Raw genomic sequence first — 72089 nt, forward strand, 5'->3', positions numbered from 1 at the left:
GCTTCAGTGACACCGTGATCTAGCCTCGTCTGATGCTTCCTGCTTTCTCTCACCTGCCAAGTGCAAGAGGAATTATGCAAAAAAGCAACTGTGTAGGGTGGATGCTTTCTCATTTTTGTTCCGACACGAGGTTTGCAGTCTTCGTAAAGAGATTCCAGGCTGAAGGCAATCAGTGGTAATCCTGTCAGGCAGAGGTACCCCGAGCTGTCCCCCAGCCCAGGCTCACTCGTCTTCTGGGCTTCCCAGAGGGGACCAAGCACAGAGACAGCAGCTGGGATGGTACTCACCATGATATGCGGTGAATCCTTGGTGCAAGAAGCAAATAAGGTTGAAGACGAAAAGCTGCACTAGCCCCCGTGTATGGGACTGTGTTGTTTCCCATCAGCACATGATGTACAGTTATCACTTCAGTTATATATAATGACTTAGGAATCATTTAGATACATCCTCCTTAGCCTGACTTTCAGTCTGTTATTTAGACAGATGTTTAAGTGAAAAGCTGGCTTGTATTTTCATTACGACATCTCAGCATCCATAGGGCACCAGGCATGTGCCTGAGTCCCTTCCCCCACATTCCCTCACCGGGTGGAGGGGGACAGAGCTGCCCATGGGATGCCGGCCTCAGGAAACCGGCGCACGGGCTTGCTCTCTGCAGAAGGAGGGCTCTGCTGGACAGGGCAGGATGTATTCTGGTCCCTCCACATCAGGTGCATCCAGGGGATTTTTCTTCAGCCGTCACCAGGACCTGCAGTTGTGGGCTCCTGAGGCAGGTGCTTTGGGCAATGGTGGGCCGTGTCTCAGATCAAGTCCCGCCTCCCCCTGGATTCAGCACGCTGACAGCAAACGGCGTTGCCCTGCAACAGCAAGTATTTGTTTTCTCACATGAGACAAACCAGAGCCAGTGGTAATACGCATGGTGTGCCGGTCATCAGGACTGAGGTGTCGCCGACCTGAGGGTGCTTATCCCTGCCATCCATGTTCTTGCTGACGCCCGAGTTCTGCTTCTCCATGTGCTCAGGACCTGGATGATGATGGCCTTCGGGAGCTCCCCCACCATCTGTGACACTTCTGATTGTCACTGGGCCCTTGGTGACTAATGCAGGCCCCTGAGCAGTCTGTGGACCTAAGGAAGGGGAGACGACGGTCTAAGCTCCAGGCTGCTGACCCCAGATACCAATCTTGTTTCACTGCCCCTGGGTGACCATGACCTTAAGCCATCCTCAGGTAGAGCAGATTGAGTCACCTCTGGAAGGACAAGGGGCAAGAGCTGACCTCCTGCAATGCCCCCCACCCCCACCGTGGTGGGCTTGATGCCCCCTTTGACTACGAAGTTTGTGTCCTGGGCCTCGCCTTCCTCGTGCAGCTGCCATCTTCCCTGGCCTCTCTCTCATGTAGCTGACTTTGTGGGGATGCCTAGGCCCCTCGGTGTGAGGCCTGAGATTTAGTTACAGTTCCCTCCTCTCTTGGGGATGCAGCAGCCGGGCTCACATGGAAATGAACTGAAAAGCAAGGATGTGTTTCACAGAGCCGCCGGTCCCAGACCACGGCCTGCATTCTCTGTGCAGGCAGATCTCTCTCTAGGGGGAGGTCAGCTGCCTTCATTCTCCCTGACACTCAGATGTGCTGTTTGAAGAAGTAGAAAGAAAGCGTGGCCACAGGTGTTAAAATTCATGAAGGATCATCCCCCAGGCATGGAGTCAAGGAAGACAGTCTAGACAGGACTGTTTGAGGCAAGGGAGCCCATGATACACCTGGGAAAATCCCTGCCCCTCCCTCCCCCATCCTTCTATCCATCCATCCATCTGTCCATCCATCCTTCTTTTCATCCATCCATCCATTCACTTACACACACACACATACACACACACACAGAGAAGCAGAGAGGCTCACAGCCTATTAAGAGTCCTCATCTGATGCTGAAAGGAAGGCTAGAGCCATGGCCCACCTTTCTGGATGATGGATGAGGCAGTGCTGCACCCAGCCTCTCCCAGACTACCAAAAAGGAGGAGTTGTTCCTTCCAGGCTCACTGGAGCTTCTCGCTCTGCTACTTTAGGGCTGATGGATGGGGCTGTTGAAACCAGAGAGGATTATGCGCCTTAAGTTCTGGTTCTTGGGCTCCTGAGATTCAATAGGGCCATTTGTATAACAGAAGCAATTTCAAAAGCCTGATTCCTCCTTTCAAACTGAAGGTAACAGGGATCCCAGGAAGTTTCCGGCGTCTTCATCTTTGCAACGTTTCTTTTGAATTCAACTTAAGGATGATAGGTTGAGATGCTGACTTGGTTCCATTGATTTGGAAATCTGTGATATTTTATAAGTTACAACAAATAAATGGTCCCCAGCTGTTAATACCTACATAGTCTCAGAGAAAGTGTTCTTTATCTTTCACACGGGGTGCTGATGCCCCGGCTCACAGGGTGAAAGAAGAAAGATGATTTGTGAAAAGGGTTTAAGTCTAAGTGTCTGGTATGGAATACGTGCCCAAGGATACTAGCATTATTTTACCATTCTCAACAATAAGCCTCTGTCAGTCGACACTACTCGTCACCTGGGGTCCCTAAGCCAGTAAGCTGCTTTGTTATTTCATCCAAAATTTTATTTTCCCCATTTTCCATGGAGGAACACACAACCAAGAGACATGGAGGAAATGACACAGTCAGGAGGCCCAGGATTCCAGTCAAGATCCCCCTGCCCCCAGATCTGGACTCTAACCACCACCGTGAGAGCCTCTGAGGACCACAGGGGGTGTTTGGGCCTCTCAGAGCTGTTCGCAGAGAAGGACACACAGGGTCCCCTGCCTCCCGCTGCACCTCTCCCACTGGAACCAGATCAGGTAAAAAGACCCCCAGATTACCATTATGGGTGATTTTTAAATTTCCGAAATAAGAAAACTCAAAGGCAACTTCCCACCGGGGAAATTATTCACAATGCTGACCAAGGGTTGGTGTCAAGAGTGAATAAGAAACTCCCACAAATCAATAAGGAAAACACAAATGCCCAGCAGGAAAGTGGGGACATGAAATGTCTAGCAGAAGAGGCCGTGCCTGTGGGGATAAGTCTGTGAGGTTGTGCTCAGGTCATCGGGGTCAGGCAACACTGCTTTCCATCCAGCGCATTGCAGGAACCAGGCGTCTGACCACATCAGGCATTGGACAAGTCCAGCTCCACCGCTCTTGCAAAATCTTCTGGTGGATAGGTAAATCAGTGCAACCCCTCCAGAAACAGTTTGGAATTATCTCCTAAAATTGGTGATGCACACCTGCCACCCCACAGTGCTGTTGCTGGGTATATAGCATTGAGGAATCTTTGAACGTCTGGGGAGACGTGGCCAAGACTGGCCCTCAGAGCCTCACAGATGATAGCCAAGACCCAAAGACCCTCACCAGAGGAGGAGAGGACAGAGAGGGGTACAGACAGAGAATGAACGTCATACAGTGGCCAGAAGGAAAACAGCCACAGCAAGAAAAACTACTGATGGATCCTGGGGATAGGATTTTAAATGAAAAGAATGAGCTTTCAAGATTGCTTTCAACATTTTTACCTTTTTTCATAAAGATAAAAAGAAACTAAAATTCAAAAATATACCTTAGGTGTACATGTGGATGCAAGAACTCCATGTAAAAGGGAAAGCTCAAAATGATGAACAGGGACGGCAGATGAGTTCATTTGGGGTGAGGAAGGCAGGGGTGCTAGGCCTGAGTTGGTGGGACGTGGGGTCATTTGGCCATTGTTATCAAGAGCCCAGTCTCTGTCCAGGTGGTGAGTTCACGGGGTGCTGTATCGGTTATTAGCTCTCATCCCTCAGCCTCAACTGCACTCCTCTGTCCTCTGCGCTGTGGTGCGGGGCCTGTGCAGACCCCACCTCCACACAGCCAGCTGCTCCTCCATGGGCACAGGAAGGAGACCCGTCTGCTCCACGCAGCAATGCTTCTCACCCCGCAGTGCAGTATGTTCCTGAACGCTTGAATCCACCTGGCAGTTTATCCAGCCCTTTGAGAGCCAGCCTCACTGTACTGCGTCAGACACCTGCGCAGGCCAGCTGGTTCCCCCTCCCAGAGCTCCAGGTGCAGCCCCATGGGACCTCTCCTCTGGGTTCAGAGACCCAGCACAGCTTAGTGGTGCCTTGTCCCTGGGGTCTGCATCTCGGCTCTGCAGCCCTCTCCTTCTTTGAGCATCAATCACCCCAACTGCCTCCCTTTGTCTCCTCCTGCCCAGAGGGCTGTCACCGCTTCCTGCAGCCCCACTTTAGGGTTCTCTTTCTGTATTTTCACTTCTCCGATGCCTAGTTACATCTCTTTTCATTGAATTTTGTTGGCTAAAATAATGGCTGTGGTCTCTATGCTGACTGGACTCTGACTGCTATTGGTGCTTATTAAATTATTTTCAAGCACAGGAAACAAATAACGTTGATCAGTGGAGGCAGAAAGAAACCAGAGGAATGAACGCTGATGAATCAAAGCGGGGCAGCCCACACGGTCACGCTGGGGTTTGGTCTCCAACCTGTGTTTTTGAGGCTACGATTTTTCAGACCAGCTGGTAATTGGTTGGCTTGAGACGGCAGGAGCCGTGTGAGAGGGCGCATTTCCATCGCTGCGTGTGCGGCACGGGCAGGTCCCCTGCTGCCTCCCTGGTTGTCTCAGTTAGGAGGTTTGGAGTGTCCCCCCTCATGCTGGAGCTGGGCTTGAGTGCCTGGAAATTGAAGGCAAATCCCGGCCATCCACGCAGGCCCGCACGCCTGTGTGGCAACCGACAACCGGTATGCGGGGAGGAGAGCTGAGCACAAAGCACGATGGTACCCGGGCGGCGAGTCAAACGTGGTGCTCAGACAGGAGAGAGAGAAACGCACGTTCCCACCAGGGGGGAAGACCAGGGAGAACAGTAGGACAACGCTGTGCATCGTTTTCACTGAGTCCAGAAGGGACGCATCACTTAGACTTAGCTTGGAAAACCCGGCAGCTACCGAGAGAGGGCCTTTCAAAGGAAAGGAAGAGCGTTCCCAGCCCCTCCTAGAAATGAGGCCCGATGGAGACACTGTACGTGTGCTGTCTCATCTAATGCGGTCAGCAGCTCCAAGGAGGGGTAACATTTCACCCATTTCACAGATGCAAGAAACAGGCTCTATGAGTTTGGGCAGCTTTTCTGATTCTGTTGTTCCAGACAGAATCTGGACTCAAATCCTAGTCCTATGTTTAAATAGCTTGACACCCACGCATGCTCACACACACACGAGGGGGGCAGTGTGGCCTAGTGGAGGGAATAAGTGGGGTCTCAGAGTCAGAGATCAGGGCACACCCCACACTGCCGTTCACAAGCTGGGTGAACCCCGGCCCCAAGCTCCGCGTCTATGGCGCGGCATCACCGTCCTGTCCATTTTGCTGTTACCGCTCCTTCATTCACTGCTGCTTGTTAGTTCCCGGCTCAGGGCTGGCTGAAGAATCAAGTATTAACCTTTCTTTCCTTTTCTTGGAACTGGATATTGTAGTGAGTGTGAGAATTAATTAAAACCAAACCAGAAGGGTCGAGTCAAATATCTTCCAGCCACTCTGGAGTTGGCCCAGCCATGTGGATTTTTGGATTGTTGGAGTTTTTTATGTTTTGTTTTTGTTTGTTTGTTTTGAAATCCTCCCCATTCCTGGGCACACAATCATATAACAAAAAAAAAAAAAAAAATGGAGTGGGAGCTCTCCCAATGCCAACGAACCCTGTCTTGTCTAAAAATTGGCGTTAGGACTAATTCATTCATTCACTCATTCCTTCATTCATGCAGGGCATTGGAATGGGCACTTCCTATTAACGGACACAGTGCCCTAGGAACACTGAGGTCAGGGAGGCCCCAGCCCAAGGCACCCCAGGGGGACAAAGAGAAATGAGCAGGTTACTCGGGTGGGCCCAAACCGGGGCCAACCCACCTGGCCTTCCGCCCCAGGAGCACCACCAGGAGACGGGAGCCTGAGGGCTGGGGAGCAGTCTGCCTGCACTGAGCTGCTCTGATGCCAGGGGCGGGATAGGGGCAGCCTTGAGGCAGAGCTCAGGGAGAGGATGCCCCAGCCCAGAGGCTGAAGCTTGCCCTCTGCCCCGTGTGTGGTTTCCACCTGAGGAGCAGATGCCACTTAGAAGAGGCACGGAGTGACCGCCAGCCCAAACCCTGCCCCCCGGTCTCCCTTTCTCTCCCCGTCCTCCTTCTAAACTACAATTTTTTAAAACCAAAAAACCCAAACACCCTAAATACACAAGGAAGACCCCCAGTATAAGCATAATCATGCTAATTGATATTGTTTGAAAGCTCATTAGCCATACCCAGGTGGGAGCACTTGACAGATGAAAAATGGAACTCTGAGGGGTGAAATCGCTTCCCGGTGAGTCTGCCCTGATATTTGGGCCAGACCGCCATCTCCTGATGGCTGGGCCCACGCCCCCAACTCCAGTGCACAGCCCATTTTCATCGTCTCCTCAAAATCTAGCCGCACCCACTGAGACCCACCGCCGGCTGTGCCCAGGAGGCAAGGGGACCCTTGAGTCCACACCAGGAAGGGAAATCCAAAGTGAGAAATCGGGCCTTGTGTTGTAGGCCCTGGTCCCTGGGCTGTTTCTGATGAGCCAGAATCTTGGCCGGCCTATTTCTCCTCCTCTGGGCTCAGTTCCCTGGTCTAAGGTCAGTTCCATCGGGTAAGACCCAACGCCCCTTCCAGCCCTCGCCGCCTGTGTGTTTGAGAACACACGCCACGGCCAGGCCCCTGACTGCTCTTACATTCTTCTCAGGGCTTCTTTTCAATATGTGGTTTGTTCAGACAAAATTACATGGTTGTAGGACTATTTTTTTGAGCTGACAAGAGGGAAATGGCTTCCCAGGACAGTGATGGGAGAGCATTTATCACACACGGCGTGGACCTTTGGGTCATTACATCCGCCGTGACCTGAAGAAGCCCTCGAATTGAGAGCTCACGCCCCCGTGAACGAGTCTGCAGACGTGCCTGGGGCAGTCGGCCTGGATTGCTGCCCGTGCTGTTCGGCTGTAACTCTGTCAGTCTTTGAATGGCTTCGCTCACTGTGCCAAAATATTGCTGCTTACAACCTGTTTGGGGTTGTGAAATTGCTTACTGTTTGATTATAGGAAAACAGAAAAATACCAATTTGTGAGTAGAGAAGTTTGTCACAAATAATCATCTCTAAGTTGGGTAAGGGAAATTTGAGGCTGGTTTATCCCTCCCACTAAATTTAACAACAAAAATTAGATCATTTGTGCTATGCTCTGAGGAAGAAATAGAAGCTCTAAGGAATAAATATGTTCTTGCATCAATATCACAGTGGCGTTCTAGGAGGAAAAAAAGACACATTTATCTGGAGCACGTAGTAGCATCAGTGGAAAGCTGAATAGTGATTAAGTATAATTTTTAAAACAAAAAAATCCATAAAATACTAACGGGGTTGTTGTACCCTCAGTGAGATTATTGTGTATGATGCACAGAGGGCGGACTGAAACAAAGCGTTCTGGGGTGGTAAGGAGGTGCTAAGGAGCGTGAAACAAGCAGCATGTGCCAGCAGAGGGGTTGGTGGTGAGACCTGTTTTTTTCCTGGGCTGCCTGCCTGGCCTCGCGCTCTATGGCCCTGAGTCTCGGCTGCAGCTGTCGCTCAGTCCGGCCCCCTGAGCCCAGGAATTCTGAGTAGAGGGCCTCCTGCACTTATGTAGACCACCAAAGGCTCTGCGGGAAGTCCCTGTGGTCTCACAATGTGACTGTGTGCACGGCTAGGCACATTCTTCCAAGAGCCATGGATAGCGTAGAGCCATCAAGCATATGGACACTCGGTGCCTTTTGTAAAGTTTCAGACAGACAGGACCTTCCTCACGTGGTGTCTGGGAGCATGTAGACTGCCCAGAAAATACTGTTGCTGGGGTAGTTTGTAATAGCACTGTCATGGGGAAAGGATAGAACAATACATTTAAGAACTCTTCATGTCAATGGCAGTTAAAAATATGTTCTCTGTGGTATCGGAAGTAGGTGGACTTGTTTGAGCAAAGGCCCAAGTCAGAAGAAAAGTCAGAATTAGATATAATGCAAAGCCAGGAGTCTTTTCTATTCCATGGCATCATCTGCCCAGCTCTACTCAACCCAAGCCATGGTTCTCTGTCAAAGTTGAGAATTTGCTCTCCCAGATGCCACAGGGACAAGACAAAGTGGAGTGACAGGCAGTGAGGCACTAGGGCTCCTGGAATAATGCAACATTAAGGTTTCTTGGATAATTGTGGAATCAAACATCTTAGTTGGGGATGATTTGAGATGTACCAAGATTTCACTTTTTACAGGGAGAAAAAAAGAATCTTCAAATCCTTGAGAAAAAAGTTTGCCTATGGCAAAGAACATTATATAAATGTTCACTCTGCCAGAAATTTAGATTGTTTTAGATGTGAAATGCAATTTATCAGCTTCAGGGTTTTCCGTATCCAAGACAACAACTTCCAACACAGTAGAGGAAAACACAGAGACAGCATTACCAAGAAGATGTGCTCGTTAAGAAAACTATAAAAATGAATAAGTAAATAGCTATCATTAGCCACAAATCTCTCTACCGTTTTCCCCAGCACAGGAAACGCACTTAGGTGTCGTAGGAGGTTGAGGGAAGGGTGAGTTCTCTATGGAAGTGAAGAATAAAGCTATTTGACACTCCTGAATGCAAATTGTATGTTTAATGTACAGTCAGGAGGAATGCTGGATCTTGGAACTTGAGAAGCCAGGCGTACACATCAGAATTCAGTCTAGGACCACTCTGCTTTCTTCTTAACCTAAAAACATACGTTCTTTAACTCTCTCGCATATATGCTATTAGTGGTGTTGGTGATTCTATAAAACGTTTTATCTCCCTCAGAGGTTCTCAACAAAATGTGATGAACACATCGTGTCCCGGTGGGCATCCATGTCTTCCTTCCACTTCAGGCTTTATTTGGACGTTACCGCATGGGAGTCACACCGTATGACTTATTGAAATGAATAAAAGAGATTTCCAAACAGAGACTGTTTAGATAAAGACAAAACATCATCCATCAGCGAAGAGAAGCTTATCCGCAGTAAATATGTGTTTATCAAGGGAAGCCAGTGGCACATTAAATCTCAGGGCCCTATTTTCAAAGGATGGAAAACTGCCATTGACAAGCCCAGGGGTCTGCCGTGATGCCCATCCCCGGGCTCCTCCTCCAGATGCACTGAGCTGTCTGTCTCCAGGGCAGAGCAAGGATCACTCCAGGGCAGCACCCAATGAAAAAGAAAGTATGCCGGGTCTCATGTCATGCTCACAGAAGTGGAGATAATGATTTCTAAAGAGATGTGTCTGCAATGTGTTAAATTTCAGGCTGGCTTTAAATTGGTGCATATAATCTCGTCACGACTTGAGACTAAACACATGCGTGAAGAATTCTTCTCCTTCCCCTCCAACTGAAGGAGACAACAGGGATAGTTTTCTTTGATATAACATGGGAATTTCTAATGTTCCTCCCTTGCTGACTCATCTAACTTTTCTATCTCCTGCAATTTACAATATTTTCTTATATACCTGTGAAGGCTTTGTACCCATGGGACGATTTGTGTCACCAGCCTGTTTCAAGGGACATTCCTTTAAAGACACTTAAGTCTTTCCAGAAAATGATCAGCCATTGGTCCAACCAGTAAGTATACAGATATTCCTAAAGTACCAACAGCTATGACCTACTAGAAATTGTTTCACTTTATTAAATGGTGAGAGTTGAATCCTGAATAAATTGCATGTAATAACGTATTTTCCATGGCTTTTGGAAATAGCACCAAATGTCTGATTGTTCTTGTGGTTGTTGAACCCTGAAGCAACATGATTGCTAAGGGAGGAAATGATGGCGTGTGGTCTGTGTTAGATACCAGTGTGTTATGAAAACTGCAGCTGAGCTCAGAAACAAAAACCAAGTGGTCGGCCGTGTCTAACTCTGCTCTGTGGTCGTGATTGAACAAAAGACAGTTTTCACGACTTCTCTCAATGCAGCAGTGTGTCTCCTGAGCTGTTTAATAAGAGTGTCAGCTGTGGGTCTGAGTGTCCTGGATGGCCGTCATGATAGCCAAGATTTATGGCTTGGCTATAAATATGGGCTGTTGACTTGGCATCCTCCAGCAGCACCCAGTGAATTCAGTAGTCACAGCCTTTGGTAGCAGAGATAATAATGGTTGATGTTGACTAGAAGAACTGGAATTAATGTAAGCTGTCAACAGTAGTCAGCTGTCAGGGCCATGGGACATGCTCCACAGAAAACTGTGTTTCATCTCAGCACCCCACGCCCTCCCTGCCAGTGTCCTCTAGAGTCATTACAGGGACTCTGCAGAAAGCAGAGTATATCAGTCAGGGTCCAGTCACAGAACAGGAACCGCACCATTATTTAGGAGAGATAAATTAGATACTTTAAAACTAGATACTGGGAAACTCAACAAGCGAAAGGAAACTGAGGAATCACAGAGACAGTGAGTTAAAGAAACAGCTGGAGCTTCCTGGGAGAGATGCTGGGATTGCTCAAATGTAGGAACCTTGGCGAGGGGTCCACAGAGAGGGTAGTGGATAGTGGGGTGCTGTTCAGCTGGGACTGATACCCCAGCAGCTCAGGGAGGGGCCCCCAAGTTTCTGAGACTCAATTGACTAGGCAGGAGGTGCTGGTTAGCTGGACTCTCTGCACAAGGAGGTGGTTCTGGGAGTGAGGAAGAAACCAAAGCAAACCAGAACCAACCGGGCTGTTGAAACCAACTGCAGCTGCCAAGGAGGAGGGCCATTGTCGGGCCAGCCCTGACAGCAGCAGGAAGTGAAACAGCGTGCGGGGTATCCCGTCTCCCTCCCCAGCCTTGCAGCTTCCCTTACAGCCCCCTTTGCAAGGCCCATCAGGGAGCAGCTGGCAAAGCAGAAATGTGATTTGCAGAGGCCCAGCCCCAGCTTCACAAAGCACAGTACCCAAGCGCACTTGAAGCTGAGAGACCAGCACAGCCCACATCTTTGACTGTTCCGCAGGCTTATTCTTCTGCACATACTCAAGCCTCCACGGAACAATCTAAACGACCTGAAGCATCTCCTCACTAAATGCAACCAACCTTCACAGGACGAAGATGCTCTTATTCTGATCCCAAAATGAGGGGACACAGACTCTTGGGACTCCCAAGAGTCATCTGGAAGACATTCACACCATCCATCTGTATGAGCCTCCTTTGGCTGCTGTAACAAATTATCACACACTTAGTGGCTTCAAACAAGACAAATTTTCTCTTACAATTCTCGAGATCAAGAATCTAAAATTAAGGTGTGGGCAAGGCGGCATTCCTCTGGAAGATTCAGGAAAGAATCTCTTTCCTCACCTTTTCTAAATTTTAGAAGACACTTCCATTCCTTCTTGACATCACTCCAATGGCAGCTCAGAGTAGGTGTGGTGAGCTGGGCAATGGCCCCCAAGAGGTCCATGTCCCAGTCCCTGGAAGCAGTGAATGTGACCTCACATGGCAAAAGGGACTTTGCAAATGTGATTGAGAATCTTGAGATGGGGAGACTATCCTGGATTATCCAGGTGGGCCCAATGCCATCACAAGGGTGCTTACAAGAGAGAGGCAGAGGGAGATTTGATTACAGAAGAAACAGAAGTGACACGACATGATGCCTAGTTGTCACAGTCCTTTCTCCTGTAACTGGGGCCATAGTCCATCTTTACTTCTTCCTTTTTCCACTTCCTATTCCATGACTTCTTCATTCTCACCGAGTTCCTCTGTTGGTTGGTCAGGGCTTTTTGCTCCCTGGGGTGACACAAACGTTCGTTCCTAAAGAGTATGACCTTTCAATGGCCCTCTTCATTTCTTCCTCATCTTCTTCAGTTACTGTAGTTTTCTCTTAAATTTTCTTATTGGCCATGGAAGTACCAAGAGGTGCCCCAGAAAATTCTCTGGGTCCCAGGCGTATGCTCCCTGCCCTCATGGTGTACAAACCAATCCAATTTTCCCTCTGTAATGGATATCAATTAGCCCAACTTGTGAAGTGTTCTCCCATTTTTCTTGTTATGTTGATGTTATAAGATGTCCCAAATGGTCAGGTGGCATTCTCAATTTCCAGTTCACTGGAACTATTGTCATACCCGCTGGTAACAGTGTTCCCCTCAAGGGGATTCAAGACTTCCATAACAGCAGAAATCAAATTTGCAAGGACAAGAAGAAAAAAAAATTCTGCAGGTGTCTTAGTCAGTATTGCAGCAAAAGGAGCTGTTTCTACTTCCGCCCCTTGATTCCTGCACCAACATATTCTTGCTAAAGGATAAATGGCTCCACGTGCTGGTTACTTATTCAAAGTGTGCCTAAAACATCCTTGGTATAAAACTCCATCCATTCAGGATATTGTCTAGAAAATGGTGCTTTAACTGAGTCTTCTGTAGATCATTAAATCTTTCAAATAAACCCCACCCTTCCGGGTGATGGTGTTTGGTAAACCCTCTGAATGCCAAGGACATGAGTCTATTGTCGTGCCCCTTTGGTGTGAAATGACTTTTTGGTTGGAAGTGAAGTTGTGCAGAAACCATGGTGGTGAATACAGGATCTCATAAAGTCCACATCTGGTGGTGCTGGTGATGCATTATAGTCAGGGAGTGCAAACCTGAATCCAGAACGTGTTTTTCTATAAGTAAGGAGACTTTCTACAATTCCATGATAGTAGTTGTCTAATATAATTGATGTGCAACCACCCCAAGAAATGATGGCATACAGGGGCTGTTGGCAGGTTAGGCATATTTACTAGCAGCACTAACCTGGTCATCCTGATCAGGGAAGCCCGTGTTGTTGGGCCAATTCTGGGCCTCCACCGCTGTCACTGTGACCACTGTATGTTAGTATTTTGGCCCCTTGAGAAAGCCTAGTGGTGGCTAAGATCTACAGGATGAGTCACACCGCCTACTTAACTACTGACAGCCAGTTCTGCAGTGGACACACCTTTGTGAGCATGTACCTGGGACACAAATATCTTTATACTCTGTGTCTGTTCCAAGAATAACATCCCTGTGTCTCTTCCCCAGAACTCCTTGTCACCAATATTCCAATTCTATTCTTTCCAAATCTAGAGCCATCCGAGGAAATCCTTAAGCAGTGCCCGTGAATGAATTCTGATCCATACTCTGGACATCTCTGAGTCAAGACTCAGCGAGCTCAGATTTCTGCAGACTAGGAGGACTTCAGGTTCCACTGTTTTTCAGACGCTGCATTGAGTGTCTAACTCTTTAGCAGCCCACTTCTGTTTAGTGTCAGCATTTCAAGCAGAGCCATTTATAGATCAGAGATGAGTGTTCCCTCCTCAGTCAACGGGTTATAAGAAACTGTCAATTAGCAATTTGTGTGAACTGAGGTAGAGGAGGAAATACAGTCAGGAGAAGATGTCAAAAGAGCCTGAGTCATCTCTTCATACAATTTGGTAGTGCCTTCTGGACCTGCTCCAGCTCGATCTCTTGTTTGCATTCTCCCACTTGCAGTGGGTATGTTGCAGCTGCACATTCCCAATTGGAGGGGTGAATCAGGCAGCATGTGATGTGGAGCTAAAATCACATGACCCTTGATGTCCCATGGTTAGGCATGTTACGGGTTGAATTGTCTATCCCTGCAACTCCCCCCCCAAAAAAAGATGTGTTGAAGTCCTAAACCCCTGTAATATGTCAAAATGTGACTTTGTTTGGACATAGGGTTATTGTGGATGTAATTAGTCAAGATGAGGTCATACTGGAGAGAGTGGGTTCTGTCTCTAATCCAGTGTGACTGCTGTTCTTATAGGAAGACAGCCAAGTGAAGACAGAGACGCACACAGGGAGAAGGCCACGTGACTGTGAAGACAGAGACTGGAATTATGAAGATGCAAGCCAAGGAAGACACTGCTTTGCTGGCAAATCTGCAGAAACTAGGAAGAGGCAAGGAAGGATTTCCTTGTAGGTTTCAGAGGGAGGATGGACCTGCAACCACCTTGATTTCAGGCATCTGGCCTCCAGAACTCTGAGACAATAAGTATGTGTTGTTTTAAGCCATCCAATTTGTGGTATTTTATAAGGCAGCCCTCGGAATCAGAAGAATTTATCCAAAGGAAAATAGTTATCTTCAGAAGAGAGACCAGCTTTCCCCTAAAACACTGCAGCTGTGTTCTCAGCCTGGGGGCTCCGCACTAGCAGCAGCAGCACTTGGGACCTTGCTAGAAATGCAAATTCTTGGACCCACCTCAGACCACTGAATCAGAAAGTCAGGGGGCAGGGAGCGGCGGGCAGTAACCTGTGTTTGAAGGAGCCCGGTGATTTCAATGCATGCTAAAACTGCAGAGCCCTGCCTCAGAGGCCCAGGTTCTGGCACTACAATCTGAGCTTGGCAGAGGCTGTAAACGGCATCCCCATTTGCTACAGACACTCTGTGTATTACTGTTTCCAGTAGATCTGCCTGCACTGTAGCCTGGACTCCGTCTAGAGCACTTTCTTGCTCTGATCCCCACTCAAATGTGGCACTCTTACAGGCTGTTCAGTAAATGGACTAGAGCATGTGGTAAGTATGGTATTCTTCGCCTCTAGATGTGGTGTGTACTGACTCTAAAACCCAAGTAGCCTCTGTAGCATCATGCTTTCTTTGTGGTGGAAGGTCCAGCAACTCGTCTCTCACCTTGGAAGGGCTATCTCAACCTGCCCCAGACCTCCAGGAACTTTGTGATGTGACAGACCTCCACAATTTCATGGAATCTTCTCTCACCTTCTGGCTTACATTCATCTTCCTGATGTAAAACACTTCCTAAAGTGTTTATCTCTTTTTGTTCACCAGGCCCAATTAGCATAATTTGGTCAATGTGGTAAACCAATGTGATCTTCCTTGGAATGTCAGATAATCAGCTTCTTGAGGACAACTTCACGGCAGAGAACAGGAGAGAAGCCGTGGCCCTGAGACAGGACCGTGCAGGCATGTGGCTGTCCCTGGCAGGTTAAAGCGAACCGTCTGGGGCAGTGGAATTGCAATTGGGTATGAAGAAAAAATAATTTGCCAGGTCAATAGCTAAAAACCACATTCCAAGAGCTGGGATCATTTATTCCAGTAGAAGGAACATATCCAGAACAACAGCTGCAATTAGGCACCAATTGACCAAATTTGTAATAATCCAGGGTTATTCTCCAGATCCATCTGCCTTCTGCATAGGTAAAAACAGATTGTTAAATGCATGTGGAAATGCTGGTGCCCCTCTGCGTCTTCCAAGTCTTTGATGATGGATCTAACCTGTAATTTCTCCAAGGATGCTGTACTGCTTTTGTTTAGTTTTTTAAAAGGGGATTTTGTGGGGTCTTCCACATGACCCTTTTGACCATAATAGCCCTCAGTTCGTGGGTTTTGGGCTGGTATGGATTTCGTTGTTTTCAATTATATCCATTCTAATGATAAATTCTAGAACCTGGGGGGAAAACCTCAGGGTGGATGTACAAATCCACTGATGATAATTCAAAACTGGGCCAAAACGCCACTTATCACTTGACTGCCATTAGCCATATTGTGGATGGTAGACGACAGGGTTTTTTTTGTGTGGGTGGGGGGAGCTCTAGGAATGATATAAATTCTTAGACATTGTCTAGAAATTCCTGAAATAACTGGACATCCTCTTTTTCCCAGAATACAGTCACCCTAGTAAATGATTACAAGTCCATTTAGGAAAAGCTTCAAGGAAAACTCAAAGTGTAATGGTGTCTCAGGATCCTCCCTCAGGTCTACCCGGCCCCGCCTTTACTCAAGCCTGTCTTGTCTGAACTGATCCAGCTGTAGAAACTGGGTGAAAGGCTGCGCTTCTCCATGCACGAACTCAAGTTGGTTTCTGGCCTCAGCCCTGGTGTTCTTCCTGTGATGCGTTTATAGATCAGGCAACAATTTAGTGAGCTGCTTATCTATGGCATTTCTCGGGACCCCAGAATCCGTTATACACTGCCCAAACTCCCTGTGGCTTAAAGCATTCTGGTTGCCACGTTGTCCCTGATGCCATTACAGCAAATGCAGCCACCTTATCTCTGCAGCTGGACATCTGCTTGGCCTCTGCTTCTCAGGACCCCCCACAATGAGACAGGGGACCCAGTTCAATGGCAACACCTCCCACTGTCATTCGTAGCCTGTCATTCCTGGCCTAAAAGGACAGCCACCAAGGATGTCTCAAGGATCATGCTGCTTCCCTCACTAAGGTATTTCTCAATGTTTCAGTAAAGCACTCTCTTAGGGGGCTGAGCCTGGATGTATGGTTGTGCAGAATACACACCATAACTTCCTTCCAACATTTGCACTCTCTAAAACTTCAGATCCATATAGATATATATGCCATATGATATATCATATATATAATGCCAGGAGAGTTCTAACGTCCCAACTCTATTGAATGTAAGCTGCTGTTGATTCAAGTTTCTGTCAATAAACTGCAAAAACTATGAGAACTACCTCCAACCACATAAGCTAACTCATCATACCCAGGACCTCCGGTCAGTACACTCATATAAATTGATGTGGCCCACTCCAGGATTATATTCCATCTTTCTAATACCTTAGAGTCAATTTCCACACATATTTCCTAGGTTTCTGCAAAACAAACTAACAAATCTTTAACTTCCTTTCAGAGGATAAGCTACTTTGTCCCGAGTCAGACTTTGCACATCCCCCCAGCACATGCTGAGACTGGACCCTAGTGACACATCCAGGGACAACAGGGGCTTGTCTCAGTGAACTAGGGATGCCCTTGCAAGGTGACTGTCCCAGATTAGGTTATTTCAGGTTATTTAATCAGGGGATGGTAGTATTCCCAGGTACGGGGAAAGGATAGGTGGGCTTCATTTACCGGCAAAGGAGTCTCAGGGTTATTTGGGGGTTCAAAATTTTCAACTTAATTTACGTCCACTCACACGTCCTCATTTCAGGTCTCTTGGTCCCACTCCTCCACCATCAATGCCTCAGCTTTCCCATGAGCAACTTGGTGAGGCTGTGAATTCAACTTATGTTGTAATTCTGCAAGCTATACAATTCATCTTGTGCCTGATTGTCAGAGAGGTCAACCCTGCAGTTATGAGGACTTGGAGCCTCTTTGATGGTTACCACAGAAGTTCTCCTTCGATCTGACCATGACTCCATCTGACAGTTTACAAACGTGAGTTTGTCAAATTCCTTCAACAAGCCCTTCACGGCACCCAGGAGTGGTCATCTAACCCCAAGGTCTCTATGGTCATCATTAATGCCACAAGAGTCCCAAGGTCACTTGATTTTTCAGTAACCACTTCATAATCATCAACTGCAGGTGGTAATTTGATTAATAATGGAGTCAGTGCAGGCTTTGGAGCAAGGTATCTCATCTTCCATTTTCAGGGAACTCAGCCCTGCATTCAAATCTAAGGACATGACCACAGGAATCCCCATTCACCACGGTGAGTGTCCATTTCCTGAGGCCGCTCCTGGGGATAGTTTTTAATTCAGCCGAGGTGCAGTCAGGAAACAGATATCACACCTGGGAGAATTTAACATGAAGAATTTTTACCCAGAGAGTGGAGAATGGAAAGTACTGAGTATCGTAGAAGGCATACCCTAGGAAGCAACTTCCACCCCAGAGATGGAGAAGGAACAAAAGAAAGCGCTTAGAAGCACCAGAACTTAGATGAGTCAGTTCCTCCAGACCTGAGATCCAGACCTTTGAGCAGGAGCCGGGGAACTCCAGACTGGGAAGAGTCTTGACCGGAGCTCTGAGGCATGTCTCAGATTAGGTTACTGAAGGAAGGGAGAGGGACCAGCAGGAGCAGAGATAAGGGACTTCACAAGAGCATGGCTCACTCAGGTGTGCCAGCAGCTCGATATGGCCGGGCACAGACAAGGGAGGAGGTCGCAGAAGGTGGCACAAGACAATCCTGGAAGGTGGTCGTGAGGCATCTTCTGTCATGTTCAGGAGTTCAGATTTATCTCATAGACAGAGGAGAAGCATTGCAGAGTTTTAGGTAGGAGAACAAACCCTAGGTTTTCATTTTCATTTTAAGAAGAAAATTCTAGCGACAATGTAATTGATCGGGCCCCATCAGGAAACTGTTGAATACTCTGGACAGAAGAGGACTATTTTATTTTTTAGACCAGAGGTGTTAAAAGGGTGGGGTCCAAATTATGGGTCCCGATGGGTTAGAAGGTGTCATTGAACAGTTCCTGGAACCAAGGGGAAAAGTGCCAGAGCAGGCGAGAGAAGTCAAAGCGAGTTCCTGGGTTTGGGCGTGAGTTCAAAAAGTAAGAAAATCCCAACTTGTGTTCGCAGTGTTCTCACACCGTCAGAAACTGTCTCACCAGGACCCGGGGCATTCTCCACTTTGATGTCTCTTCTCATATCCTCCCCATCTCTTTCGTCTCTGGATTCCAAGCAGCGGCATACGACTCAGTTCCCAGTGAAGTTCTGAACAAATGTCTACTGAGAGAACACTACCGTGACAGTTCCTTCTGGGTGACTCCGGAGATAAGAACCAGAGACATCAGAAAATATTAAATCATGTCCAACCAGAATTTCAATTAAAGATGGCTTCTGGGTGGTATCAAACATTGAACAGAAACTCTTCTTGACTAGACTATGCAACACCCAAATATTTGGAAACAGGCGGTCCACTGCACTAAAAATCCGTTATAGATTCCACGGAATCTCCTTTCAAATAGAGGTGTGTGCTTTTGATCTTTGCCTTTCTCCTCACCTCCAGCCCCAAGAACAATACCTTATTTATTGTACAAGCTGAATAAGTGTTGCTATTCACTGAATGATTGATATATAAGTAACTTGGTAAATGGAAAGATGGTCTGTGTTTCTTTCTTTATCACAGTTTGCTTCTCCAAATAAGATACTATTCTTGAAAATCTCAGATGGCGTGAAGTGGTTAGCTCTAGCAGCATATTATCCTTCTTCTGTAACATGTCATCACTAATTAAACACTCTGCAATTAGCACTGTGCTGGCATAGCCCACCTGCTAATGCACCTCACCCGTCTTAAGTGATAAGAGCTTTTAATTCTAAGAAATATAAATACATTTTTATCCATGTCGTGGCTTATATTCTTGGACAAAAACTTAAGTCCTGAGTGAACGCTTATCCTAATTTAGTTGTATTTCAGTCCAAGCTTAGAAGTCGCGTTTTCCCGATGAGGACTGTTTGAGTAACTCCTTCTTTAGCGTTAGTTTCCCACGGTCTCTCTAGATGTGTGAGGAAGATGCATAAGCAGTTGAAACACAGGTATTGTGCTTCCTGGAATTGAATCCTGTTTTCTCCAAATGCAGAATGTGTTTGTCCCCATTTCGTTTAGGAAAACTTTACAGAATGGCTCCTGTGTGACAAGCGCCGTCTTGGATGTGGGAGGAAAGATGCACAAGGCGAGGCCCATCCCCGGGGAGCTCAGAGCCGGGGACAGGGGGAAAGATGAGAATAGCACAGTCAAGGCCCAGGCAACCAAATTCCTCCTGGGATTTCAGGAAGGCTTCCCGGAAGACCTGCCGGGTGAGCTGGGTCCTGATGGGTGAATGGATATTTTCCAGGCCAGAGGCAGGAGCCCAAGGTTCCAGGCAGAGAGAACCACTGACAAGCGTGTCGGTGTATGTGAATGTCATGTTTAAGAACAGAGGTGTATGCCCTAGGGGAGGAGTCAGGAGCTCAACGTGACTGCAGAAGTGGGGCTCAGTGTGTCCTGGGAGCAAGAGAGACAACCAGGAAAGCAAGCAGGAGTCGGGTGCAAAAGGGCCTGTGTGTCTTCAGGAGAAGGCTGGTCTTCACCCTGTGAAAGTAGAAACACTGTCAGCTTGCAAATTCTGGAGGGAAATGATATATCTGTAAGACATACTGAGTAAAGCCCAGAAAATGGATAGGAGCCAGGAGAGGCTGGAGGCAGAGACATTGATTAGAGGCCGTTGCAATAAACAAGTGAGTCGGCTTAGGAGGGACGTCAGCAGGCATAGAGCAGAGGGCCTGGGAGAGGATGAGGTTTAGGCGAGTTCAGGAGGTAGAATTAGCCAGGAGAGGTTGTTGATCAGATGTGAAAGCTAAGAGAGTGAGAAAGACAAAAGATGGCTCTCAGGTTTCTCATTGTAGCTGCAGGAGGGTACTGCCCTTAATTTAGAAAAGCAATTTAAAAGGAGGCAGCAAAGAGAACATAAACAGGAATGAGAGTGAAGATCAAGTAGGGGACGCCTAGGGCGGTGAGCAGAGAGCCCCAGGCCACCGCTGCCTGTCTGTACTCAGGACACCCCTTACGAGAGACTTTAAAACAGGAAATGACCAGAGAGAAAAACTCTTAGCTTTGTCCCTTGGCAGCTGATTATTTACTGAAATAAAAGATAGACAAGAGCTTTAGGTCGGCAAAAAGTATACACGTATATTTTGTACTTAAAGAAACAGATCCAGAGTGTGTCTGACTATGTGAATACCACTCAGCAGAAACCAGGTGAGATTACACAATGGAATAGAATGTTCTGGATGACAGCAAGCTCCTAGATTATCCTCAGGTGTTGTTCTTCTCAAAAAGTTTAGCTGGAGGCTGGCCCAGTGGCGCAGGGGTTAAGTTTGCACGTTCCGCTTCTCGCCGGCCCAGGGTTTGCTGGTTTGGATCCCAAGTGTGGGCTTGGCACGGCTTGTCAAGCCATGCTGTGGCAGGTGTCCCACATAGAAAGTAGAGGAAGATGAGCACGGATGTTAGCTCAGGGCCAGTCTTCCTCAGCAAAAAGAGGAGGATTGGCAGCAGGATGTCAGCTCAGGGCTAATGTTCCTCAAAAAAAAAAAAACAGTTTAGCTGTATTGACAAATGATTTTATGTGTGTTTATTAGTAATATGAATTAAGCCTTATGTTGGACTATTTTACTAAAGCGTTCTCTGTTTAAAAATAAAAGGAAATTGAGAGGAACATTTGGTGTGATTTGTGGTCTGTTACAAGGGATTTCTCATGCTACAATAAGTACCCCCTTGTCACGCTGTGCTTTATGTCACCATATGGCGTGCAGAACATTCATATTTTATTTTTTTATTAAGGTATAATTGACATGCAACATTATATTAGTTTCAGATGTATAACATAATGATTCGTATCTGTTTATATTGTGAAGTGATCACCACTATAAGTTTAGTTAACATTCATCACATACCTAGCTACAAAAATATTTTTTCTTGTGATGAGAACTTTTAAGATTACTCTCTCAGCAGCTTTCAAATATGCAGTAGAGTATTATTCACTGTAGTCACCACGCTGTGCATTGCCTCCCCAGGACTTACTGGTTTTACAACTGGAAGTTTGTACCTTTGACCTCCTTCACCCATTTCATCACCACCCACCACTGCCCCCTCCCACCTCTGGCAACCACCAGTCTGTTCTCTGTACCTATGAGCTTGGGGTTTTTTTTTGGATTTGTGTAAGTGAGATCATACAGTATTTGTCTTTCTCTGTCTGAATTATTCACCTAGCATAATGCCCTCAAGGTCCATCCATGTTGTTGCAAATGGCAAGATTTCATCCTTTTTATGACTGAATAATATTCCATCCTCTCTCTCTCTCTCTCTCTATATATATGCATAGAGCACATCTTCTCAATCCAGCCGTCCACCAGCGGACACTCAGGCTGTTTCCATGTCTTGGCTGTTGTGAGTAATGCTACAGTGAACACGACGGTGCAGGTATCTTTTCCAGTTAATGGTTTTGTTTTCTTCGGATAAATACCCACAAGTGAGATTCTTGGATTGTATAGTAGTTCAATTTTTAATTTTTTGAGAAACCTCCATACGGTTTTCCATAGCGTCTGCACCAATGTGCATTCCCACCAACAGTGCACGAGGGTTCCCTTTTTTCCACATCCTCGTCAACACTTGTTAGCTCATCTTTTTGACAACAGCCCTTCCGACGGGTGTGAGATGACACATCATTGTGGTTTGGATTTGCATTTCCCTGATGATTACCGATGTCGAGCACCTTTTTATGTACCTGTTGGCCATTTGTATGTTTTCTTTAGAGAATGTCTATTCAGATCCTCTGTCCATTTTTCAATTGGGTTGTTTGTTTTTTTGTTTTTGTTTCTGTTTGTATATATTTTTTTGAGACAAAAAATTTGTTCTTTGGAAAATCATGAAACTATACCAAAAACAGTAGAGAACAAACCACCCCACACTTCATCAAAACAACCAAAACGCTTAACCTTCTGGCAGAGTCCTCTCATTCTTCTCTACATCGTAATTATTAACTGTTAGCCGTAGTTTGTTTTTACGGGCATTTTATTATGCACAGATTTGCGTTTATGTAACCACAGTGCACATGGTGCGCATTGTTCACTTAATGCCGCTTGCCGAGGACGCTCTGTTACCTCTGCCTCCTTCAGCTCCATCTTGTTCGGGTATGTCCCGGCCCATCCTGTAGCTGGACCATCATGTGCTTAACTATCACCTGCTGGGTATTTCCGTTGCTTCTGGTTTTCACGACTACAGATAAAGCCTAATTCATGACTTAAGATAAACATACCATTTTCGCTGTGGACTCCGATCCCTTCATGGTTCGTGCAGTCTCCCTCCAGGCTGGGGCTAGTGTGCACCTCCCTTCACAAAGTGTCCCACAGTCGCAGAGTGCCAGCACACGGACAGTCCTTCTTGAGCAGGAAAGCTTCCAGAGAACAATCAGTATTTTTCTCACGGTGTGTGACCCTCACCACGCACCACATGCAGTAGATGCGATGAGCAGAGGTGAATCTGCTTGGAGAAGAAGGATTCATGCTTGACAGGCAGATGAGTTGCTCGACTGCCCCAGAGCACTTCCTAAGGGTGCAGGATGGGGCTGGGGTGAGGCACAGGTGCTGGGACCCCAGGTCAAAGATGTCAGCCTGAGCAAACTGAATCACCCCAACCAGGACTAGCTGCCTGACCAGCTGCCTGCACAGCCACCCATGGAGCCGCACCCTGGGGAGGGGCTGAGGGGACCCCAGGGCGATTCAGCTGGATCAAGGGAGGGCAGGTGAATGTTTTCTAGACAGACCACAGGATTAGGGGAGGTCACCCCAAGGCAAACAGGGCAGCCGGGCAGACAGGCACTGACATGGAAGTTCTGGGCATTGACGGAGAGTGCTGGTAAGGCTGTAGCTCCTGATTACGAGGACCAAGTGCCCCGCACCGGGGAAATTAGTCCTAAAGAGCCAGCAGAAGCCTCTACCCCCAGGGAGAGGGAGAAGTGGGAGCCTGCTGGATCACGGTGGGCACAGTGGGGCTGGATAGGCATCGGCAGAGGGCAGAGAGGTGAGGATAGGTTAACAATGTATCTGAGGGAGACCCTCTGGAGCAGAGCGATGTTTTACACAAGCCCCTTGAAAAGAATCTGTGCATGTCTTCCCGGAAACTGTGTAGAGCTGTATTCGTGTTTCCTTTAAAATATGTTCAATGCATGAAAAGAAATATACTTTAGAAGGCGTCTCTCACCAAACCTCTGGGCTTATTAACCCCTGGGCTTATTAACCCCTGGATGTTGAAATGGAAACGGCTCCCTGTCAGGACACCAAGTCCGGGCATCATGCTTTGCCCTGCCTGTTCCATGCTGCACCGTGACAGGAACAAGAATGAGGCCGTGGGAGCTGGCACTCCCAGTTCTCACTTACAGACAGCCTGGAAGGTCACATCTCCCTGCTCTGTAGCACAAGAAAAATGACATGTTCAAAGCTCTTTCCTAAATCCTGATTCTGGGCCATGAAAACTGAAAATATGGGTAAGGACACAGGATCCGAACTAGGGGAAATATATCGCATGATGCTGCATTTCTTTTCCCAGCTATAGATTTGGTTGCACGTTTATTATGGTAGCTCACATTAGCTAAATACGGTATTTGGAGAGACATGGAATAATGCTGTGTACGATCACCACCATCAAAGACAGATTTATGATTACCTTCAGAGGGGGTGTCATGCCCTCTGTCCATGTAACTCCTATAAATCTCTCCACTGTGCCCCAAGCATCTCTCCTGTATCTTCCCCCTACAAGCTGATGAGTGAGGAGCTGCCGTTTGGAAGGCTCTGGGAACACCGGACGGTCTAAGTGGGGATCACCATCACTAAGCCCACATCTCTCCTGGATCTGAATCACAGGGCTAGTTCACATCACCGTTTTCCATCAAAAGCTGCCACCACAGCTGTGCACCCAGGCGTTGGGGATGAGGCATTCTCACGGCTCCTCTCAAGTTTCAGCTCCTCCTGGATTTACATTCCCGACGCTGAGCCTCACAATTGTTCCCCATGATTTTGTTAATGCTGACATTTCCAGCACACCACAGAACAGAAAGGTCATCAGCTGGCTAATTTTAAAATAGCTTTTTGATCACTCATCTTTCTGGAGTGTCAAACCCTGCGGGGCTGGTGGAATTGACATGTACTTATTACCACATTTGGATTCCTGAAACCGAGCTGAGTAATTTGAAGACCCGTCTGGAGCGAGCACCCGGAAGGCCATCAATCAGAGAGCAGAGCATTTAGAAAACCCCTACCAAAACCAGTGGCTGAAGACAGCAATCATATTGCTGCTTCAGAAATGTTGACGCGTCTTCCTGTAAAACAGTATTTGGGGGTCAGGATGATGGTAGGAGCAATAATAATAATTTATTGGACACTCATTACGTATTAGGTTTTATCATGAATTATTCAGTTCAATGTCTAACCACTCCAGTAGTGGGCACTCCTACAATCTACATTTTTTATAGGTGAGAACACGGACGGGTGGGGGGTGCCGTAGCTGCCCTGGTCTCCACTCAGGAGGAAAAGAAAAAGAGTTTGGATCTTGTGTGTAAGGCCTGGGCCTTGATTGCTCAGCACAAGGCCCCAGACCCATTGTAACCACCTGTCCTTCCGGCTCCCTTCTGGGCAGGCCGCCTGGCTGCTGGAATTTGTAACAATCTCGGGCCTGGCCATCCTGGACCCTCCCATATCTCATGTAAAGAACATCGTGTCTTACAGGGACACAGAGCCCCTCTGTATGAACTACTGTTCTGGGAACGCTGGTTGTACCAAGGACAGCCCCTTGACAAGCATGCAGCCTTTGTTCCTCTGCCTACTTAAGCCAGCTTCTCTCAGGGAGGTAGCGGGTACACCTCGCTGTCCAGCCGGCCGCCACTGGACCTTCCCTGTAAGTAACTCCCAGTAAACCCGTATGGTCTCTTTCCCTGTCTCCGGGTCTTTTCTTTGGTCTCCTGGCAGCCTGTCCCACACTGCTCACCCAGGTGGGCATGTGGCAGAACGTTCTGTGATTAAAGGGCTCCGTAAGCGGTGGCCCCAATTATTTCTCTACTGTCTCTACTATCCCTTTTAAAATCAAAGCAACAAAAAACCCAGGCAGCTCTTCATGTTGCACAAAATGCTTTTCTTTGGAAAGAAGGGGATGAAAGAGTGAAAATTAACCTATCATGTCGCTGCCCTGAGTCCATTCTCTCGCTCTATTCTTAGCTAATCCCGTGGGTGGGCACAGGGACTTAGCCCCTTCTGAAGACAAGGACAGTAAGGTGGAGGGATGGATGTTAATGACGTGCCCAAATCATGCAGCTGGTGAGCCGCCGAAGTTGAACTTGACCCCAGGACTCCTGATCTCCAGGCTGCACTGCTTTTAGGATTTGACAGGACGCTGTGTGCTGGGCACGGAGGGCAGAACGTGTGTGCTAGACGAACGTTCCTGAGCCTTAGAAATGTGCTTGCACAGAGTCCATGCATGATCAAGAAAGCCTCCCCTTGAAATGCTTGATAAACACCAGCGTCTGCTTTGACAAGTTTTGTGTGCCTTCCACCATTACTCTTTGCCTCAGTTTTGGGGTCAAGGGCCAGAATCAGAGCAGGAGAATTACTAACACTTATCCTAATGGTTTTGGAGCAGTTTCTGTCAGACATCTGCACTGCGGCGTTCAGTTGCTACAGCACCGCTGCAATGCCTGCCCTCTCGTGGATGAGGAAACGGGGCTAAGAAAGGCCTGCCCGCTGCACGGGCACTGCCCACGCTTCTGCGGGCCAGCCTTCCCGTCAGCCCTGTGGGACGCATGTGGCTTCCACTTTGCCTGCCCCAGATGTTGGGGCAGATGCATCAGCAGAGCCCACCTGATAGCCTTTCCCCAGCGGGGTGTCCCCTCCATGACAGCCCCAGGCACTGGTCTGGTCTTGTTCTCCCTGGAGTAGCCACCAAGGAGCCCAGCTCCAGAGACAGCGTCTGCAGCCTGAATCCCTGGGTCTCAGTGCTTCCCTGTCCAGGAGGTTTCTCCCAGCCTGGGTCCCTCCTTACCTGTCACATTTCCAGGACGTCACAGCCTGGAGCAAACACTATCCCCAGGAGGACTCTCAGCATCCGTCTGGGGAGCTTCACATTTACAGTTGCCCCCCTCCCCGGGCCCCTTGTTCTGTGTTTCGAACTCTCTGTTCTCACCTGCCCCGCCCCAACCCCTGCCAATGGTCCCAGCTCCCCAGGCTTCTCATCCTCGGGTCACTCACTTGGGCTCAGTTACAAAGGTCACCTCCTCATGTTATCTATTTCATTGTGAAGATTGCTAGCAATGACCCCCCCTCCCGGGCCCCTCTAGTCTCCTTGTTCCTGTGGAAACGGGAACGCTCTCCCATCCTACTTGCTAGAAAGCTGATCTTTCCTTCGCATCGTTATGGTGTTGACAATCGCTTCCTGTCTCCCAGTGGGAATCTGTTTATTCCTCCATGTAAACCTTTTCCTCTTGCTATCTAATCTCCATTCATAGCGAAAAAAAGACATAAACACATTTCATTTTACCCAAACCTTTAAAAAACGGCTATCACTTTCGTTTCTTCTGAATTTTATTACCTCTGCAAATTATATAATTACTCTCGCTTATTCTTCTTAACAGATGAGAAAGTGCAAGTCTCTGTAATTACAGCTTGGATCCAAACTGCCATGATTGCAGATCCTGCATCACAGGAGTTTCCTAAGCTCAGAACTCACACTCTCACTCAGGAAGGAGGTGTACTGGTCAGGAGGACCCTGGTCATGCTGCATAATAGGCAGCCCACTGCGTAAGTGGTTTGAAACAGCGGAGTTTGTTTCACTCGTGTGACGCGTTCAGTGAGGGTCAGCAGGGGCTGTGCCATGTCCTCATTGTCCTCACTCTAGGGCCCAGGCTGACGGAGCCCCTGACTCTCGCCAGTGGCTGTGCAGAGGGAAAAGAGATTATGGCAAGAAACCTGCAGACTCTTCAAGCTCTCACCCCAGGGACACACATCACTCCTGCTCACAGTTCATTGGCCAGAGCTGGTCAGCGACCTCAGGCCAATCAGTGAGAAGGCAGCCTCCTCTCACAGGGGAGGCTCAGAATGTCTGTGAACTTACCCAGTGTGCCACAGATGACAAACCCGACTCAGCTGTGGGAAAAACGGGGGTGCAGAGAAATTTGCTGACTTCTCTGGGAACAGCCAGCAGCACAGCCAGGACTGGAACACAGGCGTCTCCCCAGGGGCAGTGCAGGCCCACCGTGTCACTCTCTTCACCCCGTCCGTGCAGGTGGCTGGTAATGTGGCTTTCCCGGCCACTCACCTGGTCTGTTCACATGCTGCTTTCTAAGGACGCCACGCCCACACACACCCTCAAGCTCAGGGTTCCCTCGTCTGGCCATCAGTTTCTGTAAGACCTCCAGACGGGTCAGCAGGTGGGGCCTTTATTTCAATGATCTAATCACTCTTACTCTTGAAAACTCATGGAGCCCAAGAGGAGCCCTGCAAGGAAGGGCCAGCAGCCCATGGGAGCAGGACCCAGGGCTGGAGGCGAGGCAGTAGGCAGCCTTGGGGATAGGGTTATCTGTTTCGGAGAAGAGGAAGGCGAAAAAAGGCAGGGACCGATGGCCTGCCTTGGTCTGATCACTGTCAATCTTCATAATTCCGGGGACCAGAGTGTTATTCTTGGAGGCAGAGCCGACTGACCTTCTTGGGGCCAATATCACCAGGCACCAGGATGGCTAAAAGGCTGAATTCTGTGGGACCTTCACCCACACACATGCACAGGTATGACTGTGACCCCTCTCTCAAGTCTAGCCTGCTCAGTTATATATATCGAGGTCAATGTCGACCCTCATGACTCAGCTGCTTGCATATTGGGGTAAAGGGTATTGGTGCCATGCACACTGCTACCTCCCGTTACTGACGGCTGGATAGAATCTGCTGAGGGGCCCGTTGTTACAGCCTGCAGGACTAGAAGCAGGATTTGTGTGTAGAAACTGTTTGTTTCAGTTTCTTTTTTCTCAGGTCCGCAAAGCCTGAGGTTTTTGGCTCTGAAAATAACGACAACTAGAAATGTGATTGGAAAATTCAAATTCTGTTCTGGTCGAGGATTTAGTTTATAATTAGTTCTGGGTACCAGTGGCTAGGTCCGAAGAATGAAACCCTGCATTGCATTTAGAGATGTATTGCCGCAGAGCATAAACCACCTCACCAGTCATCCTAGAGAGGCAGACGCTGTCCCATCAGCAGACCCAGAGCACTGACACATCCACCTTGAGTCTGGAAGAACATGCAGCTCCTGTCTCCATTGCTGGGACATTCTGGCTGCTTTGCTCACGAGGTACACCCCACATGTAGCATGAAGGGGAATCATACTTAGTGAGCCACCAATACCCCATAAACTGGTGAAGCCTGGTTAACTGGTGAACTCTGCCAAGGGCAACGGCAGGCTGAGCAGGTGCTGCAGGTGGCACTGCCAGGACATCCCCGCTACTAAAGGAGCAGGTGACAAGCATTCTTGGAGATGACCAGTGCACATCAAACAATTCTCTCTTCTGGCTTTGTGAAACAAACCCCGTCCTGCCAGGCTGTGGGATGTATTCAAAACCCAGTCGTTCGCACTGGGAGGAAGAAGTGCTGGTCTTTGTTCTGCTCCTCTGATGGGACTCTCTCCACAGTTGCGACAGCAGTGGGTTGAGCAGCATCAATCTGTGTGTTACAAAAGAAGCTAAGGCCTCCCAGAGGCAGCTGGTCATTCATCCCCGACACACGCTCCTCGGTGAGTATCTCAGCGCCCCCTGTCAACTGCGTCTGTGAGGGAGGAAATGTCAGTTCTTGTGACATTAATACCAGGGTCTCCCAAACAGCGCCCCCATTGTTTGCATCCACAGTGTTTGGGGAAAATAAATATCACGTACAGTCCTCAAAACTCAGAGAGTCACCAGTCCAGCCAGATAAATGTAAAGGATGAAAGTGAATAAAAGTCAGATGACCCTGCAAACATCACAGAAACAACTATACATGAATGTGGTGGGCCATGGCCATGTTCTGAGGGGAAAAAAGAGACGGAGACAGTGCAAGGGAAGCAAGTCAATCCTGGAAGACTTCGTGGAGGAGGTATTTTAGACAGTTTGATGGGACAATGTGGTTTCAGTTGTTGGAGACGGGAGAGAGCAGAGCAAGCATTGAAGAGGCATGAACCAAACTGAGGTCAGGATTTGGGGAGTTGGCTTGCCTGAGCCTGGAAACAGGGTCAAGTCCCATGAAAGAGGGGCAGCCCAGGAGGAGGGAAGGGGGAAGGTGTAGGAGGAGGCAGAATGGTCTACATAGGGTGCAAAGGTCTGGGTGGCTCCTTGGCCCACTTCTCCCTAGCCATGTTCCTCCTCCAGGCTCTCCTGCAGATGACTCCATTTTCCTGTGCATGTCCAGGTTGCAGGGTTTGACATGGAGAACAGTATCGCTGAGAGCCCAAATCACCAGCCTGAGCCACGGGGGAGTCAGCTGACAACATCTCTGTTCACCCCGTCACGGTGCAGCATCTGTCAGCCTGTGTCACCACAGCTCAAGACAACGCTGGGTCTCCTAGGTTCTCGGAACCCTTCCCCGAAAACAGTGCGAAGGCTCCAGGTGACTGAACGCAGGTACAGCTGACCCACCAACACTCAACCACCCCGTGACTCCACCGGTAACCAGCCACCGCCCACACACCTGCTCTGAGCCCAGCACCAGGGGCTGTGCACACAGCGCTGCTAATAGTCAAGAGAACCCCACAACAGGAGATGTATGTTTGCGCTGAATGTTTGTATCCCCCAAAATTCCTATGTTGAATCCTAACGCCCAAGAGGATGGTGTTAAGAGGTGGGGCCTCTGGGGTCACTGCGTCATGAGAGTGGAGCCTTCATGAATGGGATTAGTGTCCTTGTAAACGAGACCCCAGAGAGCTCTCACCCCATATCCACCATGTGAGGACACAGTGAGGAGACTGTCGTCGGCACCCTGAGAGAGTGATCTCCCCAGAACCCCACCATGCCAGCACCCCGATCTCAGACTTCCAGTCTCCAGAACTGTGCTGAATGTATTTCCATTGTTTATAAGCCGCCCAGTCATGGTATTTTTGTCATAGCAGCCTGAACAAAGACAGTAGTAGAGAAACTGGGGCTCAGAAAGTTGAAATAACAGGCCCAAAATCACACGGCAGGGCTCCTGTGTTGGGATTTGAAAGCGAGTCTATTCAAGGCCCAGATTCTGCAATGTCCTCATCCTCCCTCCCTCTCTTCCTGTCTCTCTCCATTGGGTGATCAGGGAGATTACAAGAAGAAAAATTTAAGAGGTTGAAGGTCCTGGGAGAATCGAGGCCCTGGTACAGGCTGCAGGGTGCCAAGTTGACTCCCTCGTCCTGGATTCCCAACTCCTTCAATCGGGGGCTCTGAGCGGCAGGTACCAACATCTACCTGAGGTTCAGAGCCTGGACCCCAACACCATCCACTCTTATCCAGGCGCCGCTCCAGCTCCCTGTGGATTTGACCCTGTCCCTCTGCAGCTGCGTCATCAGGGGCCACACTGGTAAAGCCTCACTCCCATTGCCCTGTTGTCTCCCCAGAGTCATGAGAGATGCCCCAGTGCTGCCGTCCTGTTACCAGACCAAACATAGGCCCTTCTGGGGGAGTTAAATCAAATTGCACCAGAAGAAGTTGTCTCACAAAGCAGAAATTTTATTTGCAGCATGCAGCAAAGAAAATGGAGACCATCGGGAATAATTTCACAAAGCTATGCACCCCGAGCACAGGGAGGGGCTTATCTCTATTTGGGTGGGTAATGAACATTCAAAGGGGAAGTGTCATCATCGCATGGAGAGGTGAGCACAAGCATGGATTGACATCACACTTCTACATACGCCGCATGACCTAAAAATGGCTGCTCTGCCCCCCACAGAAGAGGGGATCCATGACACAAATGAGGGCAGGTTACTTTAGCCCAGCTCGCTGCCCACCTGTGCAGACGTCAGCCTCATGTCGAGGTCTGGACTGCTCTGGTCCCATTCAGATTGGCAGGGTCCAGGGCGGTTGTGGCTTAGAGCTTCTTCCTGGAACAGCTGAAAACTGCGTAAGTTCAAGGCCCCAAGGAGTTAGATAAAGGAACACTTTCCCCTTGCAAGAAGACGAGAGAATTAGGTCAAACACAGAGGTTAGAGTTTGGGCAGGACGAGAGAAGTGGATAGGGTCCATGTCTGGTGACAATCCTTCCCTCAGAACCACTTCCTTCTCCTCCAGGGCCTTCGTCACCCTGTCTAGCAGGTGATAGACCATGATGGGAGGACAATTTCCTTATAGGAAACATCTGGTGGGGGAGGGGAGTGGTCTCTGCCTGTAGATTTCTTCCCCCCTTTTTGCCTGCAGGAAAAATAACTGAGTTATCTTCTGCAAACCCCGAGCTTCCTGCCACACTTCATTCTGGTCCCTGAGGATGTAGCTGGAAGTGTCAGCTACGGTCCCTGGCCTGTGGCTATATTTGTGGGTGGAATCTGTGCTCTTCCCTTCTACTGCCCCTTATTACATTATGCACATTTCTTGGAGATTTTCTTTACACTTGAGTCTTTAGGTTACCAGAAGCTGAGGAATGTTTAACATCAGCCCAGAGATGGACAGTGTACCCTTCTCCCAGAGATGAGCACAAAGACCTACAGGGCTTGGGTCTCCTCAATGTGGGCAAGATGAGAATGCCTGTGTTTGTATGGGCAGTTAGAATTTGTTAGGGGGAAACATAGACTGGGTTTGCACAGTATGGAAGCGCCTGTGTAAGAGCTGTGTATGGCTGCACGGCAGCCACAGGGCTGCGCTGTGCTGGCAATCACGCTGTTCTCCCCCAGCTGCAAACCCACTCTCCTATCCTCTGGTGATGCTGCAGCCCAGACTTTACAAACCACATTTCTGATTCTCCAGCTGGCTCTGTGTTAGGCTGTGCCAAGAAGAGATGCCAGTGGGAGGCTGCTGGGCTGGCGGACGAGGACAGAGACAGCTCTGTCCTATAGGCTGCTGATTTTATAGGCTAGTGTAGCTCCTGAGAACACCACACTAGGAATATGTTTTCACCTTGCAGGCCGGGGAAGTGCCTTCCTGTAAATGAATCCAGTTTGCAGCTCTTCCCAGACCAGCAGGATCAGCCCATCTCACACAGCACTCTCTCCTCACATCTCTGGGTAGCAGCCCGTGGACCCTCCTCCAGCTCAGAGACTCTAGCACCAGCCGGCCAGCACCCACTCCCCTCCGCCCCCAAGCTCTGCAGGCACCCACCTTCTCGTTCTAAGTTTCAGTGATCCCCGCCTCTTCTCTTCTCCTGCTGTGGCAGTTGCTTCTGCAGTCACTCCCTCTGTGATACCTCAGCGGCTTCCATTTATCAGTCACCCAGTTAACGGCTCTATATTAAACTATCTCTGCTTAGCAGCTGGTGCTTCCTAACCACCTGGCGTACAGCCTTTATAAAATTACACCTGCTAAGAGGGGCGGAGTCTGTGGGTCGGAGCGCTATCTGACCCACAGGCTCTGGGAGTGCTGGCACCTCGGAGAAGTGACACAGACTTTCTGTTCCTCCGTGTTCTAGTCCAGGAGGTTAAGATCCACTTCACAGGGCTGTTCTGAGGATTAAGGCAGTTAAAAACACCGAGTACCAAGAACGTCTTCCAGAACATGGAGGGCGTGACACAAACATTAGCTGCCATGACTATTATTATTACTACTATTGTTATGAAAATGCAGAAGAGTACTCTTCAAAAGGTAATAAATATCCCCAAATCTTACCTCCTAATAATAACCATTATTAATATTATATTAACATTGATGCAGATTTTTCTACCTGTACAGCTAGAATAGAAACAATGAGTACAGGGGAATAACGTTTTACTCTAATGGAATCATAATACACATTACCATTTAATAAGTGTATTAAGTTTCATTTTACTAGAATTAAACAAAAAAAAAGTAAAACTGAGGAAATTCTTGATTTTTAAATAAGTATCTCTTTTCTTTATATTTTATTGCACACAAGATCCCTCTGAGATTTAAAAAATAAAAACTTTGTGAAAAATATTGAGAGTTCCACCCTCTGTTTAGATAAGTTTCCATTTTACTCAGTGATGATTGACTCATTTTTCTGGAAGAAGAGATTTCAAACGCATGGGATTGTCCCACTCGTTTCTCACCTCCTTCCATTTTCGTTGGAGCTGGTATTACAATTTGATCGTTATTGTCAAGGTTTATAAAGCATTCTGTTCTAGGACAGTAATTCTCTGGGTGTTTGCTATCAGGGCCATATACAAATGCACCTGTGCTCACCGCAAGCCCTCACGCCACAGCTTTGCCATCCTCAGAGCTCTGTTTTTGTTCAACTCTTGTTTTTCAAAATTCAATTGTCAGGCAGACGTTTCAGAGGATGTATAGCGGCAATATTCCTAGAGCCCTCTCCTGCTTAAGACGTGGGCTGCTGGTGATCTAACGCTAGACACCCACACTCTTCCTTACTGTTTATGTGTTCAGGAATACTTCCTTCATTTATTATTATTTTCTTTAACTGACAGCTAAAATATTCTATAATGAGTTAAAAATGGATAAGCTTGCTGGAGGTGCAATATGACCTCCAGCCTCAATTCACTCCAACGGAAGCCTTGCTGGGTCGGCCATAGTGCCGGATGGTGCCCAAGGCCCTAGAGTAAAGCTCTTTGTTCCTTCCTGCACATCCAGGCTCCTGCCTGGGACAATTTCCCTAAATCCCAAGAAGTCCCTTTACTTGTAGTGGACCTCGTGATGCACTTCTCATGGAAATAAGTTATCCTGGCTCCCGTTTTTCTGAAAACACTTCTACTTTACCTTTTAAAAAAAATCAGCTTTGAGGAATAATTTGCATGTGATAAAATGCACCTGTATTAAGTGAACAGTTGAACAAGTTTTCACAGAGGTACACATCCCTGTAACTACCCCCACAATCAAGACATGTAGCATTTCCACCACCCCAAAAAGTCTCTCATGCCCCTTTGCTTTCCGTTTCCAGGGCCACCATACACTCAGCCCCAGGCAATCCCTCGTCTGCCTTCCATCAGTTGGTTCTATCTGTTCTAGAATTTCACATCAATGGGGTCACACAGCATGCACTCTTTTGTGTCCAGCTGCTGGCACTCAGCACACTGTGGTTGGGGTCGATCGTGGTCGAATCGTGATGCAGTAATCTGTCATGCAAACATGACAGAGTGTGTTCATTGTTCACCTCCCCATGCATGTCTGTGTTGCTTCCAGCTTCCGCATCTGCACTTTTGAACAATACTGTAAGCGGGCATAAGAGTCTGGGTCGGAAACATTTTCCTTTCGGTACCTTATAGATGTCGTCCTAGCATTTCCAAGGAGGCTGAGGTAATAATGGACTCCTCGACCTGAGTGGCTCCACACAGCCTCAAAAATGAATAGTGTGCAGAAAAATAAGAAGAAATAAAACCTCTTCCACAAAACAAAAAGGCAAACAACACCACAGACTTCAAGGCACCTAGTGGAAGAAAATAAACCACCCGATCATAGTGGAGACGTCTCTTGAGCTTCCACTGCGAGTCTTTGTGGAAATCTAGTGAGATTAGCGGGAAAATGCACTGAAAAGGAAAGACGAAAACAAAGGACTAAAATATACCTAAAAACTTCACTGAAAATAGAAAATCAATCCTAAATGTAAACAGTCTAAAAATCATCCTAAATGCAAACAGTCTAAAAAGAACACACTGACTCCAGAGAAGGTTCTTAAACTAAGTGGGACTCAGAAAGCTGTAGCTTCTGGGGGAGAAGAGGGTAAAATTGAGGGAAAGGCTCCCATTGGAAATTGGGTAGTGGAAGGAAACAGGAGAAAGAGAGAGGGGAAATTTAGAGTCCTGCAGGATAAAATAGATCCCAAACATCAAAGGCCACACAGACCTTCCATCCATCACCCACTAAAACTTTGTTATAGGAGCTACATTTTGCTGCAATGGCCAAGTTGCTCTTAAAATATAAAACTTATCTTCCAAACCATCACAGTGTGAATAGACGTAAGCAGTCTTCATCTGTATAAAGCGAATGCAAGAATAAACAGAAAATTTTAACCAAAGTATTTAAGCTGACAAACCATCCGCCAAAAAAACAAATGCAGAGTAAAACTGATGCACCACTCCAGAGTAAATTAAATACCCTCATACAAGCATTTGAGGATACCAGAAATTCAGAAATTAAAATTTAAAAAATAAACCAAAAAGGGCAGAAGTCAAATAAGAATTATCGAACTCAGAAAAAAAATAGAAGATACTGTCATATGACAAATGAAGGCAAACCCATAAACTGCCCAAGAGAGAGTAGATTTCTTTCTTCCTTCCTTCCTTCCTCCCTTCCTTCCTTCCTTTCTTTCTTTCTTTCAAGATTCACACTGAACTAACATCCATGCCAATCCTCTGTTATTTGTTTTTTCAGTGTGTGGGCCACTAGCACAGCATGGCCACTAACAGAGTGGTGTAGGTCTGTGCCAAGGAACCAAACCCGGGCTATCAAAGAGGGCACACAGAACTTAATGACTAGGCCACCAAGGATGACCTGAGAGAACATGTTTAAACAGGATTTTATTAAAAGTAGAAAAAGTCATAATAACTAGGAGAATAAAAATATAAGAAAAAAGAAATAGAAACAGTCAGAAAAAGTGGTTGAAATGGAGGACAGGCAAGAAAACAAAAATATGTATAATTGGAGTTCCTCAACAAAGAAAAACAAAACAATACATCACAGCTAACATTTAAACCCATAGTTCAAGGACACTTTCCAGAAATAAAAGGAGACATAAGTCTACATTTTTCAAGTGCCTACAAGGACCAGAGAAAATTGACCCAGACTGATCAGCTCTAAGATCTTAGCCTGGCAAAAATATTAGGTTTTAAAAGCTAAAAGCAAACCAACAAATGAAAAAACCCTCAAGGAAAAATATAAAAATTACCTAAGGGCAAGAAAATTAGTCTGTTGCCAGATGTCTCAAGGCAGCAATGGGGCAAAATTTTCAATACATTTGTGGAAAGAATGTGTGAAGTAAGGATTTTCTATCCAGCCAGAAGCAGGCTAATGGCCTGGCTCTGGGACAGTGACTTGGACCATGTAAGAACGCAAGGGCCACTGTCCTCGTGAGCCGTCTTCAGGAATCTACTACATGCTGAACTTCACCTAACCAAGAAATAACTGAAGAAACTTGGGGCAAAGACGGATGATGATTATTTAATATATTTAATTGACCATTTCAGACTAAAATAATATAGGTGGGGATGGGAGCGCAAGAATAATACATATGTATTACATATTTTGGCAAAATGTAAATAATGAAACTGAAAAGGGAGATAAAACAAAAAAAAGAAAGGGAAATAAGCTTACTGACTGCGGTATGGAGCACAGGGGACTGTCAACGATACCACCCAAACTAATTTCAAAATATCAGGGGGCTGGCCCGATGGCCTAGTGGTTAAAAGATCATGTGTTCCGCTTCAGCAGCCTGGGGTCCACGGGTTCGCATCCTGGTCACAGACCTACGCACTGCTCATCAAGCCATGCTGTGGCAGAATCCCACATACAAAATAGAGAAAGATTGGCACAGATGTTAGCTGAGCAACAATCTTCCTAACCGAAATAATCCCCAAACAAACAAAAACAATCAGGCAGTAACATACTAAACAAGAACACAGAAATCTAAGGGATTTAAAAATGTGTAAGTACAAAGTTACCATGAGAACAAAACACAACCAATGTAAATGCCAGAGAGAGAGAAGAACTAAAATTGTGGAGAAAACTCATCGCAGAAGGAAAGGAAATAGCAAATATGTGTGAATAAGTCCAGCAACCGTAACATGAAATAATCTAATTGCAGTAAGGGCCATATAAAGAAATGTGAATGAGTTTAACTGACCTGATAAAAGAAAATTATTTCCAATTTGTTTCAGAAAGTAAGATTTAACTATGCTGCATGCACAAGACACATCTGAAAACAAAGTGGTTCAGAAAGCCCAAAATATGAAGACAGACAGAGCTCTGCCAGGCGCTTGAAAATGGCGAGAAAGCAGAGGTTGTGAGCGTCAGTGACAAACGTTACAAGGAAGGACATGACTTAGTGCTAGAAACAGAATTCACAATAAAGCTCCAACAGTTATGAACACCTGTGCCAAAAATAACAGTAAACACCTCCATAAGGGAGAAAATATAGAAGTGGACAAAGATAAGTAAGAAGTAGAAGACATTAGCAACATACTCAATAAGACAGAGCCTGCTGAACCATTCAAAAGTCACTCCTTGGCACAGATGGACCTTCCACCAGAAGTGACCGTTTATTATGTCACAAGGAATATATCAATACATTCCACAAAGCAGACAATTGGAAATAATGTTTTCTGGTCACAATGTAGTAAACCTAGAAACTAATAACTAAACTAAAAATCAAAAATTTAGTTAAGCCTGGAAATTTAAAAAAACAAACCTTCAATTAAACGACTCTTAGATGAAAGAGGAAATGCAAATTGAAATTACAGAATTTCTAAAAAAAATTTTAATGGTTATGGAATTCATTGAAGCGGTAATGAGAGGAAACCGTGTAAGTGCCTGTGTCCATAGAAACACAAATAAACAAAAAGGGTAGAAAAGGAATAAAAAGTAAAGCAAAATAAAGCACTAAAAAGCAAACAGAAAATAAAAGCGGAAATTAATATAGTAGAAAATAGAAAAATAGTAGACCTAATTAATAATCAAAACCTGGGTTTTTAAAAAAAAAATCAAAGTAGATAAACAACTGGCTACCTTGATTAGGAAAGGGGAGAATAAAGAACAAATGTATATATTTTTTAAAAATTACGTCTGTAATAACCAATCGCCTTTAAAATAAAAGTTAAGAACTACCATAGGAGATTATTTGCAAACTCTATGCAAATAAACTTGAAAATCTAGATGAAAGGATAATTTCCTGTGAAAAGAAAGTTCTCCAAAATCAACCCTATTAGAAGTAGAAAGTTTAAACAGGATAATTTTTTAGAAGTTAGAAATATATTGAAGAACTCCCCACAAAAGATGCGAGGTCCTGATAATTTCACAAGGAGATTATACTAAAACGTCAAAGATTAAATATTTCCAAGGCTACATAAATGTTTCTGTGCAGAAGAAAGTGAAAAAAAACCCTCTTTATGAAGAAAATGAAGTATTTACACTTGCACCTGATAAAGACAATACAAAATAACCTGCTCAACATTAGAGGGGTACTAAGTAAAACCACACTGAAAGGCCATTTCCTACTCATCAGATTTTCCAAATTGAAATGTTTGCCAATACTTTCTGATTCTAAGGCTGTCGGGGAAGAGGCATTGGCCCACATTGCTGGTAGGAAGGATGTCAACATGCCCTTAAGGAGGGGAAATTGGCAATATGATCATGCCCTGCATGATGACGTTTCACTCAAGTACTGACCCCCCACATACAAGGGTGGTCCCATAAGGTTAGTTCCATACAGCTGTGCCACCTAGGTTTGTGTGAGTAGACTCCATGATATTCGCAAGATGAATTGCCTAGAAATGCGTTTCTCAGAAAGTATCCCCACCATTAAGCAACCTGTGACCACATAAAAACCATGTGTGTACTTGTCTTTGACCCAGCCATCCCACTTCTGTGAATTTACCCTGAAGTTGTCCCTTCAGCAACATAAAGATATAGATTAACAAAGTTATTCACTGCAGCATTGTGACTACGAAATAAAGATAATATCTAAACTGAGGGGAGGCACCCTAAGTCCCACCTGCCAGCTGCCAGCTTCTGTACACAATTTTGTGGGAACACAGCCCTAACTATTAACTTATGTTTTATCTACAGCTGCTTTGAACTACTGAGGGGGAGTTGAGCCGAAGCAGCAGGGACCCCGTAACCTGCAAACCTCGAGCACGGACTCTCTGGCGTTGGAGGCAAAGGTCATCCTCCCTCTGTTGGTCAGCCTCCCTCTGTCATAAATGACAAGACAGAGGAGATTGATTGATTGAGTTACTGGGCGACCACACAAAGGGGCATTGTGCCGATAGAAAAACGATTAAGGAATATTCCTGTTAACTGGCTGTGTTGTTAAGTGAAACTACAAAGGGCAGAAGAGTACGTAGGATGTAAAAAGAAGAAATAAGAATATTTATTGGTTTATTTTTACAAAAATAAACACAGGAAAAACAAGCCAGAAACTGCTGAGGTCAGTTACCTGCAGGGCACAGGTGGCAGAGGGCAGAGGGGCTGGGGGCACATGGCTTTGAGTATGATTTTCCGTGCGGTTTTGAATTTGGGGCCCATGTTGAGATTTTACAGACTCAAATCCCTGCATTCTACTGAATAACACGATCACGCCGCAGGGAGGATAAACTAAACCAGGAACCTCCCAACAAGGTAATTTGACAGTGTAGCCTGATTATAAAGACCAAGGGGAAAAAAAAAGACTACAAACAAATATGGAACTCTAGCTAGTAAGCTTGTTTCTTCGGTGGTGTAGGTTCTGCTTCTGAACACGCTTCCCTGAAGGCGGGACTGTGTGAATGAGTGAATACACGGAGGGGGCTGGGGTAGGTTCCTCATGGAGGGCGGATTCCAAATACGGGAAGGGAAACTAGGTCATCCTTGCTACGTTTGAATTGAACTAGAACTGTGAACATCCACGACTCTGTTATGATCCACTGAGGAGAACGCAAAATCATTTCCATGCTTTTCCTGTCAAGAAATGCAAAACCGGAAGCTAATCACGAGGAAACATCAGACAACCCCACGCTGAGGGCGGCTTTATGAAATCAAGTTTCCATACGTTTTCAAGACATCAAAGTGATGAAATGGAAAACTGAGGAGTTGACCTAGATTAAGAGGCAACTAAACATATCTGGCTTGGATGTCAGGCTGCAAAAAATAAAATAAGTACAAAGGACATTATTGGGGCAACTAAAGAAACTTGAATAAGGATTTTTGAATTGGATCATACATCTTATCAGTGCAAAATTTTCTCGTTTTGAAAATTTTACTGTGCAACTGAATGCCCTTATTCTAAGGACACACACACCAGTGTTTAGGGAGGAAGGAACACTGTGTCTGTAGCTTACTTCTAATGAGAAATATACAGATGGATATGACTTGAGTTACATAGAGTCACTGAGAGAGAGAAGATGCACAAATGATAAAGGGGTGGAGACGTGGAAATACTTGGTGGATTGGGGTAAAACATAGACAGGGAGAATTTATTATTCTTACACTTTTTCTAATTTTGAAATTTCATCCAAATAAAAAGTCACCCAAAATGATGTTATTCCAGAATCTTCTGGATCCCATTTCCATTGAAAAATAAGCTTTCAGTCTTATTGCTGCTCCCTGAATGTAGTAGTTCTTTTTTTCCTTCTGACTGCTTTTAAGACTTCTCTCATCTTTGCTTTCCAGCAGCTTGAGAACAGTTTATCAGGGTGGGGTTCTCTCTGCACTTATCCTGCTTTGGGTTTGGAGAGTGTCTTAAATCTGTGAGCTGATATCTTTTAGAAGATTTGGGTATCTGCTATGGACTGAATTGTGTTCCTCCAAAATTCGTATGTTGAAGCCCTAACCCCAGTGTGATTGTGTTTAGGGTATCACCTTTAAGGAGGTCCTGAGGGTTAAATGAGGTCATAAGAGTGGACCATGATCCAATGAGACTGGTGCACTTACAAGAAGAGGAAGAGACACAGAGAGCTGTCTTTCTCCACACGTGCACAGAGAAACGCTGGTGTGAGGACACAGAGAAGGTGAGGAGAGAGGTCTCCCCAGAAACCAGCCCTGCTGCTACCTTGACCTTGGAAGTCCAGCCTCCAGAGCTGTGAGAAAACAACTTTCTATTGTTCAAGCCCCGCAGTGTGTGAGATTTTGTTATGGCAGCCTGAGCTGGCTGATCCAGCATCAGTTTGGGGAAATCCACAGCCAGCCCTTTGCAAACATGATGGATTCTCTCTCTGCTTTCCTTCTGGGATTCTGATATATAGAGATTAGACCTTTTGCTATGCCCCACATGTCTCTTACACTTTTCCTTTCCATTTTTTATTCTTTTTCCTCTTTGTGCATCATATGGAATACTTCCAAATGAATTATCACCTGGCTCACTGATTCCTTATTCTGATGTGTCTCATCTCTTGTTAAGTTTATTTGTTAAATTGTTAATTTAATTTATGGTTGTTTTAGCTCTAGAATTTCTGCTTAGTTTTTTAATGGATTCTAGGTGTCTGATGAAAATTTCCATACTTTTCTCTATATTCTTAATTACACTAGTCATAGCTATTTTAAAGTTCATGTCTGGTAACTCCAAAATCGGATTCATCTGTGGGTCTCTTTCTAATATCTATTATTTTTCTTTGTTCCTAGTTATTCAGTACTGATTTTATCAGGCCTTGTAATTTTTTATTGGATATCAGACTTTACAGCTTTATAGATAAAAGGAAATTTTAGAGGTTCTGGATGATGTTTGTTTTCCTCGAAAAAGGTTAAGTTGTGTTCTGGCTTGCAAGTTAGGGGATCATCAGAGCACACTGGCCTTGTCAAAGATTAGTTTTAGGATTCGCTAAGGTTGGCCTGTATCAATCTTTCCATCACCCTTAGGATGTGGTCCCTACTACTTAGATGCGGCTCTTTTGAGCTGCCAGTTGAGTCTGTGGTGTTTACCAAAGCCCTTCACCTTGGCAGGGTTTGAATTCCTGCCTCTTCTGCATCCTGTGGATGCTGAAAAATCTCTTTTCAATATTTTGACCTGTCAGTTCCTATTTTCCCTGATTTCTAGAGTTCTTGCCCTGCACATGTGCAGCATAGGAGTTAGCCAACAACTTGCAAATGAGTTGCTTAGAGATGTTCCAGCTCACTTCTCTGAGATCCCTTCTCTCTGGGATTTAGACCCTTGATTTTAAGCCACTTTGTTCTCCCTGAACTCTGATTCTGTCTCCTCAGCCATTTGCGTAATGCTTGGTCTCTTCCAACTCTCCGCCTGCTCCCCCCACCTGAATCCTTTGAAAAGGAATGCAGCCCCAAGGAAAATATCAAGGTAATTGTGAAGCTCACCTCTTCTGCTTCCATCCTCCCAAGGGTCACAACTCAAGTCCTGCCTGCGTTAATTGCTCCCCATCTCTCCACACCAATTAAGCATGCTTGGCCGTGCACATATACCCACAGGCGTGCACACACGCACACACACACACACTCTTTGATAACTGCTTCCACTGGGAGGTTTATTATAGTGTATCTGCACTGCCAGAACTAGAGTACCAGATCTTTTCTGAAGTCGATGTAAACAAGGGACCTGAAAGATAATATGTGATATGTAAAATACCCCCAGAAATTTTGAAACAATCAGCAAATCTGAGTAAAGATAAGAAATAAATAAAACTTTCTAAATACAACTGAAACTAGCACATTTATTTGATCAGTAAAGCCAGAAAACAATGCTAGAATCTTGTGGAGCTCCTTATGTTCAAATTTAAAAAAAGAAAATCTGTTTAAAATATTTTACTAGATTCATTAAAGCAAGATCCAGTGTCATAAATTCATTGTTAAAAAATAAGGAGTGGAAAAATAAATTAAAAACATTCTCCAGCTCATTCATTTATTTTAAACACATGTGGTACATTTGATTGAAATACGGAATTCCATCCCAAATTATTAGAATTAAGATTATTTGCTTGCATAAATAATAATTGATTTTGTATTTTTACTGAAGGCATATAAATTCACAAGCCAAAATATAATCAGGATAAAGATCATTCTGGAGAGTTAGAGGAGTCAGGCACAAACCCACGAAACTAGTAAGAGAGAAGAAGTGGCGCAGGGGTGCGTTTGAGAGTGAGATTCCCTGGGTTCGAAGCTCGCAGCCTCGTTCAAGCCTCGACGCACACATCTGAGCAGTAGCGCCTTCCTCCTAGCGCCTAGGGTTGCTGAGAGAGCAAAGGAGTTAACGTAGCAGAAGCTGCTGGGACAGTGTCTGGCACACAGAGGCACTGGATGCTTGTCGGTTCTGATTCAGACATGGGTGCTTCCAGTGGGCCCAGGTCTCACGTGCAGGCAGCCCTCGGATGGCATCGAAGTGAACTTCAAGAGCACGCACCTCCCTGCGCTGGACATCCCTCTGGAACGAAGCAGGCGTCTGAAAGTGCCGCTCCTCTTTTCCATCACGGCCAGGTCAAGATACACGCTGATGACGTGTGCTCCTTGCTCCAGGCCCCTGCTTCCCCTCAGAGAATGGGGGGCCCTCCCATAGGAAGAGTAGGGCACAGCCAGTCCTGTTTATCCTGGGGGTGAGATAGGGGGCATGACCATATTGTCACCTTGGAGGGACAATGCAAGAAGCAGCCACTGCCTGGCAAAGACTTGTGACGCATGGGGGACTTGCCCCATGGTGGAGTGGTTAAGTTCACGCGCTCTGCTTCAGAGGCCCTGGTTTTCACTGGTTTGGATCCTGGGCATGGACATGGTACTGCTTGTTGGGCCACGTTGAATCAGCATCCCACACGCCACAACTAGAAGGACCAACAACTAGAACATAAAACTATGTACAGGGGAGATTTGGGGAGAAAAAGCAGAAAAAACAAAGATTGGCAACAGTTGTTAGCTCAAGTGGCAATCTTTAAGAAAGAAAGAAAAAAGAATTGTGACACAGAAAGGACTCAGTGTAACTACATGATGGTGACCGAATGATGCCAACCCTGTGAATCTAGAGGCTTTTCCATGGAAACAGGACAGTGGAGATGAGAGCTCGACCCACCCCTGCTGTTGCCTCGCTCTGTGACCTGGGCCTGGTCAGCTGGCCTCCGTGGGGCTCCGTGTCTCATCTCTGGAGTAAGGTGTTGGACTTGGATCTCAGGGTTCCCTCTCGCTCTGACATTCCCGGATGCTAAAGTGGACCAGTTAAAATACCACCCAGCTCTGTCTGAGCATGCTGCGAGATGATCGACAATTTAATGACAAGAATGTTTTCCTTCGTTTTAGAAGATGTTAACTTGCGGGGCTGGCCCCGTGGCCAAGTGGTTAGGTTCGTGCGCTCTGCTGCGGGCAGCCCAGTGTTTCGTTGGTTCGAATCCTGGGCGTGGACATGGCACTGCTCATCAAGCCACGCTGAGGCAGCGTCCCACATGCCACAACTAGAAGGACCCACAACGAAGAATACACAACTATGTACCGGGGGGCTTTGGGGAGAAAAAGGAAAAAAAATAAAATAAAATCTTTGGGAAAAAAAAAAAGAGGATGTTAACTTGCTCACCTGCTGTTCCGGGCTGAATTGTGTTCCCGTAGAAGTCATATGTTGAAGCCCTAATCCCCAACACCGCAGGATGTGAATGTATTTGGAGAAAGGGCCTCTACAGAGGTAACTAAGGTGAAATGAGGTCGTTGGGTGGGTCCTTATCCAATCTCACTGGTGTCCTCATGAGAAGTGATTAGGACACAGACACGTACAGAGGGCAGACCATGTGAGGACACAAGGGAATGGCAGCCGTCTACAAGCAGAGACCAACCCTGCCTGCCGACACTTTGATCTTGGACTTCCAGCGTCCAGAAATGTGAGAAAATAAATTTCTGTTGCTTGAGCTACCCAGGTTGTGGTATTTTGTTATGACAGCTCTGCTAGACTAATTTGCCTGCTGATCACTATGTGCTGTTTCTTTGTGATCCAATTTTGGGTTTTTTTCTAGGTTTATTGAGGCATGATTTATAAATTAAAAATTGTATGTATTTAGGGTGTACAGCTTGGTGTTTCATGTACATATACATTGTGAAATGATTCCCACAAGCAAATTAATTAACCCATCCATCACTTAACACAGTTACCTTTGTGTGTGTGGTGAGATCTACTCTCTTAGCAAATTCTAAGTATACAACACATTATTAATAATGGTAGTCACAGTGCTATACATGAGATTTCCAAAACTTACCCAACTTATAACAAGAAGTTTTCACCCTTTGACCAACTTCTCCCCATTTCCCCCACCCCCAGACCCTGGCAACCACCATCCTCCTCTCTGCTTCTCTAAGTTCAACTTTTTCAGATTCCACACAGAAGCGAGATCCTGCAGTATTTGTCTTTCTGTGTCTGGCTTATTTCACTTAGAATAATGTCCTCAAAATTCATCTGCATTATCTTGATGACAGGATTTCCTTGTTTTTATAATGGATTAAAGACTGAAATTCTCAAACTCCTAAAAGAAAATATAAGGAAGAAACTCCCTGACATTGGTCTTGACAATGATTTTTTAGATTTGACACCAAAACACAGGCAATAAAAGCAAAAATAACCAAGTAGGACCACATGAAACTAAAAAGCTTCTGCACAGCAAAGAAAACCATCGACAAAATGAAAAGACAACCTATGGAATGGGAGAAAATATGTGCAAATCACATATCTGATAAGAGATTAATATACAAAATATATAAGCAACTCATACAACTCAAGAGCGAAAAAACACATAAGCCAATTAAAAATGGGCAAAGGATCTGAATAGACATTTTCCTGATGAAGACACACAAATGTGACCCAGTTTTAAATGCTCCAGGGGCACACCTCAATTATCAACGCACTGTGATCAGTAATTGAACCCAAGGCACAGGTCCTTTTTCTGTCCCTTCTCCACTATACTCTAGCCTCGTGTGTAAAAAGTGGGTAATAAACACCAAGGTTGTCATGAAGGTTAGAAGCACATACGTAAGTGCCTTGGGTGCTAGAGATCCAGAAGACCACCGGTGAACTGTGCTTGTCACCATCCTTGGAATGGAGTGACGTGAGCCCAATTTTATTGCCAAGGTTTCCTAATACTAGAACACTACATGTTCTTTCTGACTTGTAAATTGTCTTTAAAAAAAATTTAAATATAGAAATAGTTTGAGCAAAACTCTATATGCCTCGCAAATAGCCAACTAGATCAGGTCTGAGCCTTGAGGCTTGAAGACCTGTGCCGTAGTCTAAGTCTCTCTGAAAATGATAGTCTGTTTTAAAATAATCATCTACTTCAAATCTGTAAGTTGCAAGTCATCATGAGGAGAGTGGCCCACGAGAGACTCTCCCAGGGGACATTTCCCCACACGAGTCTTGGATTGATTCACAGCTTTAGATTTTAGGAAAATAAGTCAAGCAATTCCAAAGGGCCCTGTCAGCTCTGCGCCAGCCGGCGGTTGGTTCTGAAAGATGCTTTGATCTAATTTATGAAAAGAGGTGCCGCCGGCTCAAGGAATGAAAATAGACAAACACCCAAGCAAGAGAACGCCCGTAAATCTCCCGGAGAGCCGCAGCAGCCCCGGCACCCGCCCCAGGCTCTGGATGAAGGCCGTTGATCCCGGCCACGCGGCCGCTCAGCATCAAGAACGTTCAGGCGAACCTGGCGGGTCCCAAAACCTACAGTCTTGGCTGTTCTATCAAGTTCCCTTCCTGGACTTATTTCTGTAAAAAAACTGGCATTTCAGTTTGAAATGTGAACAATGGAGCATTGACTGTCAAAAACCTGCTAATTTTCTTGTAAAATTTATGACATGGATATAGAAACTTATTAGGCTTAGAGTTATTCTGGAAGTTAATGCAACATATACATTTGTTTTGGAAATTAATGCAACGTATAAAAGGATTTTTAAAACATCTTTTTCAATTTAAATGTCAAAAATTGAGAATGTTATAAAATACACATTAGTTTGTGTCAAAGGAAGTACCGAAATTGTTTCCTTGTCTGAGAATGAATCCAGAGTTTGCCAGTTTGTCTGATACAGTGGGAATGGCTGTCTTAAAGCTAATTTTACGCTTATCATAAGATCAGAGCATGTGCAAAGCCCGCCTCGGGCCCTCCTGCCGCCTGTCGGTGCCCTTGAAGCCAGCCTTGGGGTTAGAGCCTCCTTCTCTGGCCGGGGAATTCCAGCCCTAGGACGTCACGTGGTACAAATGCCTGGGTCATGCAGGGTTGTTGGGGAAGTGGGTCCTGAGTCTCAGGATGGGAGGAAGCATCAGGCTTGACTTGAGGAAATGGTCGGACGCCAGATCTGACTCCTCCAGGGAGCATCTCCAGGACACTGACAAATAGCCGGCAATGCCCCCTCTCAGGAGATGTGAAGGATGAGGGAGGAGAGGTGTGGGAGACACCCCCACATGCTGCCATCTGGTGGGCACTTCTTCAGAGAGTTCTGTTGCCCGCTGAAGAGGCAACCTTTCTAACTGGCCTGGGGAGTATGTGGTCATGTATCTTCTGTCACCTCTCACATCCTGCTCTTCCCCACGGCTCACCTGTGATCGTGTCCAAGGGCAGACGGTGTGGACACTGCACTTATACACTCTCTGCAGGCTTCCTCCTTCTGGACCAGGTGTGCTCTTGTTCATTCAGGCTTCTGTACAAGGATGCAGGGCAGGAAGATGGACCTCTGTTCAGACACCACGCACAAAGTTCACTCTTATCCAATAAGTTAAAAGTCATTCTGGAAACCAAGTCTGGACCTGATTACATCTCTTCTATAGGATTTCTACTGACCCTCTTCAGAGGCGATTCAGGATGGAGCTGTTTACTGTGCACTGCTCACAGGTGGGTACTTCATTTGCAAGGACATTTACTTCATTTGCAAGGACAGTAGTGAAAAATTAACACAACTGAACTAGAACCCTTACTAGAGAGCAAACAATGTTAAGTAAAGACAAGTCATGAGTGACGAGGTATATTTACTCAGCGACAGAGAAGTTCCCAATAACGCAACTGAAGAATTCCTCGCTGGTACCATGGAGACTCAAGGATGCCACACACCAGCCATGCCTGCAGGGTACTGTGGTCTCTTAGAGGCTTGTGAGGGGGTGACTGTGGGATGACACTTTTCTCTCCCCAAAGCCCCCCTACACATATTCTGCATATTCTGGTTGTAAGTCCTTCTAGTTCTTCTATGTGAGTCGCCACCACAGCATGGCTACTGACAGACAGGTGGTGTGGTTCCACCACTGGGAGCCACAGCCTGGGCTGCTGAAGCAGAGTGCACTGAACTTTAACCTCTAGGTCATCAGGGCTGGTTCAGGGATAACATTTGTTTTAAATGTGAGATTAAGGTATTTTTATTGCCAGTAACTTCCTGACATTCCTGGATTACCCATGACAAATGCATACAGTGATTTGGGGGAAGATGACCGCCATCTAGAACAAAATAGTCTAAGAGTCTAAGAGCATTTTTTAAAAAGCAAGAATGACAAAGCTCAGAAAACAAGCACTTTTTTTTTAATTAATGAACTTTACTTTTTAGAGGAGTTTTAGGTTCACAGCAAAACTGAGGGGCAGGTTCAGAGTGCCCGGCCCCCCCCCACTCACACTCACGCACAGCCTCCCCCATTGTCAACTTCCCCCACCAGATGGTGCACTGGTACAATCAAGGAGCCCACATGGACACACCACCATTACATGAGGGTCACCCTCCGTCTGTACATTCTATGGGTCTGGACAAGTGTATGACAGTAGGTATCCACTGTTACTTTTGATTTTTAGAAGCCAAGCTTCATTGAGAGGGAAAGGTGTCTAAGGGGTTCTCCAGGCTAAGTTACCCAGAATGAGGACGCCTTGACATATAAAGAATCAGTCATGGAAAAGAGCATCGTGGAGTTTTCACAGAGAGTCCTGGAGTGGGAAGGACACAATAGAAGAGCCCGCATCCTGTCACATAGGGAAGGGAAGCATTTCCTAGATTTGAGAGTGGGAGGAAGGAGATGGTGCAGTGGGTGGAATAACAGCCCCCCAGAGGTCCATGCTTTGATCCTCAAAACTTGTGAATGCGACCTCATATGGCAAATGGGACTTTGTGAATGGGATTAAGATTAAGAATCTTAAAATCCCTATTTTTAGGGATTATCTAGATGGGCACCAGCTCATATCTGACAGACGGCTGCATGAGAGGGACTGTGTCCAACATTGCTGTCTTTGAAGATGGAGGAAGGGGCCATGGGCCGAGGAATGCAGGTGGCCTGTAAAATCTGGAAAAGACGAGGAAATGGATTCTTCCCCAGAACCTCCAGAAGGAACTCAGCCCTGATGAGACCTGGATTTGACCCCAGTGAGACCAATTCCAGACTCCTGATCCCCAGTACTAGCGGATAATGTCTATGTTATTTTAAGCCATTAAGTTTGTGGTAATTTGTTACAGTAGCCCTGGGAAGCTCATACAGACAGAGTCAGAGGATCCCACTGTCCCTTCTGTCCCCCACCCTGGCGTCTAACTCCCAGGTGGGGTTTGGGACAGAAGGTGTGGTGGATAGAAACACCCAGATGTGTTTCCATCCTTGCCATCCACCTGGCAAGCGGGGGACCTGAACTCACCATCCTGCTTGGCCAGGCAAGGCTTTTATCTCTATATCTACCTGTTAACACCTCCTCGGGGATGAGCATTGGTGAGGAGAATAGAGCCAGGCGGGGGCGCTACGAATCCCAAAGAGGGGGCACCAGTGCTGGAGGCCTCCTGGAAAGCGACTCTGCAGCCGACGAGAAGGAAGTGGAGTCGGAGCCCTGCAGCCTCCCGGGAGGTCAGTGTGAACGCCCTGGGTTAGGGATGATCTTGGAATGTTCGAGAAAGAGTCAGGTGTGCTCGTCTATACACAGTTACAACCCTAGAGCCCCTGGACAGTGCCTGACATGTCGCAGGAGATAATAAACACATGTCGGACAAATAAATGAAGTCTTAGACACTCACAGACATGTGCTGAATGAAATGAATGTGCACTACCTTCTACATACGGGAATTATTAAAAGAATGGCCAGTCCTTGCCTGGAGGCCTCAGAGCCTCGGGGAAGCAACAACACAGACATGGAAGAGACTCAAGAAGAAGAAGAAAGCAGCACCAGAGACAGCAAGTCTCCTTCCCAGGGTCGCACACAGAAATACTGAGCAGATACCTGAATGAGTAGTCTGCCCACAAGCCCGAAATTTCCCAAAGCAAATGGCAATTATTGTGAACAAATGAAGATAAGATCTTGTTCGTCTTTCCGCTGAGGAATCCAAAAATGGATTCTGCTTCCTGCGTGGAGCTAGGAAATGAAAGTCATTAGCGATCAGTGCCCCACCAAGGGTCTTCGTACTGTGAGCATGTTAGCACGGGGCCAGCAGAGGCCCGGGACCGAGGGCCAGGCTCCTTGTTTGGTCCTCGCTGACCTGCAGCAAATTGAAGAGTCCTCATGCGCATTTGGAAATACAAAATTTGGAAAAGTAATTTCAGCAGTATTTACAGATGTCAGCTGTCTGATTTTCTACCATCCTTCATCTCAGAAATAGCTTCCTGCCATTTACCGACAGCTAGAGATGGACATCGAAGCTTCATTTTCCCTCCAAGACGCTCCGCCAAGGACGGTCGCTCTTCTCTTGCTCCCTCACCACATTTCAGGATCAGAAGGTTACTTTCAAGTGTAGAGTCCTTCCAGTACCTCCTCTCCCACCTCCTGCCCAGACAGGCTTAAAATATACTTTCTGTTATTGAGGTAAAATTGGTATATAACATTTTAAGTTCCAGGTGAACGAGATTATAATTCGACCTCTGTGTGCACCACAAAGTGATCACCACCAACTGTCTGGTTCCCATCCATCCCCCGGCAATGACCCCCTTCTCCCATTTTGCCCGCCCCCACCTCCTTCCCCTCTGGTAACCACCGGTCTGTTTCTGTATCTATCAGTTCATTTCTGTTTTTATTCTGTTTACTCTTTTGCTAAGTAAAACAAGACAGAGAAAGACAAATACGTGTGATTTCACTCATACTTGGAATTTAAATATACTTTTTAAAGAAAAATAAAGTGATAAAGAGTCTCAAATGTATTTGCACAGGTTGTTGGTGAACACACACAAATGGAAGTGAGGAAAACGCTTGCCGTCTCCAGGCTGGGGGCATACATCTCGCTTACTGGGGATTGTTCTCACCTGACGGGGCGCCATTCATGGACAGTGATGGCCGTGGGCACTGTCAGTGAACATGTGGGATGGATCCACATTCAAGGCCTGTCACCTCACAGCCAGGGCACCCTGGGCTTGGTCTCTGAGTTCTTCGTTGAGATGCAGTCCTCCACAGAACCTAGAGGTCAGGTCCTGGGAAGGCCACCAGATAGCAGCTGCTGCCTGAATGCTGTATATTCATGTCCTGGGGCTGCCCCCATAACAAATTACCTCTAAGCAGGGGGCTTCAAACAGCAGAAATGTGCTCTCTCACAGATCTGAGGCCAGAAGTCTGAAACCAAGGCATGGGCAGGGCTGCGCTCTCCCCAGAGGCTCTGGGGGGATCCTTCTGGCCTCTCCCAGCTCCTAGTGGTTCCAGGAGTTTCCTTGGCTTGTGGCCCCATCTCTCTGATCCCTGCCTCTGTCCTCACATGGCTTTGTCTCTGTGTCTGTGTCTTCTTCTCTTCTGTCTCCTATAAGGATGCTTGTCATTGGATTCAGGGCCACCCTAACCCAGGATGATCTCATCTGGAGATCCTTAACGAATTTCATCTGCCAAGATCCTTTTTCCAGATAAGGTCACACTCACAGGATCTAGGGGTTAGGACATGTACATATCTTTTGGGGACCACTGTTCAACCCCTAAGACCATATGATCCCCCAGCATCTCATACTTAAAGATTTCAGCCACCACACTCTTGGGGTCGCCACCATTCAAGAGTGGCATTGGTCCTTCAAGCTGGGGACTTTCCCAGGTACCTTAGAGGGAGGAACTCAAGCCCCTCATCACATCCATAGATAGGTGATGGAGTGGAACTGAGGTAGGAACTTGAATAGCATCCAGGAGATCCAGGTGTGAGCCCCAAGGACCCCCTCTGGCAAGGACAGGCTGGAAGAGGGCTGCAGGCAAGCACAGGGAGGTGAGGCCCTCAGTCCTGGTGGGGGGTTGGTAGACGAACTCTCCAGCCCCCTTGCCTCTCAGGGGGAAAACTGAGGCATATTTCATTACCAGGGGGTGGCAAACTGCAGCCTATGGAGCAAATCCGGCCCCTCCACCTGTTCTGTTAAATAAAGTTTTATTGAAACACAGTCATGCTTATTCCTTCAGGCCTGGTCTCTGGCTGCTTTCATGTTGCAAGAGAATTGAGTAGTTGCTGTCAGGATCTTAGAATCTGCAAAATTAAAGTCGGAACCACCAAGCTGTTTATAGAAAATGTTTCCCAGCCCCTGACCCATGTTCCACAGCCTCTCGGGGCCCCGCAGGCCTGACCCCACCTGCCCACTGCGGTAAGTGGGTCTGCAGCCCACTCTGTGCTCACTTCTTGTCACACTTCTCCACTCCCCCCAGTGGTCCTGGGATCCTCTCACAAACTAACTACATGCACCCACCAGCGCCTTGGGGTCTGCTTCCAGGGTAAACTGAGGGAGGACCCCTGAGAAGTTAAGATGTTGTGGATCTCACAAATGAAACGTGGCAATGTGGGGGCACTTGTGGAATGGCCATCCAGTTAGGGGGACAGCAAACACAGAGCCCTGAGGGGGGCGGGGCTGCCCCTGGAGGCTGGCTGGAGTGGAGTGGGTGATGAGGAAGATTGTGTGCAGGGATCAGAGCCCAGCCCCTCATGGGCCAGGTGTGGTCTGGGGACAAGGCTCCGGTGAGAGGCAGGTGATGCACATGTGCTCGGGGTGTGGCAGGGATGTGTGGTGCTCAGATCTCCTGCAGGTGCCCAGCCTTCCTGCCCATCCCCTGTACCCACGGTCACAGCAGGCAGGCCCTGTGACCTCACCCCTCATTGCTTCCCTCAGTGGGACAGTGCAGGTAAGTGTTCACAAACACACAGTTCTACTATTTTTAAGGAAGAAGACAGAGGTACAGAGAGTTTTCTCAGCCAACCTCAGCACGTGATTCGTCCTCTCCCTCACCGGATGTGGTTTGATTTGCTTCAAAGTGTCCTGAGCAAGTAGATCCTTTGTTCTTCTCTCTCTGTCCAGGGCCCGGGTCTTTGGGAATGACCACAGAGCTGTTGCAGGTGGACATCTGCCCAGTGGGTGCCAGCACACCCTTTGTGGCCATCTTGATCTGCATCTGGGCCCGGGGCTGTCCCCACCCCAGCTCATGGCCATGCACAAGTCCCTGCAGCTCAGGCTCTATTTCAAGACTCCAGGAGACCTGAGGGCCCTTCTCCAACAAGGAGGGAGGACGGCTGTGTGCCCGGTGCATAGAAAATCGACAAAGCAGCCTTGAAATGGGGAGCCCGAGCGTCATGAAATTCTCAATTTTCTTGCTGTGTGAATTCACACCTTTGGTAGGGCAGTCGCGGTCTTTGTAAAAGCAGCCTTTCCTTGGGTGAAATTTTAATTTTCCATCTGCAGAAAAGAACTTTTTATTCAGGTGCTGGAAACAACGTGGCAGGCGCAGTGATGCTGTTTCCGAGCCTGCGGGGGAGGTTTGCTGTTTCTGCAGCTCTGCTCAAGACCAAAGACCAAAGTCACAACAAGGAAGCCAGGGCTCCCGCGGTCCTGAAATTGAGCCTGAGCTGCAGCAACTTGTGCACAGCCACTGAGGGGGGACAGCCTGGGACCCAGATGCAGATCAGGACGGCCGCAGAGCGCATGCTCGCACTCACTGGGCAGTCATGACCAGAATTTACTTTGAGTTATAAAAGCAACCTTCTGATGGGAAAAAAAATAAATAAAATAAACCCTGTAGAATGACGCACCTTGCCTGTGCTGAGCATAACTGTATACTCACAGAGCTGCATTAACATACTCAGTGGTCCTCGGGTCCCTGAAAGCTCACAATTGTGGACCGGCTGTCCCGAGCAGGGTTTTCAGCCCCAGCAGGACACCAGCCCGGTTGATGAGACACTGACCGGCGTGGGATGGCCTCACCCAACACGCAGCCTGGAAGGCAGGGCTGCTGATGGGACCTTAACCAGTCGGTCGGCTTGCGGGGAGGGAAACGGAAGGGAGACAGTCCTCGCTGCATCCTTTTCAAAGGATTGTTTGCTTTTCTTTCAAATCATTTGAAGCCTGTGTTTCTGGGGGATAATGTAGGTTTGGAGTTACTCCATGTCGAAGATCAATGCTTTTTGCTTTTTTATCAGCTAATTATCATTCCTCGTTTCACACAGAATTGGTCACCTTCTGTTACTAAGCCTCTCTCTCCGCTTGTTCTGCACCCAGATGGGTTTCTCCGTAGCTTTAGATCAGCCCCACCTGCCCAACGGACTGAAAACCAGATGCCATTTGGAGCAGACCCTAGCGAGCTGAGCAGAGCCCTTCTAAGAGACCCCACAGCCACTGGGGCACAGCCTTCTGGAAAGAGCTTGCAAAAGGCCCCGAGGTCAACTGCCCAAGTTGGAGCCTCTGTCTCCGACATTAGGAGCCTCTTTGATTCTCTTGATGCTCATCCTTAGAAGTGTCTCGTATTATTCATGCGCCTTGTTCCTTGTTTCCCATGATGAGATAAATGTTGGAAGTATCAACTTCAAAATAATGTTGATTAAGGACACCCTGAGTTCATTATTTCAAATTTTACAAAAGAAGTCATATTCTTTGTCCTGTGCCCAGACTATTTTGGTGCCTACGGCTGTTGAGAGAAAAGGATGTATAAAAGTGTGTGTGTGAGTGCATGTGTGCATGTGTGCACGTGTGTGTGTGTATGCAGGGTGGCAGTCAGTCTTCAGGGATGTATTAGACAGCCTTTACAAGGAATGGCTAGAACCTGACCTGATTCATATCAGCATTATTTTAGAGCCCAGATGTCTAAGCTCAGGAACCACATTATTCCAAAATGGCGACAGCTGTGCCCCTGGGAATGTTATTCCCGGATGCTGAGAGCTGCTGTGTACTTAGCCTAGACAGTGAGTCAAACATGTGAACACAGGAAGTGTAGAATGAGGGGCGAGGGATGCCATGGCCGGAAATACGCTGTACAGGCTCAGAGGTGCCTGTGAAACAAACCATGCAGGATTGGTGTGTGCCTGCGTGTGTGTGTGTGTGAGGTGTTGTTACAGGCCAATACCAGCCCTGACATCAGTTCCCCTACATTGAACCTGGCATCCAGCATATATAAAGTTAAAACCAAAAGCACACACTCCCTGCTTCTTTAGCTACACTCACATGTAAATACTTGTTTCTTTAACCTCTGACTCCCTGAGCTTTACAACCAGAAGTTACAAATTGCTAAAGCACGGGTGGCCTCAAGCTGGGCTCCCACTGAAGTTGTGGCTAATCAGGGGGCCTCGAAGGTCTTTTACAGAGAAACTAATGTCCAGAGAATATCAAGAAACTGAAGCTTCCCAGAGCTTCCTGGCACCAAAATCCACCATCCGCCTTGGAGACAAACAGCCATGGACACCCATCTGTGAATTCTCTTATCTCACCCTGCAAATAGCCTCAAAGGCCAAATGCAGACTGGTGGGAAAATGCTGCCAACAAGGCTGCATGCCCCTACCTAAAACCCCAAATAAGAACCCCTACCCGTTTCTCAACGGGGAGCCAGCAACTTTTGAGGCATTAGCCGTTGCTTTGCTCCCTCTGCCTGGCAAAGAAAATAAAGCTGTTCCTTTCCACTCAAGACTCTGTTCTCATTATTTGGATTGGTATCCGGTTCAGAGACTGAACTTTTGGTGACAGGGGCAGGTGTGTTAAACCTTCCACCTGGGACCAGGGCTCAGAACTCAACAGGAGGAACTATAAGGGAAGAATGATCATCAGAGATGACACTGCTGTTGGTTTCCCAAGAGGAGACGATCAGTTTAAACCACAGCATCCACAGTGTGGTGTTGCCAGCAGGAGCTCAGATTTTGGGATCAGAGAAAGAAGGATTTCCATCCTGTCCACTACCAACTGTCTTTGTGACCTTAGATGCATCTTCTCTTTAAACCTCAGTCTTCTCCTCTGTGAGATGGGAGACAATGACATCTCTTTTGGAGTTGAGGGTATAAATAGATAACGCATACGAAATGCTCAGCTCAATGTCTGGCATATTACAGATGTTCTAAAAATATTATTATTAGTAACTGCTCTCTACTGTTTACTTTTAAGTAGATGTTATTTTGGAGCAGTTTTAAATTTACAGAAAAACTGAGCAGATGGTACAGAGAGTTCCCATAGGCCCCACACCTAGTTTCCCCTACTATGAACAACTTAAGTTAGTATGGTACATGTGTTATAATTAATAACGTAATTTTGGTACACGATTATTAACTAAAGTGCACAGTTTATTCAGATTTCTGTAATTTATTTACCTAGTGCCTTTTTTCATCTCCAAGATCCCACCCAGGACACCACATTACGTTTAGTCTCAGGTCTCCTCAGCTCCTCTTGGCTGTGACAGTTTCTCTGACTTTCCTTGTATCTGAGAACCTCCACAGTTTTGAAGAGTTTGGTCAGACATCTTGTAGGATGCCCCACTATTGTAATTTGTCTAATTTTTTTTATGGTTAGCCTGGAATCAGGAGTTTTAGGGGAAAGATTAGAGAGTCAAGTGTCATTTCCATCACAGCACTTCAAGTGTCCATACTGTCCACATGAATCATCACTGTGGGTGTTGACCTTGACCACCTGGCAGAGATGGGTTAGTCAAGTTTCTCAACTGTAAAGTCATGTTTATTCCATCCTTTCCATACTGTAAACTTTATAAGGAATTCCCCATCCACAGCTCGCGCTTAACGGATAGAGAGTTTGCTACATAAACTATTTGGAATTATTCTGCATGGGATATTTGTCTCTTCTTCCCATTTATCAATGCATTCAAGCATTTATTTATATCTGTATGGAATCGTGGACAATCATTTCATACTTCGTATTTGGGGGATTAGTGATGTCATTAGATTGGTATCTGGTGTGTGTAACTGTTCCCAAATGCCTTTGTGTCTGTCTGCCCACTGTGTCTGGGTCTCCCTAGGAACTCCTTCTTAAACAGAGCCTGTGCCTTTCACTCTTTATTACAATAATCTACTCTTACGATGCTGGAGTCCTGTTGATATGGTGGGAAGGGAAGTGTTCTATGATCTTATGAATAAATTTAAATCCTTAGCGTTTCTGTGACCCTGAACTTAAACTTCACAAGTTTGGGGATGTTTGTATCCCCCTACTTAGGTCAGCAGGAAGGCTAGAGGGGGCGGACTCCCCCTGAAGGAGTGAGGCTTTAGTAAAGTCTTTCCCTGGAGCAGAACCCTTCTTCATGGAGAACACTCAGGCTTATTTCTAAACGGTTGCTTTCTGCCCTCACCTGCCAAAGCCATGAGGCAATTTTTTTCCTTGGCTCCTCTCTGTGAGAACCTTGTGGGGTTCCTGGAGGTAACACCCATGAAAGTGTGGGCCCCCTAAAACTGTAGCCCCCAGGAGGTTCTCACTCTCACACTAGTCCACCCTCAGCCTCCAGCAACTCATTAAAATTACCGATAAATCTTCTGACCAGTTGTGTCTCCATGGCTTCTGTTTCTGGTGTGTTGGTCCTGGCTGTGATTCTCTGGATTCGCGCATCTCTCCAGGTGCCTATTGGAAGTTTGCCCTGAAACCTCAATTCCTGATGGCTCCAAGAACAGTCGTCCATTTTCCATTTGTTCAGTTTTTTCTTGTTGTGAGAGCAGAATGATGACTTCGTCAGAGCGTGAACTGAAGTGCCCATCTACTGTTTTCAGTCTTCCTTGTAGAATGGCACCATCGCTGGGGACCATGGGGGCATCAGCTCCTTCCACCGTTGGGCCAGGCTTCCACCTGTTTGGAGTCCCCACCAGAAGCCTCTGCCCTCTCTGCCAGATCTGGCACGTTTTACAGAAGTGACTGAGGTTGATGATTCATTTCTGTGGGGTGATAGTAATCAGAATCAAATGTTGACAATGCCTTCAGGAGGTGCTTTAGGAAATTCTGCTTGGTAAACTAAGTGAAGTGTTATTTAGCAACTGGAGGATAATTAGGAAGCAATTACTGAAACAAAAAGAAACCCTGGATACACAGGGAAGCAATTAGAATCCAGCCCAAATTTATCGTCACACCCAAAGACTCTGTTTAAATACCTGCGTGGCAGGAGCATATTAGAAAACTCAAATTAATGCCTAGTTTGCACAATCGACTTACTAATCACAGACTATGACTGGATTTCTAATGGCCTTCTATAATCGGAGAAGGCCACAGATCCTTTTTTCTTCATTGCATTCCAGCAAGATAGAAGATTTTCATTGTGTTTGCACCAGAGCTCCTAAAGCGGGCCTCTGACTTGTGGCTGGGGAGTGATTTTCAGCTGCCCCAACTTGTGAAAAGGTAGCATTTATCGCTGCTGCCTTTGCCACAGGCCTTTTGCTGGGAGCGTGATGCTGGGGTGGGGGGCAGGGGGGTGCCTCCATCCCTGTTGCCCTGCCTGGCCCTGGCATCGGTACCCAGCTTCAGCTGGATCTGGAGGAATGCAGGGGCCACGCTTGGCCAGCCTCGGTGCCCTTTCTGTGGCCACGCAGGTCCCATGGGTTAAATCACCAGGGCTGCATTCTCTCAAGCCACTCTCATCCCCCTCGGGGTTTGTCTTTCCAGGTCCAGCCATCCCCTCAGGCCCAGGCATGGCCCAAGCTAAGAGGGAGGGGGCCTCCCAGACTTTGTCCTGGCCCATTTCTCCCAGTAAAAGGACCTTGAACTGGAGGCTCCAGGACAGGGTCTGAAAATTGAGGGCCATCGAGGTGTTTCAGTCACGATAGCTTTGGGAGGCCCCTTGGTGAATTTCTGATGTGGCCCTGAAGAGAAAGTGAGGCAGGAGGGGAGGTGAATAAATGAGGGGATAGAGAAAGTACAAATGGCACCTCCACTCTTGTAGAGAGTGAGTCTATAATGGGCATGTGTGTGTGTGTGTATTTGTGTGTCTGTGTGTGGGTGTGTGTATGTGTACTTATGCGTATGTACCTTTACTTGTATGTCTGTGTGTGTACTTGCATGTCTGTGTACGTACTTGTGTGTCTGCTTGTGTTTATGTGTGCACTGTGCATGTGTGTGAGTGTGCGTACTTGTGTGTCTGTGTTTGTCCTTGTATGCTAGTGTATTTATTTGTGTATACATGTGTGTATGCGTGCATGTATTTGTGTGTCTGTGTTGTGTACTGATGTGTCTGTGTATGTGTGTGCATTTGTGTGCATGTACTTGTGTGTATGTGAGCATGTCTGTGTGTGTGTGTGTGCGTGTGTGTGCATTTCGATTAGACAGTTACCTGGAGCTGCGCATTTGAACATGATGTAAAGTAAGCCATCATCCTTCATTATCTCCAGCCTACCAACCGTGGACTATGTGGCTGCTCGGGGTTCTCAGGAAAGAGACTAAAATGGCTAAAATGGGGGGTTCCTGCAGCATAACAGGGTGCCCCAACTGTCAGAGCTGGAGGGTCAGAGAAGTGCCCGTTCACTCACACCAGGGCCTTCTCTGTCCTCTTGACTCCTTCCTCCGTGAGAGAGGGCTATGTTCTCAGGAGAGACCTGGATCATCAACGCCCATGCAGTAAACATTTATTCTACAGGTTATCTCGTCGGTTTGTTCGTCTTCTGATACGTTATCAGTCCGTGTTGACAGAACTCATCCCACAGATGTCCCTGGTCCCCTTTGGCCATCATCCCCACTGCATAATGCCCATCAGGTCCCACTGGCCTTGTCATCGGGGGCTCCGCTGGTGGCTGGAAGTTCCTCTGGGAGTTCCTTGTCAGGAGAACATCCGGCGCTGTGCGCTCTGCCCGCCTGTCGGCTTCCCGTAAGGTGGGACTCTCCCCACATGAAGCGCTCATGGGAGTGGGGAGACCCGCTCACACTCGGGCGCTCCCTGGCCCTGCCTTGAGCACACGAAGTCACCCCAGCCACCTGCGGCTCATCAGAGCTCAGGGGTGGGTTTGCTGTGGTTGCAGGAAGAGTGGGTCCAGAGCAGCTTTTTGAGCATGCCAGCTGCTTTAAAGACGGAAAGATGGGACATTTCCCTAGTAGGGTGTGGCCGACGCGTGGGGCCTCCTAACCAGGGGTGGCCTTGGCAAGCCTGGGACAGCAGTGTCCACCTTCTTGGGCACAGAGGCAGGGAGGTCAAAATCAGGCAGGTCTGGCATGTCACCCATTGCCCTCAAAGCAAAATGAGAGTTTGTTCCCAAGTTGTGAAGAATTTCAATCAGGGACCATGAGCCGGTCCTCCTGAGGGTGGGGCCTGTGTTACGGCCTGGGTCACAGGTCACTGACGTTGTCCTGTAGACAAGATCCAAACAGACCACTTGGTGACTTTCTTCTTGCTCTCGGGCAGTCAGGGATCTGCCTGTCCTTCAACACGCCTCACCTGTTCCCTCCCGGGATGACATGACTCGGGCCTGATGCCAGCAGCCCCATCAGTGACCCTCCCTGCCCAGCCAGCCAGTCATCTGCTCCTCCAGCAAGTGTTTCTGAGCACCTGGTAGGTGCCTGGCACTCTGGCGAGTTCAGAACAGTTACTGATCAAACAGACAGGGGCCTGACTCCACAGTCCAGCCAGAAGGACAGACGTTAAGTAATTAATTGCTTAAAAAGCAAATTACAAAGGAGATAAGTTCTATCAAGTGATACAATCTCATGCAAGAGGATGGCAGTGAGACTCTAGGCTGTGTGTGTGAGTGTGCATGTGTGTGTGTGGGCATGTAGGTGTGTGTGTGCTGTGCAGAGTGTGAGTCAGTGATTCCATGTGTGCATGCAGAGATATCTGTGCATGCAGGTGTGTGCATATAATTCCGTGTGAATGCTGTGTGTGGGCGTGCATGCAAGTGCAGGGGTGTATGGAGAGTGTGCCTGAAGGTGTCTATGTGCCTGCAGGTGTGTGACTGTGTGTGCATATGTGAGTCTGTGCGCATATGGGTGGGTGTGCATGCAGGTGTGAGTACGTACCCAGGTGTGTAATTGTGTCTGTGCTTGTGCAAGGTGTAAATGTCTGTTGGGATGGGGTAGGGGTAAGAGAGGCCAGCCTTCCCTTTGGGAATGCCATGTGCCTGTGGTGCCCAAGTGAGCGAGAGCAGCTGGTGAGAGGTGACAGGCCCAGGGCTGTGGGGAGGAGGATGGAGCTGCAGAGCACAGAGTGTCTGGAGGTGCTGGGGGAGCAGGATAGAGGCCGCCCACTCAGGGGCTGGGGGCCAGTCAGGGATTAGACTGGACCCCAGGAGGAGTGGAAGCTCTGGGAGCTCTTGGGCAGGGGTGGGCCCTTTGTGGTGTGCCCCTGTGTCAGAATGGCCCACGAGCCCACCCTGAGTGGAGAGAAAGCTGAGGGCCTGCTGTGGACAGCACATGCCCACTTCAGAGCACAGACCGCTACCCCTCCCAGCCTGTGGGCGGCACCCTTCCCCTCTGTGTGGAGCCACCTCTGTCTACGGTGTGGATTCTCGTCAGGAAACAGGTCAAGGCCTGTACTTGAGCTTTATGCATATGGCTTAAGTTTCAAGTTAGTAGGGATTTCAATTTTTTGCTTTTACATATCTGTATTCAAAAATAATGTGAACACACAAAATATAAAAATAGGGAAAAAAATCATCCTATCTTTTCACAGCATCACTATTTCTTTTGTATTTTCCCCTATATGTGCCCCCCACAAGTTGTAATCCTGGGGCGTGCATAATTGTGAGCTTTACTTTAGCATTTAACATGGTTTTGTGTACATTTTTCATATTGCTGGTCCTTTTTCATTAATTACTGAAAAGAGAATATTCACAGGTATAAACATATGTTCAACACAAAGATATTGATGATAAAAATACATAAGGCTACTAACCCTCCCCAAACTCTCTATTCGCATTTTGGAACAGGTCCTTTCACAGTTCTGTACATAAATATTTACACGTATTTACAGAGTGGATTATATTGCTCAGGCGATTGCAAAGCTGGCTACGTGTACGTGTCTACACACTCATGTTTGAGAGAGTTTGCTGAATGAAAAATATTATGCGGTGATATAATACTACATTCTATGTACATAATGAATGTTCCACAATTTATTTAATTAATTCACGTTGTGGAGCATTTTAACTTTTTCTATCCCCTTTCCTTGCCTGCCTCCCCCACTTCCTCCCTGCTCCCTCCTCCCTCCCTTCCTCCCTTCCTTCCTTCTTTCCTCTGCCTGCTGTCATACTCTATGATGACTCATCTTGCAGCCTATATCTTGTGTAATTGCCCCATTTTTCTTAGGCTGGATCACTAGAATTGGAATTGTTAGGTTAAAGGCTGTGTACATTTAAATATTTAGTACATATTTGTCAAATATTTCAAGATATTTGCAACAATTTACATCCTCACTAGTAAGGCTTAAGAATTTCCCTGTAAACTTCCCAAATATAGCCAATATCACACTCATGATTGTTTCCAATGTGATAAGACAGAAAAATAAGTCCTCATTGTTTGAATTTATATTTCTTGGATTTCTGGTGAGATTGAACTTTTGATGGTGTGCATTCCCCATTTTGTTTATTATATTTTTGTCGATTGCCTATTCAACAATGCAGAGCACTCATTCTAAGAACAATATAAATCATGGTCAGAGCCAGGACTTGAGACCAGTCTAACCCTTGTCAAGACCCCAACTCTACTAAGAGCTGTGAAAGCTTGGGCAAGTCACTTCTCTCTGTGCTAGCCGTTTCTAACTGACAGAATCACTGTAAGGATCAAATGGGATAACGTAGAAAAAAGCATCAACACGGGGTCTAGTGCACACTGAGCATTAAGTGAATGATATTTGTTTATTTCACGGAATATTTACAAAAGTAACACATGAATGCAGAAGAATGAAAAAAGCATAATTGTACATAGTGAAGAATTTTCAAAAGTAGATTATACCCACAGCATCCAGATCACAGAATAAAAAGTTGCCGAGACCTGAAGCTCCTGCCATCCCCCATTCTGGTCACTATAACCCCCTCGGGGGTAACCACTATCCAGGTCATCAGGATTTTGCATGCTGTCAGGCTTTGCATAAATGGGATTATAGATCATTCCAGCTCTCTGTTGCTGCCTGTAAGAAGCCTGGCCACCTGAGATGGCCATGCTAGAGGTGACAGGACCCTGCTAAGTCCAGCTTTCCAGCCATCTCAGCCCAGACATTTGAGCAAAGAAGCTGGGTCATAACTGGACCCTGAGCCCCAGCTGCTCCAGCCTCAGCCATTGAAGTCACAGCAGCTTTGAGTCTCCCCAGGGGAGACAAGCCACCCTCACTCTGCTTGTCCCAAACCCTGACCCTCTGATGGTGAACATATATGATGGCTGTGGCTTTAGCCCCTAAGTTCGGGGCGCTTTCTCTGCAGCTATAGACAACTGAATTCCAGTGCTCGGTGAATCAGGCAAAGCTGCATGGCCTTTTGCAGCCCAGCCTTGGACGTCATAAGTGTCAATTCTGCTGTGTGCTTTGGGTGGAAGCTGTCACTAGCCTGTGGGGATTCAAGGGGTGAGGCCTAGACTCCCCCCGCTTATCGATGGATGAGTGTTAGAGAAGGTGTGACCACCATCCACAGAGCGCATGTTTTGCATCGGGCTTTTTTCAGTCAACATGGTGTTTGTGAGATCTGTCCGTCTGGAAGTGAGTAGTTAGAATTCTTATTGTCCTTGCTGTATGATCTACCATTGTCTGCATATGGCACAGTTTGTCCAACCTTTCTGCTGCCCATGGATATTTGGGTTCTTTCCAGTTTGGGAGTATGTTGAAGGGTGCTGCTATGACGGGTCCCACCATGTCATGGGTGAGTACGTGCACACATTGCTGTTGGTAGAATACCGAAAAGGAGAACCACTGGATGACACGGAGTTCACCTGATCAGCCTTCATGGACAGTATCAAACTGTTTTGCAAAGTGGTTGTGCCAACTTATCCTCCACCCAATGCCTGATGAGAGCCCCAGTGCTTCAGGTGGTCACCGACGTTTGCAGGTATCCGACTTCTTAGTCACGGCCTTCCTCACTGGTGTGTTTGGTATCCCACTATGGTTCCTGTTGACATCTCCTGACAACTACTGACATTGGACACGTTTTCACGTGCAATGTCAATTTGGATAGTCATTTTTGAAACATACCTATTGAAGTTTTTGGTCCATTTTGTTAAAATTGGTCTACCTATTGTTTTCCTACTGTTGGTGAGAGTTGGTATATTCTGAGCATTTTTTCACATTAAACGTATTGTGAATATCTCCACCGATCCTGCAGCTTCCCTTCCCACTTTCTCACTGGAGTCTTGTGATGATGAGAAGTTTTTATTTCAATGTAATCTAATTTATCAAGTTTCTCCTTTATGGGGAATGCCAAGTGCTTCATGTTTAAGAAGTCTTTGCCCACTCTAATGTCTTGAAGGCTTTTCCTATATTATCTTGTAAAAGCTTTGTTGCATTATCTCTCACATTTAAATGAATTCCTGCTCTCCTTGAGAGTTAGTATTCTTTGTGGACAGTATGAGGTCAGGGTCAAGATTCATTTTCCCCTTAGAGATGTGTACCCCATGGACACTCACTATCTTCTCAAATGACCGGCGTTTTCCATCCTCGCTGAAGTTTCATCTTTGCTGCAAATCAGGAGGCTGGACATGTTCAGGTCTGGACTCTGTTGGTGTTTCTATCCGTGTTCCTACACCACACTGTCTTAACAACTATTGATTTATAATATGTTTTAGTATTGGGTAATGTAAATGCCTCCAATTGAAATTTTTTTCTTTATTTTTGTCATGGTCTGTTCTTAACTCTTTGGACTTCCATGTAAGTTTTAGAATGAAATAGTCAATTGACATAAAAAATCCTGCTGGTATTTTAAATGAGCTTGCATTTTGTAGTCTTGACTGTGCCATATTTTTCCAGCTATGGAAGTCTAGGGGCTGGGAATGGCAGAGGGACATTATTAGAGATGACAGTCTCTCCTGTTTTGTTCCCTGTTTTAAAATCTGCTCTTAGCTTATATTATATTTTTAATATTGTTGAAAAACAATAAGAGATCTCATAGATAGATATACATGAATACAACACCATGTCTTTGGTTTGTGTAGGTGTGTGTGTGTTTGTGTGTGTTTCCGTTGGTTTGTGGGGAGTAATTTTCCTTCTAAACAAAGAATATTGTCTTTGGCTGTTAGCTTTAATTGATAATTTTTTAAAAGTTGTTTCCTTAGCAACCAACAATTTTCAAATTTTTTAAACATAAATCTAGTTATGAAAGTAATCTGTACTCTTTCTGGAAATGGCATTATATTTCAAATAACAAACACCCGCTGAACACCTCCTACATGTAGTCTTGCTAAACACGAGGTGATGCCCTAATGGAGAGTAAGATGTGGCCCTCATCTTCTAGAACTTTCCCCTTGGTGGGGGAGATACACACACATAACATACTTACAAATATATATGCACACACATGTGCACTCTCATATTCGCACACACTCAGACCCTCCTACATTCAACCACACATTCATGTCCAAGACACTCACCCACACACACATACACACACACAGACACACACACACACACAACCACAGGTACACAGACACACATACTCTAGTACAAAAAGAGACTGAGCAAAGTAGGGTGGCTGTGGAGGGCCTCTTGAGAGTAGCAGAATGGCGGGATTGCCAGCCTCAGGCACCATGTGGCTATTGGAATGACGCTTTGAGGTCTCTTTCCAAGGTGTCAATATTCAGGCCAATCCCACCCCAGCCTCTGGAGAGCCTCATCTGCAACCTACTGTGTGGGCAAGAGGCCTGAGCTCGGACTCGTCAAACCACAGGCCTGAGCTCCTGCTCTGCCAGCTCCTGGGGAGGACCAGGGAGGGAGCTGAGCCTCTTTGCCCCCAACTTTCTCATCTGTAGAAGAGATGACTCACAGACCCCATGTAGAGCCCAAAGTCAAATCCATGCTCTGCTTGCACAAGCATTCTGTCCTCTGGGAAACAGGCTGAGGTGCTCTTAAACAACACATAAATAGCAAATACCATGGAGGTTTTAAACAAAAACATAAAGCAATTTCATCACAAGGTTAAACTTCTACTAGCATCCCTCAGCATCTGTGCATCCTCCCACCTTCCCTCTTCTCCTGTTCAGCTCGGTGGGGGCTCTGGCCCGAGTGCCACTGCCAGCGAGTTCCCGCACTAACAGAGGTGTGTCATCCTAGGTGCAACCAGCACAAATGGAGTCTGAGCATTTCCTAGAACAGTTCTGACAGCCCTAACCAACCATATTTGGCCGGAACAGAAAGCGGAATTGTGATTTTCTCCTTGGCTGTGACTCTCTCCAAGCGGAGCTAACAAAAAGCAGCCAGCTCTGTCCCACAGCCACAACGCACATCTTCGTGTCTCTGCCGCTCTGCGAGTGACGCCATCTGATCTACAGAGATTGGTTTATGTGTTTGTGTGCTCGCTGCCAGCACACTCTAAATTAAGCCCATCTGTCTTTCCTAGTCCCCATTCTGGAGCTCACATATTGGTTGTTCTGAAATGTGGATGCCTGACTTGGTGCAAGCTAGTGGCAGAATGAACTTTAGGTTATACTGTCATAACGTTTCATTTAAAAACAACAAAAGCCTCTCAGTTAAGAATGATGCTCCTGTCACAAATTTATCCTCCAAGGAAATGGTCAGTACAGTGACACACCTTGTGGGAACTACAGTGAGGTTTGGGGGCTGCAGAGGTGCCCTGAGGGTAATCAAGGGCTGGCAGGTGTGGCAGTGAAGGGACATCAGACCTGACCAAGCAAGCGGCAGTGGTGTGTTTCTATGTTTTCTGGGATGAGTGACTTTTCTCACTCCCAGCGCTGGCAGGAGAGCACTGCCAGGTGCTGAGAAAGTGCCCGAGGTCAATGGTGTCTGGTGCTGATGGAGCATGATGAGAGTGGGAGGGTCGTTTCGGTCACCGGGGCTCCCCAGTTCCTAGATGGGGCCTGGCTCACAGCAGGTGCCCAGGAGCTAAGCACTGACTCAGTGATGGCAAGGCAGGGTAGGGTCTTCAGAATCACCTGCAGTCAGACGTCAGCCACAGGGACTAGAGGATTCCATGGGGAATGTCCCAACAGCTAACGGGAGCAGATTTCCATTCTGTTGCTTGTCTGAGCATCATTCACAAGAAACAGGGTCACACTCTCTCCCCATGAGCACTGAGTCTCAGAGCCTTCAGCCGCCCCCACCCCAGTGTCTCACCCACAAAGTAGGGCTTCTCTCAAGAGGCAGCTCTGGAAACGACAGGCTTGGGCCACAGCCTTGCTATGATGCGTGCTGGCCTATGTCCTTCCCACCTTTCCGTCTTTCCTACAAGGAATGTGGTCATAGTGTTTCCCCACAGAGCTGTTCTGAGGGGTACTGGGGTGATGGCTATAAGCTAAATGATTACACAGAGACCAGCAGAGAGTGCTCAGTAAATGTACCCGCCGCTACTGTGACACGTAGGTAGAGTTTTTAGACTGGAGCATGTTTGATTGGCAGGACTTGGAAGCAGAGAGGGCGGCCTTGTGCTGGACTTCTGGCCCACTCCATACCAGGGAGCTGCCTCCACAGGGCTGCTAATTGTGTGGGCTCCAACAGGAGATTCCTGGCCCTGGAGCTGGTTCCAGGGTGGAGTTTGTGGCCCCAACACTCACACGCAGTGACAACACTCAAATTGTCACCATGAGCATGAAATCACACAGTGACTGAGCAGCAATACTCCCAAGAGAAGAGGACAAAGGTGGCCCAGGCACAAGAGAACATCAGGCAGGACTGGCCACAGAAGGAAGACTTCCCCTCCCAGACCTGCAAAGACCGGAAGCTCCTATTAAGGCTTCAGTGAGGAATAAATAAAGGTTTTGAATACAAATGACAGAAGATTTTTCAAAAACGTTGTTATCAGCTTTGTCTTGGCTGGCTTGGATTTAAGCTTCCCTTGATTTTTATAAGATTTCCTTTCCCTAAACAATAAGCAATAAACTGAGCATATCATTTACATGCAAATTAATGTGAAAACAGTACATATGACTTCTCATTTCTTGCTGTTTAAAGCTTTTTTAAATAAGTTGAGACTGATGGCTCAAGTTATTTCATTTGATTTTTTGGAAAACAAAAAGAAAAGTAAAAAGAAGTTATTTTCTATCTAGTAGCAACATTGAGATAAGTTTTTAAAATTTAAATTAAAGATAAATATTAAAATATAATTAGTGTATAAGTGGAAGTAATTAAAACAGATGTGGTCATTGAAGAGTTAAATATTAAAGTAAATTGAGGTCTTGCAAAAGTTGGGCAACATGGAATAATATTGCCTGTTTAGTCAGAGCCCAGTCGAAATTGATTAAATACACCCTTGAAATTAACTATTGATCATTTTTAATTTGTTGGACTTAGCCCAATATATTTTCCTGGGTACTTGGACTAAATTTCATAACATAAGCAATTTCTAAAGAACAATTATTTGTTATTGATAGTGCAGGGTTCTGATGTCAGCGTGGAACTCTGGAGTCCAGAAAACGGTTACAGAAGTTCTAAGTGAGAGCCAGTTTCTGTGCAGCCTTCAGTCTATCTGTGGTTCAAGGAAATGGTGAAGAAGGAAATCTCTACTGTATATTTTCACTCCATCTATAGATGAGTCAAGATACCAATTTAAGTTTTTGCAGCATCTCACTTCAGATAAGGTATAATGTATTAAGTTAACGCAGAACCGAATCTTTAGAAGTTGAAATTATTAAATTCTCACCCATTTTCATTTAACGTGTAAACTTCCTTCCACTTCCTACTTTGTCTTTGTGGTGAGCTTGTGTTTTCAGGAAACTCTTCCCTTTGACAAGAGGCATCTGCAATTCCAGGACCTTCCCTTTAGCTTATTGGATGCGAGGTAGAACTTGGTTACAGGTCCCAGTGCTAGGATGTCTTAGCTGCCAACACCATGAGGAGAATCTGGGTTGTGGGATCTGAAAGGCACTGTGTGGTGAGCTTGCCTAGGCCCCCAGGGAAGGAACAGCTGAGTGACTTTTGTTGCAGGTGTAGTGGGAGAGGCAGTGCAGAAGAAAAGTTTCATACGTTGTCAGTTACTGACTCAGATGGTTTCTTACGCCATTCAGTGACACCTTTCTTAGTGTTACTGAAGCACAGAGAGGACTTTCCAAGGGCTTGTCAATAAAAATCTTACATCCACACAGCCTTTCCCATATACAATATTCCTGTATACAATATATACAATATTTATAAATCTCAATTTCCTGAATATATAGCTCTGTTTCTAGTAAGTGTCTACTTAAAAGGAGAATGGATCCACTTCAGTCTTAATAGGACTCCATCAGAGGGAAGCATTTAAGCTCAAATGAGTTAAATAATGACGCGTCTAGATATTTAATCAAGGCCGTCTCTAACTTCTGGCTATATGCTTGTATTAAAAGAGTCTTCCAAGATGCAAGATGATGGAAATCTCCCATGATGCTGAATAAGAGGGCTTGGCTGTGTGAGAGATTAGCTTTGGGTTCCCAGGTATGTACACACCAGTCAGGGGTCACAGAGGTCACAAGGAAGAGCCATGTGACATGAAGAAAGGATGAGGGACTGTGGCCAGGATTGCTGGGCTCTGAACTGATGCTGTCATGTTGGACAAGTTTTCACACCACCGTGAGTTTTTTTCCATCTGAAATATAACAGGCTTCACAGTGAAACGGTGGTCTAGTGGTTAAGATTTGGTGCTCTCACTCCTGCGCCTTGGGTTCGTTTCCCGGTCAGGGAACCACACCACCCATTTTTCAGTTGTCAGTGTGGCAGCTGCATGTCTCCGTGATGCTGAAAGCTATGTCACTGGGATTTCAGATACCAGCAGGTTCACCCAGGATTGACAGGTTTCAGTGGAGCTTCCAGACTCAGACAGACTAGGAAGAAGGACCTGCCCACCCACTTCCAACCAAACTGGTCATGAAAACCCCATGAATAGCAGCGGAGCATTGTCTGATACAGCACAGGAAGGTGAGAGGAGGGCGCAAAAAGACGAGGCAGGGCTCTGCTCTGCTGTCCACAGGGTTGGTAGGAGTCAGAACCCACTAGACGGCACTACCAATAAAAACCACGAAACACGGGCAACAAGATCAATCGTTTTCAAAATTTTACATAGGAGAACCACTTAAAAAGAAAATCTCTCATGGACCCTAGAAGATAAAATGAATGAAGGTGGAAGAGAGCTCTATAAAGGTCGGGTCATTGCAAGGTAGGGTGGGGACAGCAGGGACGATGGCGGCCTCTGATGCATCTCTGAGGATTTGGGAGGCCCACAGAAACCCAGTCTGAGAACTGCCAGATGACCTCTGACTTCTCAGCTCCGAGAAATGGTGGTTCTGACGTGCAACGTTCTCTGCACTCTGGCACGTCCTTATTTCTCTCTGATCGGTTGAACACTTGTCTCTGAAGTGTTCCTTTTCTGAAATAGTTATTATTTAGAATGTGAAAAATATTCCCCTGGATAAATGCACAAGGCAGGGAAAATGCTAATAACTATTTTCAAACTTCAAATATCTGTGGTTGTTGGGGGTATATGTATTTTAATTATTTATTGCTGCTTAAGAAACCACTTGAAACTTTGTGATTTAAAGCAATAATTGCATTTTGTAATATTTCTGTTAGTCGAGAATGTGGAATGGGATTAGCTGGGTGTTTTTTCTCTCCTTCAAGAGGTGTCACCTGGGGCGGCGAGAAGTGCTCCTTGGTCTGTCTGTCTGTCTGTGTGTCTGTGTCTGTCTCTGTCTCTCTCTCCCTCCCCACGTGGAGTCTCATCATTAGACCAGAACCACTCAGGCAGCTTAGACTTTTCACAGCATGGGTGTCTGACATGGCAACTGACTCCTTGTTCTACTGGTGCAAAGAGCTACCAGCCCACCCAGACTCAAAGGGGAGACCAGGGGACACCAGACTCCACTTCTCGTTGGGGGCATGGCAAAGCCACAGTGCATATTTGACGGATGATGTCATGTAGTCAAATTTGGAAAATAACATCTGCTGTATTAGGAATTCTAAAAATAAATCCTCTGTGGAGAAGCACAAACAATGCTCAGGTCGCTGAAGGGCAGACACCGAGCCCTGGCAGCACAGAGACGTGGAGCGCTGGTCCAGGAGCCTGAAGAAGAGCTTTCGCTCGGTGTCACGGGGTGGGGACCGATCTTGCCGGAGGAGCCCAGCCTACCTTCCTCAGTGAGACCTTTCACCCACCTCAGGTCCATCACAGAGCCCATGAGGCAGTGGCACCTCTGCAACTAAACCCCACCTGGAAAGAACATTCTAGACACCTCAGGAGGCAGCCACAGGGCCACAGAGCTCATATCTGCCCCTGAGAGTCGCACAGACAATACAGTCAGGTCCACAGCAATGGGACACAAAATGGCCCATGCGGAGAGAGTGAGGATGCTGGGCATTTGTACCCTGGACTGTGACCTCCACACACGTGCGGACTCCGAGTACTTGCTCAGGTTGCGATGTCTGCCTGCCGTGATCTGGATCTGAAAGCCAGTCACCATGTAAGAAAAGGACAGAGGTCCACGACAGAATGAGTTTAGGAGCAACGCATCAAAGCGAATTTATGCATGTGAGTCATGCTGGGCGGCCCCTATTCTGTGGTCTGTGATGGAATGCAGCGAAAATCAGAGGGAGATGAGCTGCAGGGTGCTCCCTGCTGAAAGGGGCTCTTATCACTGGAGAAGGACCACAAGTTAACCTGGAATGGGTGTGTTACAAGTAAAAACTAAAGGGAATTTACTTGGTTCGAACGAGAATTGGAAAAAGATCTCATTTAGATGACTTGAACTGGGCAGGAGTGAAGGTTTCCCTTTGAAGTGCATTTTTATCAAATGGGCCCCTGAGCTCGGGGTCTGACTCCCTCCACCAGAAGCAGCAGGTTGTTCTGACCCCGCCCTCTCCCCTTGTGGGGGTGGGAGGTAGGATTTCTGCCTGAGGGTCATGGGGACAGCTGCAAACATGACACTTGAGGAGAAGGACAGCAATGTATTTGTTGCATAGACCCTC

At 46.7% G+C, this 72089-nt stretch overlaps 1 long non-coding RNA gene across 1 annotated transcript; it reads left to right on the forward strand.

Annotated features, from left to right (window-relative positions):
* Positions 1–25016: 25016 nt before the first annotated feature.
* On the forward strand, positions 25017–33301 carry LOC139074004 (uncharacterized). The gene is made up of 4 exons (XR_011523280.1): positions 25017–25133; positions 26860–27025; positions 28900–29000; positions 29651–33301. It is a non-coding gene; the product is annotated as an uncharacterized lncRNA (long non-coding RNA).
* Positions 33302–72089: the final 38788 nt, after the last annotated feature.

This window comes from Equus przewalskii, chromosome 1 (genome assembly GCF_037783145.1).
Source record: "Equus przewalskii isolate Varuska chromosome 1, EquPr2, whole genome shotgun sequence".
Lineage (NCBI taxonomy): Eukaryota > Metazoa > Chordata > Mammalia > Perissodactyla > Equidae > Equus > Equus przewalskii.